Genomic DNA, 72089 nt, shown 5'->3' on the forward strand with positions numbered 1-72089 from the left:
CACTTAAACTAAAACTGAAACTTAATAATATAAAAACGAAATAGAAATGTTTTATCAAACTAAAACTGAATAAAAACTAGTAAATTCAGTCAGAAAACAAAACTGAACTAAACTAAACTGAATTTTTTATAAAAATAGAAAAACACAAAACTATAATAACCTTGTCTGAAACGAATCACTTTGAATTTGGCCACATACAACAATAAGCAAGCTGAGTCGTTGAGTTAAGGTGACATAACAGACATAATAGAGTGGGAGAAACAGAGGGATTTAGACCAGCTTAACGAGAGAGAGAGCAAGAGAGCAAGAGAGCAAGAGAGAAAGAAAGAAAGAAAGAAAGAAAGAAAGAAAGAAAGAAAGAAAGAAAGAAAGAAAGAAAGAAAGAAAGAAAGAAAGAGGGTAGGTCAGTAAAGCAGGCATAAGCAATTGAAAAGCGAGGTTTGGATACAGGAGGTTGATAGGTTGTAAGGCATGTGTTTTTCCTGATGTTGCTTCTTACTTTATCCCATTTCTCAGTGTGTGTTTTAGTTTTGTTTAATTGTACTAGAGGTTACTCATAGGGCTGAGAGTCTCAGTGTCTAAGCCTGTCTACTGGATTAGAAAATCAGCTGAGGAGATTTCACACACATAAACACACACCATCCACACTCACCACATTCAAATTATACACACACAAATGCAGACATGCAAAGTCTACAAACATATGAACCTCCCACAAACAAACAGGGCCATTAGTGTGAGTATAGGCCTATATAGGGGCACATGACCACAGCAAGTTGCCATTATTAGCCTGAGTTAGGGTATATCCCAAAGCGTGTTTTCATTAGTGTTAAACAAATGTTGTTTATCCAACTATGGAGCCATCTTTGTTCCCCTTCAGCTTTACAGTGACCCATGTCGCTCAGATCACTGGTTCATTATAACTGAGCTCTCTGTAAAAACACAAAGTGAATGCCTTTTACAGAGAAACGTTTCAATGTACAGAGACACATCAAAAGTTGATTGAGCTACATTATTTTTTTTATTTTACAGACATAAAATAATCTTATGCTGTTGAGTGAATTGACAAGTACAGCCCAGAAAAATACTGCTTTCTTTGTTATGTCGTCAGAAAGAGAATGTTTCAAAGAGAATGGGGAGATCAAGCAGAATGCCCTAACATACATTAGCACTGTCATGGTGTTTGCTTGAAAGAAAATGTACTTCTCGTGTGTGTGTGTGTGTGTGTGTGTGTGTGTGTGTGTGTGTGTGTGTGTGTGTGTGTGTGTGTGTGTGTGTGTGTGTGTGTGTGTGTGTGTGTGTGTGTGTGTGTGTGTGTGCACACTTATCCCCCACCCCTCTGCAGGGAAAACATGACCAGTGCAGTTCAAACATAGCCAAACCACAACAAGTCAAAATAACAAAAAGCACAATACAAACACACACTGGTGCTGGTACTCTGCCCTAACTGCACATAAGTACTTCTATGTTTCATTGATGAAATTAAGCATCTGTCTTTATGCTTTTGATAAACGTCATGCACTCCACCGGTTAGAGAACTGTGAGCAGAACAGGGTTGCAGTATGGCCTGTTGGGTGGTGTTAAGCATTTCTAATTGGAGGTCAAAGCCCCATCTCTTCGCAGAGAGTTTTATGAGTCACTCAGGTGTTGGACACCTGATTTGCATTATGAGTTCCACAGCTACATGTGTAAGGAAACACAGACAGAGCAACCACCACCCCCTCCTTCTCATCACATACACAAGCATGCATGCACACATGCAACCATGTCACACACACACACGCATGCACACACAAACACACACACACACACACACACACACACACACACACACACACACACAGTGTTATATTCACAAATACCCTACTGAAAGTAACTAATCTGTGCGGGATACCCATCAGAACGGCTGTCGCCCATCTGGGCCCAATATCCCGGTCGGAACCAAAGCAGCTCCACATGTTGCCTTTGAAGTGGCTCTGAGCCTAGCTGAGGCTAATAAACCAGGGGGTTTATGTTGGTTCAGAGGTCGGCCTGGAGGGGAAGGGAGTGGGGAGGTGGGGGTGCACAGCGTGTCATTTCCATACTGTCTGGTACTCGCCCCCCACGTTTCTTTTCTTCTTCAGCCCTCCTGTGAAATCTCATAGCCCTTCTTGGGTTGGGGCTGCTGTGGCTGCTATATCACTGTGTGATCATGGGGTCCATCTGCTAGTGTCTCTGGTGGATTCACTCACCCCTCTGTGCTGTTCCTAAGTCAGTGCTAGACAAACACACAGACATAGTTTATTTTTGTCAAATTATGCCCTTGGATATTAAAGACAAGACAGACAGGAATTGTGCCCCCTTTTTCTTTTCAGTTTCAACGCAATCAAACACAATGCATTGTGTTTGAGGGGCTATAAGGGAAATTAGTGCAATATAATGTGGTACCATCTATCAAAAATAAATATCTTACTTAGTCTTCACAATTGAATAACACCATCGTGTGGAGCGTCCACCGCTATGCCTGAATTACTGCACCATGAAGCCGAGTGAAACAAATGACTGGCTCCATAGAACAGCTCAACTGAAAACCTCAAGACAATGTCCATTGCTGACACACCTCAGGACCATGACTCCTGCGTGGCAGCCCTCTCCTCTTCTATTGTGGTGAGTGACTAGAATGGGATCACTCCATTTAGCCTCCCACACGAAGTTGCTTGTTCAGCCCTTATCTGTGAGAGTTTCTCATCACTACAGCAGGACTGACACGGTCACTGCTGAAATAGCCACTTCTCCTGGCTGTCTCTCTTGTTCTTTATAAAAGCACAGTCATTTGTTTAGCCACCAAATCAGAAATGAATGAACATTTGCAAACCAAATGTAGGCTTGCTTTGCTGGTTATATTTGTCCTTCAAAGCAGGCGATAATGGTGTGCGTCTCCACTCTAAACAAATGTAGGTGGGGGGAACAGAGAAACAGGCCAGAGAGTGGTTTGCGAGGGAAATGAAGTGACACTGATCATTTCATGTCAATATCTACCCTGTCTGTCAAAATACAAACAGGCCAAACGTTGTTGAAAATGTCAGGCAGCGTTCTACCTTTGGGGTTTGCCTGGAATACACCTTCTTGTTTACTCTAAACTGGATAGCACAGATGGAATCAACATATAGGATTGGATTGTAGGGTTAGTAAGTCATGCACTTACATCACTTACTTATTTCGACAAGCATAAGTACTTAGACGTAGCTATAGATAAGGTGTACGTAATCTAGACGTATATGTGTTGCAGAAAGCGTATATACTAGTATACTAGTATACTTAACAGCTTGTTAAAGTCTACCCAGAACTCCCAATCCCCTTCTACTCATCTACTCACTACTATAGTTTCCAAATCTTGCCACAGGACAAACATCAATGAGAAAACCATCACAAATTCTAAGGTTGAATACATATTGTAAGGCTAATCCCACCTGTTTTATGACAAGTCCCGCATTGGGTAAAGACATGCATGATTCAATCATAATGTCTATCTATTATCTATACATGTCTATTATGGTTGGGAGAGGCTATACGGACACGCCTGCTGCCCAAATTGATGACGTTTGAGAGTCGAGTGGATACGAATGAATTCGGTTTAGGCAGTGGCTACACTATCTAGCTACTTCCCATCTCCTTATTGCGGCAAGTGGGAGCGAAGGACACTGTGCCCGGTGTTGTTGTATTGTAGACTTGCAGCACAAACCCTCCCCATTGAGCAGTGTAGACTGTTTCCCTGTGACATTTTTATTTTATTTTATTTGACCTTTATTTAACTAGGCAAGTCAGTTAAGAACAAATTCTTATTTTCAATGACGGCCTAGGAACAGTGGGTTAACTGCCTGTTCAGGGGCAGAACGACATCAGATAGTTAGTATCAATATTACAAGTTATTAGTCATGTAGGCTGCTATCCTACTCAAAATAAAAAGAGTGATGGAACAAATTGGAGATGGTGACCAAATCCAAATGGTGACCAATACTACAAGTTTTTTCTCCCATGCCCATCAAAATAGACATCACTTTATTTGACAGGTTTTAACTAGCGCCATGCTGCTGTTGTTGCCATCTAGCAGGCATAAACTAGCAAGCTGCGATGGGCTTATCAGGACAACCGACTGAACCAAATCCATTTGTCGCCCCACTCAACTGTTGTCATGTGTTGTGTTGTTGCCTTAGGTTTCTCTTTATGTAGTGTTGTGGTGTCTCTCTTGTCGTGATGTGTGTTTTGTCCTTTTTTATTTATCCCAGCCCCGTCCCCACAGGATGCCTTTACCTGTTGGTAAGCTGTCATTGTAAATAAGAATTTGTTCTTAATTGACTTGCCTGGTTAAATAAAGATGAAATAAATAAAACGTTTAATTCTTCTTCTTCTTCTTCTTCTTCTTCTTCTTCTTCTTCTTTGGTATTATGGCGGTCCGCAAAGAAATGTTATAGGTGCATGCCGCCACCTACTGTATTGGTTGTGTATCAGCCTACTATTCTGTAGTATGAATTCATTACACTTTGTGAGAAAAAAAAAGTGCACTACCAACTAACCCTACACCAATTAAAACCTCACCCCTATTCCATTACATTGTCCCCATCTAATCATACAGCAGGCCAGCAGACTGGGAGGACAAGACATTATCGTTCAAAACACCTTGTAACTCTTCTGCAGTAAAATCTCGTACACCAAAGTACTTATCAGCTGCTGCCACCGCAACATCTAACATCTGTGATCTATGTTCCTTTCCTGATGTACAGTTGACAACCATGGCCATTAACGCCACTCCAGTACTGACTCTTTTCAACGGCGCCCTGAGAGGAACGCTAGTCACAGTTCTTGTCCCCAGTTACGTGGGGCAGAGCACAAGCTCCCCTCTGGATGACAGAAACCCAACAGCATCTACACAATTCCACTTCGAGTCACTGTCACCGACCCAACATTCCCCTACCTCTTCTCTACCCAACATGACACCACATATGGATCCGGCCAGAAGGCAAGGATCCATTCTTCAAAAATCTTACTCCAACTGGGCTCAAACTCGGCGGTCTTCACCGCACCTGCTAGAGCAGTTAATTCATCCTCACTCTCGTCATGTTCAATTTCCTTCTGCAGCACTCTATATTTACTCTTAATATGTTCCACTTTCTTCCTTTTTCCCTTCCAGGCTTCTTACCAACCTCTATGGGTTCCTCTGACTCCATTCGGGGGTACTTGCCATCTTCCCTATTCCTCAAGACCGCTAAGAAAACTTGAGACCACAACTTGTTCTTCTATACTATTGTTGTTTTTATCCCCACCAAGTAAATTATGTTTATTTTCGCTTCCCTCATGGAACCCAGCCCTGTCAACGAATTCACTTTGTCAACCGGGCTACAGGAAGGGGGTCATCACTGGTTACCACCAAGTCCCCAAACATGACTCTCAGCTGCGTGACACACGTCATCCATTTGGGAACCAGGCGTGTCTGTATAGCCTCCCATTGTGGCTACAGTATATTCACCTGGTGAAGACACAACTACAAACTTCAAATAGCAGGGCGTTCAAGGAATTGGTCTGATGGGGGATTCGTGATGTCATCGCGCATTTAAGGACCTTTAACGGCACCACGTTACTTTGATTGATAGCTGAGATCTGTCACTCTTCAGTAGCTAGCTGCTTTGTGCGCCATTCCTTGCTAAACCTATCTGTCATTCGGGATTGGCTAGTGTCTGTGTTGCTCAAACTAATCGCCAGGCTTGAATACATTTATAGAAATCTATTGGTGGATTCTACAAATCGCATAATTTTGCCACGTGAAAAGACCTGTGGCTATTGGCCTTTGCAATTTTCGGGGGCGGTTCCTTTTCTGGTTAGCTGGGTGAGGGGGGGTTCGATTATCTGGCACTGGCTTTCCCATGAGGGGAGCTTGAACCTGGGTGAAAAGGGATTGCATTCGTTATGGAACTGGGCTACCTCCGGGCGTGTGCCAGGTTCCCCATCCAAAACCCATGGCTAAATAGGTTCAAAACAAAAGTGAAGTAGCCTAGGCTAGATTAAGCACTTGTAGTAAAGATTTGCTTGATAAAAACGCTATATCTACTTTCCTAATGAAAATTCGTTTAAAAAAATCTAACATATATTTTATGGACGATCGTTCTATGTTGACAATTTGACCAAGCGGTACAGATTGCGGTACGATTTGAGATAGGCGCTCCTCGCTGCTTTTGCCCGTTCACCATAGAGCGGTGCACCGCGGCTCAGGTTAATAGAACTCCCTCCGTCTGAAACCGCGTGAGAAAGTTGCCTTTGAGGCAAGCTAACATTATATTTTGTTGTGCTGGTATAGTGGGGGTTGTTATTATCAAAACATTTACGAAACCTTTCTTGCACAACACCCCCATTTACGCGAATACAGGCTATTCTTCGGATAATGAATATTAATTTATACCAAGCATTCACCACAAGCTATTGCGGCAAGTCAAATTGCAATTAACTTCTGTGGATTTGTTTCAGCAGCCTACGCTTCTCATGACCGCGTTGTGGGTTTGGCTTGTTGACTAACTGGAGTTTCGGGCTATTCGGATATTGCTGGGTGGACAGGATTACACGGTCTACATGAATAGGAGGACTAGTATGATACTTTTTTTGTCCTCACCTGTTCTTTTTCTCCCTTCTATGGTTAATACATGATCGTATGCTGGAGTAGCCTACAGCGAGAGAAAAGGAGATTCTTACATGCATCATTCACCGGAGCACCGCTGATAGAGAGTTGACGGGAGATCTATGAGGACAAATGGTCGGACGTGTTTGTGGCATTTAACGGACAGTCTCGGAAGGAGCTAGGATGAATTTATCGTAACCTGGAGCATCCTCGCGCCTGTCCCTATTTTGTTAGCAGACGGGTTTATCAGGAACCGGGCATCTGCCGAGGTAGAACGATGTATCCCCAGGGTCGACACCCGGTAAGGTTGGCCAGTGAAACGCATTCCCCATCCGCAGATTCTCTGCACTCATTTGTCATGTTGAACCATTTTAGCATTTGTATAGCTCTGTATGCCCACGATGGCGGGTCGGTCGAAGTTCCTTTGTTTGTTCATTGCCTTAGCGGCTGTCGGCATGTAACATTTCTGTAATGAGTTTATCATGATGCACTCCCAGTAATTCGGGCAAGACGTATATCGCACATGGCAGCGAATGCCGTATAGCTTTTTGTCTTAATTCACTACTAATTAGCCTACAGCTAAAGTATTTGAAATTCTTCATCAGATGCAGAAACACAGGTTTTGAATGATGTGTTTTCTTATTTAAATGTTCTTATTTTTACAGACACCCCACCAGGCCCCAGGCCAACCTTTCAAATTCACCATCCCAGAGTCACTGGACCGCATCAAAGAGGAGTTCCAGTTTCTCCAAGCTCAGTACCACAGGTGAGTGGCTGTTCAACACACATACACACACATACTCTGAGGCCAAGATGTCACTGTTTGTGTGCTCAGACTGTATAGGTCATTACATGCAGATGTAATTGTTGAGCCAGAGGGGTGGTGTCTGAGGTCAGATTATTATAAATCCCCTCTTATTCCCCATGTGTGCAACTGCATGTTGCTTGCTTTGGGACTAGTGAGAGGTAAAGCAGTGAGCTGGAATGCCCTGCATGATCACAGTATCAGGCAGTAGGCTATATTGCTGCTACTATAGCCCTAGACCTATAACTGTTACTGGAAAAGGGTAAACAAATATTTATCTTCCATGATTCCAAGAGGTTTAGATGACCATGTTTATCTGAACTGAATTTGGAATGTTTTCTGGTTGTGTTCAGGATTGGTGGATGGTATCTGAGGCCTCTTACTTTGTTTTGATTGTGTCCCTGTCTTCGGCAGTTTGAAATTGGAGTGTGAGAAGCTGGCCAGTGAGAAGACAGAGATGCAGAGGCACTATGTTATGGTGAGTCCAATCAGCACAATCTATGTTCAACTCTCAACCAGTCAACTTGTAGATGTTAACACTGTCAATGTGTGGCTAGATATAATTGCCACATTGTACATGCAAGCTTACGGTTAACTCTTATTGTTGCTCACACACACATGAACAGGACACACACTCATCATTTACAAACACACATTGTCTCTCACATGCTGTGCTCAATGATTTCCAGTACTTTATTGAGTTGGAGTGAATACCACATTTTAAGGTTGTTTTGTCCTTTTCAAACAGCAGTAGTATTATTCACATATCTCTCTTATGGCCAAGAAGCAGTCTACATTGAGATGTAGGAAATTGGAATTTACTGTAATCCTAGTAACTCCAACTCTGTCATCCACAGTACTATGAAATGTCTTACGGGCTGAACATTGAAATGCACAAACAGGTAAGCCTCACACACTCTTCTCTATCTTTCCTCTATAGTGTGTGTGTGGGTTCACCCAGGGAATGAGCTTTTAGCCTGCCAGGGAACTGGAGTGTGTTTTATCAGAGTTTATCAATGATAGATGGTGCTCTGTTTCTCTCTAGTTAGACCCGGTGATACGAGCCCATAGGCAGGATGAATTACACTGATTGATTGGTATTGTCTGGGGGAGTAGCCTGTTTTATTGCATTGAAGAGGCTGGGCTGGGGAAGGCATAGGAATCAATCACGGAACTCCCTGATCCAGGAAATGCAAAGGAGCACTCCCATATATCACACACACAAGTTTGCCCCACAGGACCAGAGCACTCTGGCTCATAGCATTTACCAGTAATTACCACAGAAATCGATTGGTCAGGACAGAGGAAATTGGAGGTGGATTGGCCTGGGTGGTTTGCTGAGGGAGGATTTATGTGGGTTCTATGTCTCCCCCTCTCTCTTTCGGATACTAATGCATGCCTCCTATTGTGAGGGAGATGCCGTTTCTGCTCATTGTCTCCAGAGTGGGGCGTATTGTGAGTGATGTATCCGTACTGCCTCCTCACTGTAGCCTGTTGCTCTGGCCACTCCAGCCCCAGGCTAATGTGGCCTCTCCTTGGAGCAGTGGAAGCTGCTGAGGGGAGGACTGCTCATAATAATGGCAGGAACGGAGCAAATGGAATGGCATCAAACGCATGGAAACTATTTAAACTGACATTTTTGTCCGATAGCTGATATTTTCCTTGCCAAAAAAAACGATACTGATATTTAGAATTTTAGCAGCCTTTTTAAGCATAATAGTACAGTTAAATAGTTAACACACACATGGATGCAGCGGTCCAAGGCACTGCATCTCAGTGCAAGAGGTGTCACTACAGTCCCCAGTTTGAATCCAGGCTGTATCACATCCGGTCGTGATTGGGAGTCCCATAGGGCGGCGAGCAATTGGCCCAGCGTCATCCAGGTTTGGCCAGAGTAGGCCGTCACTGTATGTCCCCATTACCAGTAAAACATAATCAAAACCTATTTCTTTCACTTACTTGCTGTGCTGTTTCGTTGTTCTGTCGTTTCATTCTGAACCAGGATTTCATCATGCATGTCAAGCAGTGAAGTTTCAGCTGTGTCTGTCCATGGCCTCGCTTCCTCAGTGCGCACTGTGTTGGTTTCCATCTTGTTCCGCTGTGTATGTAGCATTTCACATAAACCCTGTTTTTTTTGTTGTCTGCATTGAAGTAGCGGTCCTTGTACATAGCATTGAGCATGGTGGTGACACAGTAAAGCGAGTGCCACCGAATCGCTTGTTCACAGCCTGCGTGCAGTTTTGTTGCGCAGTCGTTTCAATGCCATGACGGTGGGTATCACATCTGCTGCAGGCGCAGGTGATGAGCTTATTTCTCGAGTCAGTTGTTCGAATCGAGCTAGTGAGTGTGTTCATGTTCTTAAATTCCATTGAAATGGCAGCAGCGGTATGACTACCAGCACATTCATGAGCATGCAATACGACTTTTCTCAGTACGAAATCCTCAGCGACCCTCTGTGCTGTCAGATTCCAAATGCTCATGGGGCTGATATCGCTGGTCCAAATGTCAGTCGTGAAGCTAATAGCAGTGACGCAATTGTATTAAAATGTTTATTCTTTTAATGTTTATTTTTTTGCAGTGATGCTATTACTGTGTAACTCCGGTAGGGCAACATCTGAAAAATAGCGCTCTTGGTAGTGTGTACTGGTGCTCGACCAGTCTACGAAAGCCAGGATCACCCACGACAGAGAATTGTTGATTGTCAAGGGCAATGAATTCCACTATCTTGGCATTTTAATGAAATGTAGCTTTTGAGTTGTCTAGATGAAATTTTCTTACTCTATCAAATGACTGTTCAACTTGTTGACTGCTCGATCCACACAGCAGATATTGTGGGCTAGGTTAGGAATGCTGTGTTGCACGTGTAGCGCAAAATTTTACATTGCGTCATTACGTCACATTATACAGGTATGCACATCAGCTTTGATATCGGTTTTGCACATCGGCGTTAAACCAGACGTCGGGCTCATGCCGACGTTGGCATTTTTGGCTAATATCGTCCGATTCCGATAAGTTCACAGATATATTGTGCATCCCTAATGGAAACTAGAGGTCGACCGATTAATCGTAATGTTTTCAAGTTCAAGTTTTCATAACAATCTGTATTTTTGGACACCGATTTGGCAGATTTTTAAAAAATGTATTGTTAATTATTATTATTTTTTGTACACCTTGATTTAATCTTTATTTAACTAAGTCGGTTAACACATTCTTACTTTCAATGATAGCCTAGGAACGGTGGGTTAACTGCCTTGTTCAGGGGCAGAACGGCAGATTTTTACCTTGTCAGCTGGGGATTCAATCTTGCAACCTTACAGTTAACTAGTCCAATGCTCTAACCACCTGATTACATTGCACTCCACGAGTCCTGTCTGTTACACTAATGCAGTAAGCCAAGGTAAGTTGCTAGCTAGCACTAAACTTATCTTATAAAAAACAATCAATCAAATCAATCATAATCACTAGCTAACTACACATGGTTGATGATATTATCTAGCGTGTCCTGCGTTGCATGTAATCGATGCGGTGCGTATTCATGAAAAAGGACTGTAGTTGCGCCAATGTGTTTATGGTTAGGTATAACCATAAACATCAATGCCTTTCTTAAAATCAATACACAGAAGTATATATTTTTAAACCTGCATATTTAGCTAAAAGAAATACAGGTTAGCAGGCAATATTAACCAGGTGAAATTGTGTCACTTCTCTTGCGTTCATTGCACGCAGAGTCAGTGTATATGCAACAGTTTGGGCTGCCGAATTTGCCAGAATTGTACGTAATTATGACATAACATTGAAGGTTGTGCAATGTAACAAGAATATTTAGACTTATGGATGCCACCCGTTAGATAAAATACCGAACAGTTCCGTATTTCACTGAAAGAATTAACGTCTTGTTTTCGAGATGATAGTTTCTGGATTCGACCATATTAATGACCTAAGGCTCGTATTTCTGTGTGTTATTATATCATAATTAAGCCTATGATTTGATAGAGCAGTCTGACTGAGCGGTGGTAGGCACCAGCAGGCTCGTAAGCATTCATTCAAACAGCACTTTCGTGCGTTTTGCCAGCAGCTCTTCGCAATGCTTAAAGCATTGCGCTGTTTATGACTTCAAGCCTATCAACTCCTGAGATTAGGCTGGTGTAACCGATGTGAAATGGCTAGCTAGTTAGCGGGGTGCGCGCTAATAGCGTTTCAAACGTCACTCGCTCTGAGACTTGGAGTGGTTGTTCCCCTTGCTCTGCATGGGTAACGCTGCTTCGAGGGTGGCTGTTGTCGATGTGTTCCTGGTTCGAGCCCAGGTAGGAGCGAGGAGTGGGACGGAAGCTATACTGTTACACTGGCAGTACTAAAGTGCCTATAAGAAAATCCAATAGTCAAAGGTTAATGAAATACAAATGGTATAGAGAGAAATAGTCCTATAATTCTTATAATAACTACAACCTAAAACTTCTTACCTGGGAATATTGAAGACTCATGTTAAAAGGAACCACCAGCTTTCATATGTTCTCATGTTCTGAGCAAGGAACTTAAACTTTAGCTTTCTTACATGGCACATATTGCACTTTTACTTTCTTCTCCAACACTTTGTTTTTGCATTATTTAAACCAAATTGAACATGTTTCATTATTTATTTGTGGCTAAATTGATTTTATTGATGTATTATATTAAGTGTTCATTCAGTATTGTTGTAATTGTCATTATTACAAATAAATAAATAAAATCGTCCGATTTAATCGGTATCAGTTTTTTTTGGTCCTCAATCGGTATCGGCGTTGAAAAATCATAATCGGTCGACCTCTAATGGAAACCATGATGTATTTGATACCATTCCACCTATTCCGCGCCAGCCATTACCACAAGCGCGTCTTCCCTAATGAAGCTGCCACCAACCTCCTGTGGCTTGGAGCTCCTGTCTCTGCTGCCTGGGTGTTTTGAGTTTTAGGAGAATGGAGAGCAGGCCCATTGTCCTGTTCAAATAAAGGTATTGGGGCTGAATTCTAAACTCACTCCTAGGGACTTTACGTAGATCCTAACGGAATTGAATGGAGCTCCATTAACTGGTTTGGTATTAGGTCTAGCTCCATCTTGCCCTCTGATAGGTTGAAATTTAGCCTATCCAGTCCTCAGGTGAACTACAGAACCAGCAGTACCTGAGAGTTAAAGGGCGCCTGCACTTCCTGATTTGGCCTTGTTTTTCTTGCACTGCTTATTAAGAAATGGTAGCGGCCATGACTGAAGGTAAACGAGAGTTTGATTTGGGAGTCTTTGACATTCAATCACAGCAAACTGTAGCTAGTCAATTTGAGTTACAACATTATTGAAAGTAAGCTGGCAACATGCATCAAACGTCATCAGGTTTGCTTGATGATGAGCTAGCTAGCTTCCTCTCACATTACATGTTAAGGAGAGGCTATGTAAACTCCTCTCACTGTCAACAGCAAACCTAACATGTGTAAATATTTGTATGAACATAAGATTCAACAACTGAGACATAAACTGAACAAGTTCCACAGACATGTGACTAACAGAAATTGAATAATGTGTCAATGAACAAAGGGGGGGGGGGGGGGGGGGGGTCAAAATCAAAAGTAACAGTCAGTATCTGGTGTGGCCACCAGCTACATTAAGGACTGCAGTGCATCTCCTCCTCATGGACTTTGCCAGTTTGCCAGTTCTTGCTGTGAGATGTTACCCCACTCTTCCACCAAGGCACCTGCAAGTTCCTGGACATTTCTGGGAGGAATGGCCCTAGCCCTCACCCTCCGATCCAACAGGTCCCAGACGTGCTCAATGGGAATGAGATCCGGGCTCTTCGCTGGCCATGGCAGAACACTGACATTCGTGTCGTGCACGAAATCGCGCACAGACCGAGCAGTATGGCTGGTGGCATTGTCATGCTGGAGGGTCATGTCAGGATGAGCCTGCAGGAAGGGTACCATATGTGGGAGGAGGATGTCTTCCCTGTAACGCACAGCGTTGATATTCAAATCAAATTTATATAGCCCTTCGTACACCAGCTGATCTCTCAATGTGCTGTACAGAAACCCTGCCTAAAACCCCAAACAGCAAGCAATGCAGGTGTAGAAGCACAGTGGCTAGGAAAAACTCCCTAGAAAGGCCAAAACCTAGGAAGAAACCTAGAGAGGAACCAGGCTATGAGGGGAGGCCAGTCCTCTTCTGGCTGTGCCGGGTGGAGATTATAACAGAACATGGCCGAGATGTTCAAATGTTCATAAATGACCTAAAAGACCATAAGGATGCAGTCGATGATATAGAGTACAGTATATACGTATGCATATGAGATGAATAATGTAGGGTAAGTAACATTATATAAGGTAGCATTGTTTAAAGTGGCTAGTGATATATTTACATTTCCTATCAATTCCCATTATTAAAGTGGCTGGAGTTGAGTCCGTGTCATTGTCAGTGTGTTGGCAGCAGCCACTCCATGTTAGTGGTGGCTGTTTAACAGTCTGATGGCCTTGAGATAGAAGCTGTTTTTCAGTCTCTCGGTCCCAGCTTTGATGCACCTGTACTGACCTCGCCTTCTGGATGATAGTGGGGTGAACAGGCAGTGGCTCGGGTGGTTGATGTCCTTGATGATCTTTATGGCCTTCCTGTAACATCGGGTGGTGTAGGTGTCCTGGAGGGCAGGTAGTTTGCCCCCGGTGATGCGTTGTGCAGACCTCACTACCCTCTGGAGAGCCTTACGGTTGAGGGCGGAGCAGTTGCCATACCAGGCGGTGATACAGCCCGACAGGATGCTCTCGATTGTGCATCTGTAGAAGTTTGTGAGTGCTTTTGGTGACAAGCCGAATTTCTTCAGCCTCCTGAGGTTGAAGAGGCGCTGCTGCGCCTTCTTCACAATGCTGTCTGTGTGAGTGGACCAATTCAGTTTGTCTGTGATGTGTACGCCGAGGAACTTAAAACTTACTACCCTCTCCACTACTGTTCCATCGATGTGGATAGGGGGGTGTTCCCTCTGCTGTTTCCTGAAGTCCACAATCATCTCCTTAGTTTTGTTGACGTTGAGTGTGAGGTTATTTTCCTGACACCACACTCCGAGGGCCCTCACCTCCTCCCTGTAGGCCGTCTCGTCGTTGTTGGTAATCAAGCCTAACACTGTTGTGTCGTCCGCAAACTTGATGATTGAGTTGGAGGCGTGCGTGGCATGATGTCAGGTAGTCATTGCCTGCAATGACAACAAGCTCAATCCGATGATGCTGTGACACACCGCCCCAGACCATGACTGACCCTCCACCTCCAAATCGATCCTGCTCCAGAGTACAGGCCTCAGTGTAATGCTCATTCCTTCAACGATAAACCCGAAACCGACCATCACCCCTGGTGAGACAAAACCGCAACTCGAGAACTTTTTGCCAGTCCTGTTTGGTCCAGTGATGGTGAGTTTGTATCCATAGGTGACGTTGTTGCCGGTGATGTCTGGTGAGGACCTGCCTTACAACAGGCCTACAATCCCTCAGTCCAGCCTCTCTCAGCCTATTGTGGACAGGCTGATGGAGGGATTGTGTGTTCCTAGTGTAACTCGGGCAGTTGTTGTTGCCATCCTGTACCCTTCCCGCAGGTGTGATGTACCGATCCTGTGCAGGTGTTGTTACATGTGGTCTGTCACTGCGAGGATGATCAGCTGTCCGTCCTGTCTCCCTGTAGCGCTGTCTTAGTTGCAATTTATTGCCCTGGACACATCTGCAGTCCTCAACCCTCCTTGCAGTATGCCTAAGCCACATTCACGCAGATGAGCAGGGACCCTGGGCATCTTTTATTTTGGTGTTTTTCAGCGTCAGTAGAAAGGCCTCTTTAGTATCCTAAGTTTTCATAACTTAATTGCCTACTGTCTGTAAGCTATTAGTGTCTTAACGACCGTTCCATATGTGCATGTTCATTAATTGTTTGGTTCATTGAACAAGCATGGGAAACAGTGTTTAACCCTTTACAATGAAGATCTGTGAAGATAATGTGGATTTTTACGAGTTATCTTTGAAAGACAGGGTCCTGGAAAGGGGAGTTTATTTGGCTAGTTTCATTATAGTATCATAGCCTATGATACTAAGCTATCAAATAATGGCCTGTAGCTGTTAATGAATAATCAACTAAACTTAGCTACTTACCAACACACCAGTCTCATGTTTGACAGTTGACAGCCCAAGTAGAAACTAGTCGGATGTGATCCATATCCTGGACATATGCCCATGATTGATCAACTTTATCGGAATCCCATTTTCTGTAGAGTAGCTATTTCATGAGAAAGGGCAAGTACTAACCACACGTTTTGTCTGGTGAAGAGGATCCAGTCGACAGGTTCGTTTTGCGTGACCGGGTGCCCTTGGTGAGCAGGACTTGCTCATTTTCTACCATTCCATTGGTCCTCCACCCGCACAGGGCACCAGGCCATGTAAAGGCAGCTCGCCCAGTCTTTTCACAGAAAACACTGGATCACAATAGGCAAAAGGGGGAATTAATTGTTGACGTACAGTGCATTCAGAAATTATTCAGACCCCTTCACTTTTGATATTTTGTTGCGTTACAGCCTTATTCTAAAATTGATTACATTTTTCCCCCCTCAATCTCACACTACTCCATAATGACAAAGCAAAAACAGGATTTTTGTTTTCTCAAATGTGTGTGTAATGTAAAACATAAGTATTCAGACCTTTTACTCAGTACTTTGTTGAAGCACCTTTGGCAGCGATCATAGCCTCGAGTCTTCTTTGGTATGAACCTACAAGCTTGGCACACCTGTATTTAGGGAGTTTCTCCCATTCTTCTCTGCAGATCCTCTCAAGCTCTGTCAGGTTGGATGGACTACTCAAGGACATTCAGACACTTGTTCCGAATCCACTCCTGCGTTGTCTTGGCTGTGTGCTTAGGGTCGTTGTCCTGTTGGAAGGTGAACCTTTGCCCCAGTCTGAGGTACTGAGTGCTCTGGAGCAGGTTTTCATCATGTTTCTCGCTCTACTTTTGCTCAGTTCATCTTTCCCTCGATCCTAACTAGTCTCCTGGTCTCTGCCGCTGAAAAACTTCCCCATGCTGCCCCCATGTTTCACCGTAGGGATGGTTCCAGGTTTTCGCCAGACGTGACGCTTGGCATTCAGGCCAAAGAGTTTAATCTTGGTTTCATCAGACCGGAGAATCCTTTAGGTGCCTTTTAGCAAACTCCCAGCGTGCTGTCATGTGCCTTTTACTGAGTGGCTTCTGTCTGGCCTCTCAACCATTAAGGCCTGATTTGGGGGAGTGCTGCAGAGATGGTAGTCCTTTTTAGAAGGTTCTTCCATCTCCACAGAGGAGCTCTGACAGAGTCACCATCGGGTTTTTGTATAGACAGGTGTGTGCCTTTTCTAAATCTTGTCCAATCAATTGAATTTACCACAGGTGGACTCCAATCAAGTTGTAGAAACATCTCAAGGATGGTCAATGGAAACAGTCTGAATACTTATGTAAATAAGATATTTCAATTTATTTATAAATGTGCACAAATTTCTAAGCCCATGTTCACTTTGAAATGATGGGGTATTGTGTGTAGATTGATGAGGAATTTAAATTTTTTTTAATCCATTTTAGAATAAAGCTGTAACGAAATGTGGAAAAAGTCAAGGGGTCTGAATACTTCCTGAATGCACTCAAGTAAGCCAAACCAACCCCGTAAGTCATGACACAGTCACTTACCAAACTCTGTTTATGACCCATATTATCCTATTTACACTTTAGTAAATTTTGACACTGGAATTCATGTTTCTGACCGGTATCGATGCCACAGGCCGTTTCAAACCAGAGAAGTTGGTTATAAAGGGCAGTTGATATTTAAGAGAGTGGGGTGGTTCTGAAATTCAACATATGTCCTCCTAGTCCCTGTAGGGCTCACTTTCTCTGCCACCTGGCAGGCCCTGTTGCTCTGGTCACACCCTCTGACCTATGACCTGAAGGCCTCCAATCACTGCTATCCTAGGTGATGACTTGAGAACTCATCATGATTGGGATGTGTGGTTTGTTTTGTCACCTACTACCCTAGTTGAATGCTCTGCGAGAGCGTCAGTCTACTCAATGACGACAGGCGATCCTTTCAATGTAACCCTCTGGCATGTGTGATAACCACCATACTGTCTGACTTTTGGAGTGTGGTTGGGTAAGAGACAGGCAGGTAAATCACACTTACCCACTTTGGCCCAAAGCTCTGGGTCACATTATTATTTCCTTAACCATCCCTTAATTAATCCCGTTAGCTCCCTCTAGTGATGTTACGTTTGATGCCAGTGATCCGATTCATGCATTGAAATCGCTAAGCAGTTTACTTCGAAGCAGTGGGCAGATTTCACTTTATCAGAAGCATGTAATCACTGACAATTGAAGCGTTGTTTTGTCGAACAGCCACCTGATTGGTTTGGTAGAAGGCAAAAAGGCTACCCTGGTGCGACGTCATCTATAATAATTTGCCTGCTCTAAATTATTTTGACCAGCAGGTACAACTACTGTACACTGTGTTGATCAAAGCCTCAAGTAATGAACTTATTTTTTACACAATTGACTGGAAATGATCAATGCTTCAGGAAGCTTATTACCCTGTAACTAGCTCCCTCCCGCGTGTTTAGCTTAGCGGGAGTGTACTGGACACAGCCTATTCCTGGCCTGCAGTACCTATCTGCTGGCTAAGAATACCCCTCAGACATTCTGGGAAAGCACAGTGGGAGAGGCAGGTATTTTATTGCCTAGCCAGGTATTATAGGTTATCTGGTGTGTTTCTAGGAGCTTGCCTACAGCAGGTGTGTGTGTGTGTGTGCTTATGATAAGCCTGTCAGGCTGGGCTTCTGAGGGCGTGTCACATGAGGACATGGCCTATAGCTGGGCTGCTAGAAGACTGGCTGGAGGAACTCAATTCATCAAATGTATTTTATAAAGCCCTTTTTACATCAACAGTTGTCACAGTGCTTTACAGATACCTAGCATAAAACCCCAAAGAGCAAGCAATGCAGAAGCACAGTGGCTAGAAAAAACTCCGTAGACGGCAGGAACCTAGGAAGAAACCGATAGGAACCAGGCTCAGGGATGGCAAGTCCTCTTCTGGTGCAGCCATGTTTTTATTTTATGGAGATTTGAGGCTGTATGTATCAAGCGTCCCAGAGAAGGAATGCTGATTTTAGGCTCAGTTTAGCCTTTTAGATCACAATGAATACAATTACAAGGACAGGGGGGACCTGATCCTAGGTCGTCACTTCTGCAATGAGAAACTTGATACATATGGCCTGCACTCCATTTTTCTCATCAGCCTTTCAAAGGAAAATGGTCTGCGTCGTGAGTGTGTGCATGTGTCTGAGTAATATCCCATTACTGCATTCGGAGGCTCCTCTAGTTCCCCCTGTACCCTGGCCTGCCTCGTATCAATTTGTTTGGCCGATATGTAATTTCAGCTAGATCATCTGATTTGCCCCCTCCGTGGGGATATAGGGTATCCAGCCAATCGCAGTCACCTCCGGGGGCCGGATGCCCGGACATGGTTATGAGAGTGGGACCAAATTAAATTAGTAGTGATGAGATTATTTTAAGCGCCGATGGGAGTGGAAGAATAGAAGTGAGACACGGTGAAACCTAATCTAAGGCTGACATGATAGCAAGGCTGGGGCCTGTCTTTGATTCACTGCTTTGTGTCTGTGTCTGCACCAGAGTATGTGAGCAAAGCTGGAGTGGCGCTAGGAGCAGAGCGTGTCCATTTTAAATGGAGTGCTGGAGCATCGTCCTTCTCACCTGCTCCAGTAGAGCTCAGGGCATACTCGTCCCAGCATGCATTTGTAGGCTACTTGTGTGCTGCAGTAGCCCCTAGCTTTAGCTGCTGTCATGGAATTCACAAAATATTTTCATAAGGAAACTGATAAAACACTTGGGTGCAAAATCATGGTGACTTACAAAGATGAGGAGCACCAAGAGGAAGAGCGGGAGTGCAGTGATGGTAGTGTTCACAACAAAAGAGTCATTGTGAATCTGAAAATACATGGTGTACTTACGTGCACTTGCTAACAGAAAGGAATGAGGTGGGTAGCTAGTGTGTATAAATAAAAAATCTGATCTCTTAAGTTGATTTCATTTTCGTTCTATTATCTATTCAATAGGCTATTGTTGATTTTGGCCCAAAAGGCCTGACATATATTACCTCTTTCATGGAGCATTCTGTTTTGCTAGGGTTATTTTGGCTAAAAACCTTTTAGGCCTACCTAATAGAGAATATTTTTTTTTTGCCCTGCCGAGCCTGGCAAGAGTGTGTTCTCCGCTGCTGGCCTGCTTTCCAGGCTCCATTGCATGAGCCTGAAGCTTGACGTTCATGCCAAACTAGTATGTCACACACGCAAATGCTTCACAATTGTATTTACAGTGGGGGGAAAAAAGTATTTAGTCAACCACCAATTGTGCAAGTTCTCCCACTTAAAGATGAGAGGCCTGTAATTTTCATCATAGGTACACTTCAACTATGACAGACAAAATTAAAGAAAAATAATCCAGAAAATCATATTGTAGGATTTTTAATGAATTTATTTGCAAATTATGGTGGAAAATAAGTATTTGGTCAATAACAAAAGTTTATCAATACCGTCCGGTGTGTTCCCAAACACACCGCCCGGGCAACGAAGGAGTGGCTTTGTAAGAAGCATTTCAAGGTCCTGGAGTGGCCTAGCCAGTCTCCAGATCTCAACCCCATAGAAAATCTTTGGAGGGAGTTGAAAGTCTGTGTTGCCCAGCAACAGCCCCAAAGCATCACTGCTCTAGAGGAGATCTGCATGGAGGAATGGGCCAAAATGCCAGCAACAGTGTGTGAAAACCTTGTAAAGACTTACAGAAAACGTTTGACCTCTGTCATTGCAAACAAAGGGTATATAACAAAGTATTGAGAAACTTTTATTGACCAAATACTTATTTTCCACCGTAATTTGCAAATAAATTCATAAATTCTACAATATGATTTTCTGGATTTCTTTTTCTCATTTTGTCTGTCATAGTTGAAGTGTACCTATGATGAAAATTACAGGCCTCTCTTATCTTTAAGTGGGAGATCTTGCACAATTGGTGGCTGAAAATACTGTTTTGCCACACTGTATTTGTAGGCTACAGCCTTGAAATAATTGAAATAGGCTAATCATAATATAGCCTAAATAAACTGAAATATAAATGCAACAATTTCAATTTCAAGTTAGTTCATATAAGCTGTCTGGGTGGCTGGTCTCAGACGATCCCGGAGGTAAATAAGCAGGATGTGGAGTAAAGGTTGACCGATTATGAATTTTCAACGCCGATACCAATTGGAGGACCAAAAATTGTAATAATGACAATTACAACAATACTGAATGAACACTTATTTTAACTAATATAATACATCAATAAAAATCAATTTAGCCTCAAATAAATAATGAAACATTTTCAATGTGGTTTAAATAATGCAAAAACAAAGTGTTGGAGAAGTAAAAGTGCAATATGTGCCATGTAAAAAAAAGCTAACGTTTGAGTTCATTGCTCAGAACATGAGAACATATGAAAGTTGGTGGTTCCTTTTAACATGAGACTTCAATATTCCAAGGTAAGAGGTTTTAGGTTGTAGTTAATAGAGTATTTATAGGACTATTTCTCTCTATACCATTTGGATTTTATATACCTTTGAGTATTGGATGTTCTTATAGGCACTATAGTATTGCCAGTGTAACAGTATAGCTTCCGTCCCTCTCCTCGCCCCTACCTGGGCTCGAACCAGGAACACATCGACAACAACCACACTCGAAGCAGCGTTACCCATCGCTCCACAAAAGCCGCGGCCCATTAGGCTGATGGGCTTGAAGTCGGGTGGCATCCCTAAGTCTAAATATTCTTGTTACATTGCACAACCTTCAATGTTATGTCATAATTACGTAAAATTCTGGCAAATTAGTTTGCAATGAGCCAGGCGGCCCAAACTGTTGCATATACCCTGACTCTGCGTGCAATGAACGCAAGAGAAATGACACAATTTCACCTGGTTAATATTGCCTGCTAACCTGGATTTCTTTTAGCTAAATATGCAGGTTTAAAAATAGATATTTCTGTGTATTGAATTTAAGAAAGGCATTGGTGTTTATGGTTAGGTACAAGTCGTCCAACGTTTGTGCTTTTTTCGCAAATGCGTGTTTGTTAAATCATCCCCCAGCATTGCATCGATTACATTGCATCGATTAGGACATGCTATAACTAGTAATTATGATTGATTGTTTTTTATAAGATAAGTTTAATGCTAGCTACCAACTTACCTTGGCTTCTACTGCATTCGCGTAACAGGCAGGCTCCTCGTGGAGTGCAATGAGAGGCAGGTGGTTAGAGCGTTGGACTAGTTAACTGTAAGGTTGCAAGATTGGATCCCCCGAGCTGACAAGGTAAAAATCTGTCATTCTGCCCCTGAACAAGGCAGTTAACCCACCGTTCTTAGGCCGTCATTGAAAATAAGAATGTGTTCTTAACTGACTTGCCTAGTTAAATAAAGGTATAAATAAAATACAAAAATCGGCAAAATCGGCGCCCAAAAATACAGATTTCCGATTATGAAAACTTGAAATCCGCCCTAATTAATTGGCCATTCCAACCATGTGGTTACACATGGTTTGCGGTTGTGAGGTCAGTTGGACGTACTGCCAAATTCTCTAAAACAACGTTGAAGCTGGCTTATGTTATAAAAATGAACATTATTAAGTGCTCTGGCAACAGCTCTGGCACACATTGCTGCAGTCACAGCATGCCAATTGCACGCTCTCTCAACTTGAGACATCTGTGGCATTGATTTGTGTGACAAAACTGCACCATTTAGTGGCCTTTTATTGTCCCCAGTAGGGTTGCATATTTTGGGGAATATTCAGAGGCAGAAACTTTCCGTGGGAATATATGGGAATTAACGGAAATATATGCAAATTAATACCATTTAAATGTAGATGTTTTTTTGCATTGGATATATTTACCATATCATATGGAGACTGAAACATAAACCATTTACCTTTATAATAAGTAGAGATTGCAAATGATTAAATCCCTCCAATAGAAATAAAAAACGATTTAGTTACGAATTGAACTTTAATTAAATGAGTTAACTCTTCACATGGGATGATTTCACCGAACAGCAAAAGAAAGGGAATATTGAATGATCCCCAATGATCCATCGCATCTCCCTAAAATATTTTCAACATAATGATAGTCTAGACACTAAAGCTTTGGTTGTCTTCCTCTCAGGCTTCCATGTCTTCTCCCTGGACCTCCTCATTGTCCACCTCTTGAACATCAGACTCTGAGGCCTCATCTTCACTCTCACTTTCCAACCTTGTTGAGGATAGCTCGTTGTCAGGCTCAAAAAGCCTAAAATTTGGCTGAATAGCGACCAATTTCTCAACCCTTGTATTGGTCAGCCTGTTGCGTGCTTTGGTGTGTGTGTTCCCAAACAAGGACCAATTGCACTCTGAGGCGGCTGATGTTGGTGGGATTTGGAAGATGATGGAGGCAACCGTCCCCTCAGATCCACAGTCCCTTCCACCAGGTGGCTGATGAGATGTTGGCATGACTGCCATATTGCATCTCCATCCCAAAGCCCTTGCTTGGAAGTGTACTTCACCAGACTGCCGAGAACCTTGCCCTCATCCAGGCCAAGGTTGCTGAGACACGGTAGTGATGACACCAGAGGCCTTGTTGATCTCTGCAACTGACAGGATGCTCTTGCCAGCATACTTGGGGTCCAACATGTATGCTGCTGCGTATATCGTCTTCACGCTTTTTGATGTATTTCAGAACTGCAGTTTCCTCTGCTTGGAGCACAGTGAAATGGGCAGGGCAGTACAGATTTCTTCTCTTACATCTGCAAGCAGAGTCTGAACATCAGACAGGATGGCATTGTCTCCCTCAATCCGCGCAATTGCTATAGGTTTTAGGCTACCACTCTCTCCCAAAATACATCATCCAGTAGGATCCTATTGATCTGCAGACTGTGATATGGCCATTTCTTGAAGAGACTCCTTCCCCTCCAGGAGACTGTCAAACATGATGACAATACCACCCCAACGGTTGTTGCTGGACATCTTCAATGTGGTGCGCTTATTCTTTTCACTTTGCTTGGTGAGGTAGATTGCTGCTATTACTTGATGACCCTTCACATACCTAACCATTTCCTTGGCTCTCTTGTAGAGTGTATCCCTTGTTTTAGGTGCCAGGATGTCCTTGTGGAGCAGATTCAATGCATGAGCAGCACTACCAATGGGTGTGATGTGAGGGTAGGACTCCTCCACTTTAGGCCAAGCAGCCTTCATGTTCACAGCATTGTCTGTCACCAGTGCAAATACCTTCTGTGGTCCAAGGTCATTGATGACTGCCTTCAGCTCATCTGCAGTGAGACCGGTGTGTCTGTTGTCCCTTGTCTGTGCTCTTGTAGAGGTAAGAAGTTTTAGGTTGTAGTTATAAGAATTATAGGACTATTTCCCTCTATACCATTTGTATTTCATTAACCTTTGACTATTGGATGTTCTTATAGGCACTTTAGTATTGCTAGTGTAGCAGTATAGCTTCCGTCCCTCTCCTCGCTCCTCCCTGGGCTCGAACCAGCAACACAACGACAATTAGCGCGCGCTAACTAGCTAGCGATTTCACTTCGGTTACACAAGCCTCATCTCGGGAGTTGATAGGCTTGAATTCATAAACAGCGCAATGCTTGACACACAACAAAGAGCTGCTGGCAATATGCACGAAAGTGCTGTTTGAATGAATGTTTACCCGCCTGCTTCTGTCTACCAGTCAGATACTTAGATACATGTATGCTTGTATGCTCAGTAAAATTATATGCAACGCAGGACACGGTAGATAATATTTAGTAATATCATCAACCATGTGTAGTTAACTAGTAATTATGATTGATGGTTTTTTATAAGATAAGTTTAAAGCTAGCTAGCAACTTACCTTGGCTTACTGCATTCGCGTAACAGGCTCCTTGTGGAGTGCAATGAGAGAGAAGCTGGTCGTTATTGCGTTGGACTAGTTAACTGTGAGGTTGCAAGATTGGATCCCCGAGCTGACACGGTGAAAATCTGTCGTTCTGCCCCTGAACAAGGCAGTTAACCCACCGTTCCTATGCCGTCATTGAAAATACGAATGTGTTCTTAACTGATTTGCCTAGTTAAATAAAGGTATTTAAAAAATAAATAAACATTTAAATAAAAAAATCGGAAAATCGGAGCCCAAATATATATAATATATATAATATATTTCCGATTGTTATGGAAACTTGAAATCGGCCCTATTTAATCGGCCATTACGATTTAATTTGTCGACCTCCTTCCAATACACGTTGCCTGTGGGCATCAGAGGTGAACCAGTTGCATACACAGCTCAAACAAGACATTCATCACCATTTCTCTGACTACGTTCCTCCATTAAGTCAAAAAAACTTCTGAATCCAGGCGAACCATGAACTGTTGCTATCGATAAGGTGTCTGATTTCATAATTTTATCCTTGAATAGAAGTAGAGGGACTTTTGTCAGAGGTTGTTTGCTGTGAGCGCTGACAGAACTTTATACACTTGGCTAGATGATTCTGCTGCATATGCATTCTTTGCATATGATTTGGCACAGCTTTTGCAAATGTACACAGCTTTTCCTTCTACATTAGCTGCAGTGAAATGTCGCCACACATCAGATAGTGCCCGTGGCATTTTCTTGTAAAGATTAGAAGAAACGAGTAGAAAAAAAGACAATTCCATGTACAGATAAATAGTTAAGCAGTTAGATTAAACAACTCCTTTGTAAGATACATGTTTTAAAATGAAACGTGTATGGAAACAGGTGAATTTACTAATTAACAAAAAATAATGTATTTGTTAAATCCCAAATTGTTTGCATAGTCAACTTACACACACGCTTATCCCACCAGACATGCCACCAGGGGTCTTTTCATAGTCCCCAAATCCAGAACAAATTCCAGAAACGTACAGTATTATATAGAGCCCTTATTGCATGGAACTTGCTATCAAATATTGCTCAAATAAACGGCAAACCTGATATCAAAAAACAGATAAAGCAACACCTCGTGGCACAACGCCTATTTGATCTAGATAGTGTGTGTGTATGCATTGATATGTAGGCTACTTGTGCCTTTTTAAAAATGTATGTAGTTCTGTCCTTGAGCTGTTCTTGTCTAATGATGTTCTGTTTTGTGTGGACCCCAGGAAGAGTAGCTGCTGCTTTTGCAACAGCTAATTTGGGATCCTAATAAAATACCAATTACCAAAAATCTCATTAGTGTACAAGATCTTGAAAATCAGCTGTACATGTGATGGAGTGCACTGCACATGTGGTGGAAGATGCAAGAGAGTTGCAATTCTGTTGAATTGGGGATAGTTTAACCAAAATATGTTAAGACCTAGAATTGCCTTGTGTATCCCACAAAAATGGTTCACTGTTATAAGCAAACTTTTTTGATGAATTTTAAGCAAAATTCCTCAAATTCCAGGGCTTAATTAAACCTCTTAAGCCCACCCGAGACGCAATCATCTCATCTAGCCATCAGCAAATGCGCTACGCCAAATGCTAATAGCACTCGTTAAAACTCAAACGTTCATTAAAACACACATGCAGGGTACTGAATTAAAGCTACACTCGTTGTGAATCTAGCCAACAAGTCAGATTATTAAAATGCTTTTCGGCGAAAGCATGAGAAGCTATTATCTGATAGCATGCAACACCCCGAAATACCTGAATGTGACGTAAACAAAAGAATTAGCGTAGCCGGCGCTACACAAATAGCAGAAATAAAATATAAAACTTTCATTACCTTTGACGAGCTTCTTTGTTGGCACTCCTATATGTCCCATAAACATCACTATTGGGTCTTTTTTTCTTCGATTAAATCGGTCCATATATACCCAAAATATCAATCTATGGAAACTGTGATTCAGAAAAAAACAGTTTCAAAACGCTACGTCATTTTTTTAAATTTAAAAAGTTGACGATAAACTTTCACAAAACACTTCGAAATACTTTTGTAATCCAACTTTAGGTATTAGTAAACGTTAATAATCTATCAAATTGATCACGGGGCGATGTGTATTCAATAGCTCCACGTCTTGAAATCTTGTTCCGAAATCTCTCTTCCAAAACTTCCTGTCGGAGACCGGATGGAAAGTGGTCTCTTCTTCGTTTGACCAAGAAACAACGGGAAGGCAATTGACAAGACTGGCGACATCGGGTGGAAGCTATAGGACTTGCAATCTCAGCCCCATTTAATTTGGTGTCCCTTAAACAATACAGGCAAGTGGCGCATTGATATATTTTCCAGTTTTCAGTGATCAGTTTTTCTTGCGCCTTTCGATGAAACACACGCTCTGTTATAGTCACAGCTGTGACTTAACCAGTTTTAGAAACGTGAGTGTTTTCTATCCACACATACTAATCATATGCATATACTATATTCCTGGCATGAGTAGCAGGACGCTGAAATGTTGCGCGATTTTTAACAGAATGTTCGAAAAAGTAGGGGGTAGGCTTAACAGGTTTTAACTTCCCATGGAATATTTCAGGCTAAATTTCATGTAGCCTATTTGAAATGATGAGCGCTTCTTACTGTCACATTTTCATGTTTATTAAAGTACTTTTCATTAAAATCATATGGTTTTGTTTCAATACTTCAAAGCCAAATGGTAGGTCCAAGTAGTCACAAAAATAGATTGTTGGTTAAATTGTGATTTTTAATTTTGAAATGGATGGAGCGAATTTGGAGTAGCAGCTTTTCCTCACTGCTCGGATTTCCAACAGCTAAACTCCACTCACATGCTCTGGTTTGCACACGTATGTCTGTGGTGCACTCGAACGTATGTATGCTAACAACTGCATGTGCCCCCCACCAAGTTAATTGTGTGTATGGAGTCATTCATACCCATATTGACTAATATGTGTTGTGTGCATTGAGCCCATGCCGTGACCAATAGCAGCAGTTGCTCCTATGAGCAGTTAGATGTCTGCCTTCTCCTTCAGTAAACTCTCCAGTATCACACATACATAGGGATATCAGGTGGAGTTGACCTATGGTGTACTTGGAAGCAATCAGGCTGAAACGGGGAGGGACATGCCTGAACTTGTCCTCTAATTTTCATTGCACAACCTTCTTGTTGCAAAAAGTTTTGCTATGGTGTGCACTAATGCTTACACCCCAGGTGGAGTTGACCTGAACATACTAGCTGTGAATACAAACGGGAATCCCTTTGGATCTCAGTGCACGGCTGAATGTAGTTGTGCGGCTATTCCAGGTTTTTGTTGACATTGCCCATACTTATCCATCCATCCTCTACTCTATCCAACAGACCGAGATTGCCAAGAGGCTCAATACCATCTGTGCACAAGTCATCCCCTTCCTCTCACAGGAGGTAAGTGTGTGTGTTCACAGTACTATGAAAGGTCTTACGTGCTGAACATTGAACGGCACAAACAGGTAAGCCTCTTGCAATCTTCTTTCGCTCCCCTGTATTGTGTGTGTATGTGTGTGCCCATGCAGCACCAACAGCAGGTGATCCAGGCAGTGGAGAGGGCCAAGCAGGTCACCATGGGTGAACTCAATTCTGTCATCGGGGTACGTGTCCTTCCCGGTCTACCACCCACAGTAAATGCACTCTACTACAACTTCCTGTGTTTGTGTGTACTGTGATGGTGTGTGTATGTGACATTTTATTACTGAAATATTACGGAGTCATTTACCCAAGGATATGATACTACTGTGTTTGGCAACCATAAGATCTGCTGTGTGTAGGCTGCTGTTTTGGATTTTCTCAACGGTTCTGGGAAGCTTTGGAGGGGGTGGGGGCTTTGCTCGATGGCTGTGGCATGGGGTGGCAGTTGCCATTTGTGTCTTAATTGCAGGATTCTAGTGTGTGTATAAAGAGGGTTTGAGCGTCTGGTCCTCTCACCAAGCTGTCAGTCACCCTGTTTATGTGTGTTAAATGAGTGTAATGAAGCGTGGCCACCCTCTCACCTCTCCCCCCCCCGCGGCTTACCCTAAAGGCGTCAGCATTCTTCAGTTCGGCTGGCACATACTCCCTTAAGACCTTTGCTTGAAAAACAAGAAAAAATGGCAAGAGTGTACTGTCTCTATTTGGAGACGTATAATTAATCTAAGATGACTCAATTTTACATCTAACTATGTAAGATGTTTTGTGCAGTGTTTCTCAATAAAAACAATGCATGAAAATGATTTGTCTCTCATTGAAGAATCCCTACTGTTAACCAATCCCCAATGAAGGGGCGTAGATAATATATGCACAAACTCTTCCAAACAGTTTCGGCTGGGAAGCATGTGGACACCTTAACACCCCCTAACACACAGGGCTCCCCTTGCCACCACCAATACCTCCCCTCCATTGACTCTCAGTGTGTGAGGGAGAGCGTCCTTTGCTGTGCTGTTTTGGCACAGCGAACAAGGGCTTGGATGGTGCGTGTGTGTTTTGGAGGGCAAGCCCAGGGATTAGCGCTGTGAATGAGTAGGCATGGAGATGGGGATAGAGTGCTGTGGCGTCTCTCCTGTGGTTCTCTGAAGGGGGGTTGCTTAGTCAATTAGGTGAGATAAAGAGGGTTGACCTTCACCACTGCCCCTCCCCCACTCTACTGCTGAAATCTCCCTCCCCCCGTGGCAAACCTCAGGGGTTTGATTCCCGTGGCTACTGTCTGAAGACGCAATAATTTATGTTTTGGAACACAAAAGCATTTCACGCTCAGACGAGCACCTGATTTGGTGTGAAAGACACAGAGACCTGACAGCTAAACACCCCCAATCCAGCAGAGCCCCCACCCTCCCTGGCCTGCAGGCAGCAGCTGTAGCTCTCTAACCCCCTCCTCTCGTAACCTCCCTCAGGCTCTGGGCTGTGATCCCAGCTGTCACCATTGTTTATTGTTTGACCCCAGAGGGAGGTGTGTGTGTGTGTGTTAAAGGGGAGGTTTACTGCCTCTGACATTATTTGTAAGCATGCCACGTCGTTGAAAGCTGCTCTTGATGGAAACACTGAAGGGTCATGAATTCCTCTATATATTTTCACATTGATCACTCGGCTCCGTTTGTGTATTAATGCCTTGTCGTATTGATTGACACACTTTCCAGTGGTAGGCCATATTGATTATGGATTAGTAATTGATTGCTTCTCCCTCTCTCTCTCTCCTGTAGCATCAGCATCTGTCCCACGCGCACGGCCCCCATGTCCCCCTCACCCCCCACCCGGCTGGGCTCAACCCAGCCCACTTGGGGGGAGGGGCCAGCCTGCTCTCCCTGTCCAGTGCCCTGGGGGCGCCACCGCACCACCTGGTGGGCAAAGAGGACAAGAAACACCTGGCAGAGGCCGAGCAGCTAAGAGGTGAGCAGCAGCCACACCCACTGTTACTAGGCCTGCACCTAAGGAGTCATCTGTCTAGCCCGCCCACATAGACAGACCAAACTGACAAGACTGTATCATCATTGTGTTTGTTTATAATAAATATACTGAACACCACAAGTGCAGGGCTCAGGATTAGAATTTCTTTCTTTTTGTGTGTTTTGTCGTGCCTCCCTCGTGTGTGCCCTGATGACCTTATCACCTTGATGCTGTGTCATCGTTGCTATGGGAACAGAGCAAGAGCCGGGCACAGTAAGTACTTCCTGTTACCTCTGGCTGCATCCTCCTCCTCATATCCTCCCCTACTCATTCCAACGTTCACACCTGTGTATATATGTATATTGTCTGTCTGTCGGAAGTTTACATTCACCTATACATTTAAACTCAGTTTTTCACAATTCCTGGCGCTTAATCCTAGTAAAAATTCCCTGTCTTAGATCAGTTAGGATCACCACTTTATTATAAGAATGTCAGAACAATAGTAGAGAGAGTGATTTATTTCAGCTTTTATTTCTTTCATCACATTCCCAGTGGGTCAGAAGTTTACATGCACTCAATTATTATTTGGTAGCATTGCCTTTAAACTGTTTAACTTGGGTCAAACCTTTTGGATAGCCTTCTACAAGCTTCCCACAATAAGTTGGGTGAATTTTGGCCCATTCCTCCTGACAGAGCTGGTGTAACTGAGTCAGGTTTGTAGGCCTCCTTGCTCGCACATGCTTTTTCAGTTCTGCCCACAAATGTTCTATAGGATTGAGGTCAGGGCTTTGTGATGGCCACTCCAAAACCTTGACTTTGTTGTCCTTAAGCCATTTTGCCAAAACTTTGGAAGTATGCTTGGGGTCATTGTCCATTTGGAAGACCCATTTGCGACCAAGCTTTAACTTCCTGATGTCTTGAGATGTTGCTTCAATATATCCACATAATTTCCCTGTCTCATGATGCCATCTATTTTGTGAAGTGCACAATTCTCCCTTGCAGCAAAGCACCGCCACAACATGATGCTGCCACCCTCGTGCTTTACGGTTGGGATGGGGTTCTTCGGCTTGCAGGGCTCCCCCGGCTTGCAGGGCTCCCCCTTTATCCTCCAAACATAACGATGGTCATTATGGCCAAACAGCTCTAGTTTTGTTTCATCAGACCAGAGGACATTTATCCAAAAAGTACAATCTTTGTCCCCATGTGCAGTTGCAAACCGTAGTCTGGCTTTTTTTATGGCGGTTTTGGAGCAGTGGCTTGTTCCTTGCTGAGCGGCCTTTCAGGATATGTCTATGTAGGGCTCATTTAACTGTGGATATAAATACTTTTGTACCTGTTTCCTCCAGCATCTACACGTGTCCTGGGATTGATTTGCACTTTTCGCACCAAAGTACGTTCATCTTTAGGAGACAGAACACGTCTCCTTCCTGTGCGGTATGACGGCTGCTTGGTCCCATGGTGTTTATACTTGCGTACTATTGTTTGTACAGTTGAACGTGGTACCTTCAGGTGTTTGGAAATTGCTCCCAAGGATGAACTGGACTTGTGGAGGTCTCCAATTTTATTTCTGAGGTCTTGGCTGATTTCTTTAGATTTCCCATGATGTCAAGTAAAGAGACACTGAGTTTGAAGGTAGGCCTTGAAATGCATCCACAGGTACACCTCCAATTGACATAATTTATCAGAAGCTTCTAAAGCCATGACATTTTCCAAGCTGTCACAGGCACAGTCAACTTAGTCCATGTAAACTTCTGACCCACTGGAATTGTGATACATTGATTTACAAATGAAATAATCTGTCTGTAAACAATTGTTGGAAAAATTACTTGTCATGCACAAAGTAGGTGTCCCAACTGACTATAGTTTGTTCCCAAAACTATAGCTTGTTCACAAGAAATTTGTGGAGTGGTTTAAAAATGAGTTTTATTGACTCCAACCTAAGTGTATGTAAACTTCTGACTTCATGTGTGTATGTATATCACACACACCAGTCAAAAGTCTGGACACACCTACTCTTTCAAAGGTTTTTCTTTATTTTTTACTATTTTCTACATTGTATAATAATAGTGAAGACCTCAAAAGTATGAAATAACACATATTGAATCATGTAGTAACCAAAAAAGTGTCAAATCAAAATATATTTGAGATTCTTCAGAGTAGACACCCTTTGCCTTTATGACCGCTTTGCCAACTCTTGGCATTCTCTCAACCAGCTTCACCTGGAATGCTTTTCCAACAGTGTTGAAGGGTTTCCCAGATATGCTGAGCACTTGTTGGTATGCAGTTGCCATACGAAGCGGTGATGCAGCCAGTCCAGATGCTCTCTGACCTTGTAGGCTGTGTCATTGTCGATCAAGATTACCACAGTGATGTGGTCTTCAAACATAATGATGGTTTTGGAGTCATGCGCAGCAGCGCAGTCGTGGGTGAACAGGGAGTACAGGAGGGGACTAAGCATGCCATGACCAGCCCTTCAAAGCACCCTTCACTGCCCCTGAATTGTGAGCAGATTGCTCCTCCCACTCTCCTAATCCCACGCTTAAAGGGTCTCATTGTGTTTAATACAGCCACTGACAGGGGGGAGCATTGTATGACCTGAGAGAACGGCGGAAAATTGCTTGTGTTTTGTGGGTCAGCAATCTGCTTTCTAAAGCCTTTAAATAATGTTCCCCCTGAGAGGGAGGGTGTGTAGGAGCCTTTGGCTGGGGACAAGGAGAGGGGAGGCATGGGGAGAAAGAGGGGGGGCCTCCCTCCCCCACGGCCTGTCTGTTGGGGCTGTGTGTAGGTCTCTGCTGCTCCTGGAGGCACATTTTCAATGACCGATTTAGGCCTAAATGGACTCCAACGTGATGGGCTAATCCACAGAGTCAGGGGAACTGGGGGAGGGGATGGTGGAAGTGAATCTCACACACACAAGTACACACTGCCCTTTAGCTGCCGCTGGACAGAGCTAGGAGAGGGAGGACTGATAGAGCGGTAGAACAACTCGTACTAATCAGGGCCTTCTCGCTGTGTTGCTCCAATGTGCCCGAAATGAATATGTATGTGTAACCCCACCACTATTTAAATGGTATAGTTGTGGGGACTGCATGACACAAGGGCTTTGACTGAAGACTGGCAGACAGCCCCACCTTGGCCTATAGCACATACAGTGGGGAGAAGGAGTATTTGATACACTGCCGATGTTGTAGGTTTTCCTACTTACAAAGCATGTAGAGGTCTGTAATTCAACTGTGAGAGACGGAATCTAAAACAAAAATCCAGAAAATCACATCGTATGATTTTTAAGTAATTAATTAGCATTTTATTGCATGACATAAGTATTTGATCATCTACCAACCAGTAAGAATTCTGGCTCTCACAGACCTGTTAGTTTTTCTTTAAGAGGCTCCCCTGTTCTCCACTCATTACCTGTATTAACTGCACCTGTTGGAACTCTTTACCTGTATAAAAGACACCTGTCCACACACTCAAACAGACTCCAACCTCTCCACAATGACCAAGACCAGGGAGCTGTGTAAGGACATCAGGGATAAAATTGTAGACCTGCACAAGGCTGGGATGGGCTACAGGACAATAGGCAAGCAGCTTGGTGAGAAGGCAACAACTGTTGGCGCAATTATTAGAAAATGGAAGAAGTTCAATCCCAATAGAAAATCTTTGGAGGGAGCTGAAAGTCCATATTGCCCAGCGACAGCCCCGAAACATGAAGGATCTGGAGAAGGTCTGTATGGAGGAGTGGGCCAAAATCCCTGCTGCAGTGTGTGCAAACCTGGTCAAGAACTACAGGAAATGTATGATCTCTGTATTGCAAACACAGGTTTCTATACCAAATATTAAGTTCTGCTTTTCTGATGTATCAAATACTTATGTCGTGCAATAAAATGCAAATGAATTACTTAAAAATCATACAATCTGATTTTCTGGATTTCACAGTTGAAGTGTACCTATGATAAAAAATGACAGACCTCTACATGCTTTGTAAGTAGGAAACACTGCCGATTTTGCAGGTTATCAAATACTTGTTCTCCGCCCTGTATCTGCTATTTCCTTATTTCTTTCCACCTTGCCCATTCTTCTCATCCTCTCTTCCTGTCTTTGGCAGAGTAATACCCTGCTGGTTGCTGACAGTTTGAGGAACTCAGACAAGCGACGCAACGGACCTGAATTCCCCAACGACACCAAGAAGAGGAAAGTAGAGGACAAGGACTCTAGTCATTATGTAAGCAGCAGCAGTGAGGTTGATAACTTTGTGTGAACGGTGAATGACATTGACAAACCTTTTGTCCCCACAGGATAGTGATGGAGAGAAGAGTGATGACAACCTAGTGGTGGATGTCTCCAATGAGGTACGTGTGTGTCAAATAAAATAACATTTTATTTGTCAGATGTATTTAGCAGATGTTGTTGCAGGTGTAGTGAAATGCTTATGTTCCTAGCTCCAACAGTGCAGTGGTATCTAACAATACACACATCTCAAAGTAAAAGAATGGAATTAAGAAATATATTAATATTATTAGGACGAGCAATGTCGGAGTGGTATTGACTAAAATACAATACAGTACATTACAATATATACATATGAAATGAGTAAAACGATATGTAAACATTATTAAAGTGACCAGTGTTCTATTATTGAAGTGACCACTGATTCCATGTCTATGCACAGTGGGGCAAAAAAGTATTTAGTCAGCCACCAATTGTGCAAGTTCTCCCACTTAAAAAGATGAGAGAGATGTAATTTTCATCATAGGTACACTTCAACTATGACAGACAAAATGAGAAAAAGAAATCCAGAAAATCACATTGTAGGATTTTTAATGAATTTATTTTCAAATTATGGTGGAAAATAAGTATTTGGTCACCTACAAACAAGCAAGATTTCTGGCTCTCACAGACCTGTAATTTCTTCTTTAAGAGGCTCCTCTGTCCTCTACTCATTACCTGTATTAATGGCACCTGTTTGAACTTGTTATCAGTATAAAAGACACCTGTCCACAACCTCATACAGTCACACTCCAAACTCCACTATGGGCAAGACCAAAGAGCTGTCAAATGACACCATAAACAAAATTGTAGACCTGCACCAGGCTGGGAAGACTGAATCTGCAATAGGTAAGCAGCTTGGTTTGAAGAAATCAACTGTGGGAGCAATTATTAGGAAATGGAAGACATACAAGACCACTGATAATCTCCCTAGATCTGGGGCTCCACGCAAGATCTCACCCCGTGGGGTCAAAATGACTGTGAGCAAAAATCCCAGAACCACACAGGGGGACCTAGTGAATGACCTGCAGAGAGCTGGGCCCAAAGTAACAAAGCCTACCATCAGTAACACACTACGCCGCCAGGGACTCAAATCCTGCAGTGCCAGACGTGTCCCCCTGCTTAAGCTAGTACATGTCCAGGCCCGTCTGAAGTTTGCTAGAGAGCATTTGGATGATCCAGAAGAAGATTGGAAGAATGTCATATGGTCAGATGAAACCAAAATATAACTTTTTGGTAAAAACTCAACTCGTCATGTTTGGAGGACAAAGAATGCTGAGTTGCATCCAAAGAACACCATACCTACTGTGAAGCATGGGGGTGGAAGCATCATGCTTTGGGGCTGTTTTTCTGCAAAGGGACCAGGACGACTGATCCGTGTAAAGGAAAGAATGAATGGGGCCATGTATCGTGAGATTTTGAGTGAAAACCTCCTTCCATCAGCAAGGGCATTGAAGATGAAACGTGGCTGGGTCTTTCAGCATGATAATGATCCCAAACACACCGCCCGGGCAACGAAGGAGTGGCTTCGTAAGAAGCATTTCAAGGTCCTGGAGTGGCCTAGCCAGTCTCCAGATCTCAACCCCATAGAAAATCTTTGGAGTGAGTTGAAAGTCTGTGTTGCCCAGCAACAGCCACAAAACTCTAGAGGAGTTTAAAGGAGATCTGCATGGAGGAATGGGCCAAAATACCAGCAACAGTGTGTGAAAACCTTGTAAAGACTTACAGAAAACATTTGACCTCTGTCATTGCCAACAAAGGGTATATAACAAAGTATTGATAAACTTTTGTTATTGACCAAATACTTATTTTCCACCACTCCTCCAACATCCCAAGATGGCGTAGCAGTAAGTCGTCCTGTCGTGTCGTGTCCCTGTATATATCGTTTCTTTTTCGTTTTTTACATATTTTTCTCCGCATACCTCTTTAAAAACATTTTGCTAAACCTAAGCTTCCAAATACTCTCCTGCAACCCGCCTCACCCAATGTAGCTATTTTTCCTAAAGTATTTATATTTACTCCAGAACCCCTCAACTGAAGCTAGCCAGCTAACCACCAGCTATGCTAGTGGTCTTCAGCTAACCGGTCATCAGCTAACCTTTAGTTGGGAAAGCTCTCGCCAGTTCGAACAACGCGACTCTAACCAGAGCATAACGGACCTATTTATTTTTCATCCCTGGATTCCCACCGCAAACGGAACATTTTTCAGCTGGATTTTTCAGCTGGATCTTCACAACTAGCTATCTAGCTAAACCGCAACCCCGGATGATTACTCCTGGCTAGCGTTTCCACCCACTTAGCTTGAAGCTAGCCCGGCCTGCGCACCTGTGCTACCACCGTAGCATACTCCTGAGCTACAATACCCGGGCCCACGACCGGTCTATCGATGTCACCGCATGAAGAGGAATAAACAGACTCACCCCATCGTGACGTCCCCCAAAGGCTAACTCTCTAGCCCTCGCTATCTCCCTGCTTGCTAATTCGGCCTGCTAACTGCTAGCTTGTCCAGCTCCGGTCCGCTAACTGCTACCTTGTCTAGCCCGGGCCTACAAACTGTTAGCTTGTTAGCACAGGCCTGCTAACCGCCTGAATTGCCGCGTCCCAAACGCTCACTGGACCCATATTCACTTTCTATCTCTTTTGACTTTTGTTTATACCTTCCGGAAACCTGCCTCACCCAATGTGATACGGAATCGCTATTATTTTTTTAATTTTTAGAACACACTCAAGAACCTCCAGAAGCTAACCAGCTAACTAGCTACAAGCTTTTTAGTCATTGTTAGTTTTTTTTAACCTGGATAACACTCACCAGTCCAGCTTCCCTGCCCCATCCACCGCTGCCCCCTGGACACTGATCTCTTGGCTACATAGCTGATTCACGCTGGACTGTCCATTAATCACGGTACTCCATTCTGCTTGTTTGTTTTATCTGTTGGCCCCGTTGCCTAGTCTACGCCATTTTACCTGCTGTTGTTGTGCTAGCTGATTAGCTGTTGTCTCACCTACTGTTTTAGCTAGCTTTCCCAATTCAACACCTGTGATTACTGTATGCCTCGCTGTATGTCTCTCTCAAATGTCAATATGCCTTGTATACTGTTGTTCAGGTTAGTTATCATTGTTTTAGTTCACAATGGAGCCCCTAGTTCCACTCTTCATACCCCTGATAACTCCTTTGTCCCACCTCCCACACATGCGGTGACCTCACCCATTACTACCAGCATGTCCAGAGATACAACCTCTCATCATCACCCAGTGCCTGGGCTTACCTCCGCTGTACCCGCACCCCACCATACCCCTGTCTGCGCATTATGCCCTGAATATATTCTACCATGCCCAGAAACCTGCTCCTCTTATTCTCTGTCCCCAACGCTCTAGGCGACCAGTTTTGATAGCCTTTAGCCGCACCCTCATACTACTCCTTCTCTGTTCCGCGGGTGATGTGGAGGTAAACCCAGGCCCTGCATGTCCCCAGGCACCCTCATTTGTTGACTTCTGTGATCGAAAAAGCCTTGGTTTCATGCATGTCAACATCAGAAGCCTCCTCCCTAAGTTTGTTTTACTCACTGCTTTAGCACACTCTGCTAACCCTGATGTCCTTGCTGTGTCTGAATCCTGGCTCAGGAAGGCCACCAAAAATTCAGAGATTTCCATACCCAACTATAACATCTTCCGTCAAGATAGAACTGCCAAAGGGGGAGGAGTTGCAGTTTACTGCAGAGAGAGCCTGCAAAGTAATGTCATACTTTCCAGGTCCATACCCAAACAGTTCGAACTACTAATTTTGAAAATTACTCTCTCCAGAAATAAGTCTCTCACTGTTGCCGCCTGCTACCGACCCCCCTCAGCTCCCAGCTGTGCCCTGGACACCATTTGTGAATTGATCGCCCCCCATCTAGCTTCAGAGTTTGTTCTGTTAGGGGACCTAAACTGGGATATGCTTAACACCCCGCAAGTCCTACAATCTAAGCTAGATGCCCTCAATCTCACACAAATCATCAAGGAACCCACCAGGTACAACCCTAACTCTGTAAACAAGGGCACCCTCATAGACGTCATCCTGACCAACTGGCCCTCCAAATACACCTCCGCTGTCTTCAACCAGGATCTCAGCGATCACTGCCTCATTGCCTGTATCCGCTACGGAGCCGCAGTCAAACGACCACCCCTAATCACTGTCAAACGCTCCCTAAAACACTTCTGTGAGCAGGTCTTTCTAATCGACCTGGAAGGACATTGACCTCATCCCGTCAGTTGAGGATGCCTGGTCATTCTTTAAAATTAACTTCCTCACCATTTTAGATAAGCATGCTCTGTTCAAAAAATGCAGAACTAAGAACAGATACAGCCCTTGGTTCACCCCAGACCTGACTGCCCTCGACCAGCACAAAAACATCCTGTGGCGGACTGCAATAGCATCGAATAGTCCCCGTGATATGCAACTGTTCAGGGAAGTCCGGAACCAATACACGCAGGCAGTCAGGAAAGCTAAGGCCAGCTTCTTCAGGCAGAAGTTTGCATCCTGTAGCTCCAACTCCAAAAAGTTCTGGGACACTGAAGTCCATAGAGAACAAGAGCACCTCCTCCCAGCTGCCCACTGCACTGAGGCTAGGTAACACGGTCACCACTGATAAATCCATGATTATCGAAAACTTCAATAAGCATTTCTCAACGGCTGGCCATGCCTTCCGCCTGGCTACTTCAACCTCGGCCAACAGCTCCGCCCCCCCCGCAGCTCCTCGCCCAAGCCTCTCCAGGTTCTCCTTTACCCAAATCCAGATAGCAGATGTTCTGAAAGAGCTGCAAAACCTGGACCCGTACAAATCAGCTGGGCTTGACAATCTGGACCCTCTATTTCTGAAACTGTCTGCCACCATTGTCGCAACCCCTATTACTAGCCTGTTCAAACTCTCTTTCATATCGTCTGAGATCCCCAAGGATTGGAAAGCTGCCGCAGTCATCCCCCTCTTCAAAGGGGGAGACACCCTGGACCCAAACTGTTACAGACCTATATCCATCCTGCCCTGCCTATCTAAGGTCTTCGAAAGCCAAGTCAACAAACAAGTCACTGACCATCTCGAATCCCACCGTACCTTCTCCGCTGTGCAATCTGGTTTCCGAGCCGGTCACGGGTGCACCTCAGCCACACTCAAGGTACTAAACGATATCATAACCGCCATCGATAAAAGACAGTACTGTGCAGCCGTCTTCATCGACCTTGCCAAGGCTTTCGACTCTGTCAATCACGATATTCTTATCGGCAGACTCAGTAGCCTCGGTTTTTCGGATGACTGCCTTGCCTGGTTCACCAATTACTTTGCAGACAGAGTTCAGTGTGTCAAATCGGAGGGCATGCTGTCCGGTCCTCTGGCAGTCTCTATGGGGGTGCCACAGGGTTCAATTCTCGGGCGACTCTTTTCTCTGTGTATATCAATGATGTTGCTCTTGCTGCGGGCGATTCCCTGATCCACCTCTACGCAGACGACACCATTCTATATACTTTCGGCACGTCTTTGGACACTGTGCTATCTAACCTCCAAACGAGCTTCAATGCCATACAACACTCCTTCCGTGGCCCTCCAACTGCTCTTAAACGCTAGTAAAACCAAATGCATGCTTTTCAACCGGTCGCTGCCTGCACCCGCATGCCTGACTAGCATCACCACCCTGGATGGTTCCGACCTAGAATATGTGGACGTCTATAAGTACCTAGGTGTCTGGCTAGACTGCAAAGTCTCCTTCCAGACTCATATCAAACATCTCCAATCGAAAATCAAATCAAGAGTCTGCTTTCTATTCCGCAACAAAGCCTCCTTCACTCACGCCACCAAGCTTACCCTAGTAAAACTGACTATCCTACCGATCCTCGACTTCGGCGATGTCATCTACAAAATGGCTTCCAACACTCTACTCAGCAAACTGGATGCAGTCTATCACAGTGCCATCCGTTTTGTCACTAAAGCACCTTATACCACCCACCACTGCGACTTGTATGCTCTAGTCGGCTGGCCCTCGCTACATATTCGTCGCCAGACCCACTGGCTCCAGGTCATCTACAAGTCCATGCTAGGTAAAGCTCCGCCTTATCTCAGCTCACTGGTCACGATGGCAACACCCATCCGTAGCACGCGCTCCAGCAGGTGTATCGCACTGATCATCCCTAAAGCCAACACCTCATTTGGCCGCCTTTCGTTCCAGTACTCTGCTGCCTGTGACTGGAACGAATTGCAAAAATCGCTGAAGTTGGAGACTTTTATCTCCCTCACCAACTTCAAACATCAGCTATCTGAGCAGCTAACCGATCGCTGCAGCTGTACATAGTCTATTGGTAAATAGCCCACCCTTTTTCACCTACCTCATCCCCATACTGTTTATATTTATTTACTTTTCTGCTCTTTTGCACACCAATATCTCTACCTGTACATGACCATCTGATCATTCATCACTCCAGTGTTAATCTGCAAAATTGTAATTATTTGCCTACCTCATGCCTTTTGCACACATTGTATATAGACTCCCCCTTTGTTTTCTGCTGTGTTATTGACTTGTTAATTGTTTACTCCATGTGTAACTCTTTGTTGTCTGCTCACACTGCTATGCTTTATCTTGGCCAGGTCGCAGTTGCAAATGAGAACTAGCCTACCTGGTTAAATAAAGGTGAAATTAAAAAATAATTTAAAAAATAATTTGCAAATAAATAAATTAAAAATCCTACAATGTGATTTTCTGGATTTCTTTTTCTCATTTTGTCTGTCATGGTTGAAGTGTACCTATGATGAAAATTACAGTCCTCATCTTTTTAAGTGGGAGAACTTGCACAATTGGTGGCTGACTAAATACTTTTTTGCCCCACTATACATAGGGCAGCAGCCTCCTAAGGTGCAGAGTTGAGTAACCAGGTGGAGGCTGGTTTTTGATGGCTATGCTGTCTGATGGCCTTGAGATAGAAGCTGTTTTTCAGTCTTTCTGTCCCAGCTTTGATGCACCTGTACTGACCTCACCTTCTGGATGATAGCTGGGTGAGCAGGCCGTGACTCGGGTGGTTGTCCTTTGGCCATCCTGTGACTCTTTCTAACGTATACATGCCGGTCTTTTAGGGAAAGGAAAAGGAGGGTACCTAGTCAGTTGCACACCTGAATGCATTCAACTGAAATGTGTCTTCCAGATTGAACCCAACCCCTCTGAATCAGGCCTCGCTATATGGCTCAAAGCAACTCTATGGATGCCGTATGGGCCCTGGTCAAAAGTAGTGCACTATATAAGAAATAGAGTGCCATTTGGGACACGCATGATAATTTCACATCAGGGGAAGTAGGGTGCTGAGTGTGAGTCAGTGTGTGTGTGTGTGTATGACCCCCCCCTCTCCAGGATCCTGCCTCCCCTCATGGTACGCCCCTGCCCTCCCCCAGAGAGAACGGGCTGGACAAGACACGCCTCCTGAAGAAGGACCGATCCTGTAGCCCCGCCTCCACAGCCTCCTCTGCAAGCTCCTCCTCCCTCAAGTCCAAAGAGATGGGAATGGTGTGTGTGGCCAAAACTCTCCATACACTAATACTTTTCGCTCTCTGAAGAAGTCTTTAATGCTGGGTCACAGAATCACACACTTTTTAATGGACCTTCCCATTTCCCTCTAAAGAGTGGTGGAATATCTTCTCTTACCACCTTTCTCAATCCATCCCTTGATTTCTCTCTCTTTAATGGTGTGATATCTGGGTAACAACAGCCTATGTTTCCATGGCAGCGTGACAAGCCGGGTACGCCTCAACCGAAGTCGAGTACTCCCACTCACCGAGGAGACTCCACACCCGGACCCAGTGCCACACCCACTCTCCGCCCCAGCCTATCCAAGCCCTCCTCCATGGAGCTACCTCACCCACCTAGTAAGAGAAACTTCACCCCATTTTAATTTACCTCAGTCCCTTTTCCAATCATACCTAACAGCCTACAGTACAGGCTACCTACTAATATGCATTTGTTTAGTTTAATTAAAGGCATACTACACTCAAACTATATTTTAATATTTTGTTCATTAGTCCACTGTTAATACAATCCCAAAAATGTTTTGCATGTCAGCAGTCAAGTTTTGAAGACGGAGCACTTTCAGTAAAGAGTTCAAACTTGCCTTTATGATGTGTTTGTGTCATATGGTTATGAATATGCTGCACACTGACTGCACTGCAGATACATTAAACCCATCTGAAAACAGCTCTTGTCTACTCCCTAGCCGCTGGTCTGCGGACTCCGCTGGCGGTGTCAGGGCCGTACCCCGGGCCGTTTGGCATGCTGCCTCACGCCGCCTTGAATGGGGAGCTGGCAAGTGCCGGCGCAGGCTACGCCGGCCTCCACAACATGTCCCCACAGATGAGCGCTGCGGCGGCCGCCGCTGTGGCTGCCTACGGACGCTCCCCTATGGTGGGTGGGTGTGTGTGCTAGTGTGTCTCTTATTCCATATTGTGCGATCATTGCGTGTCTAAACGGCTAAATGTTGGTATGTTTATGTAGGATCCGTTGCTGTATCTACTGACCTCATTTCTCTGGTGTGTGTGTGTGTGTGCCCGTGGCTGTTTGAGTATGTACTCCTCATCATCCCTCTGTGTGTTCTCCCTCAGGCCGGCTTTGACCCTCATCCTCACATGAGAGTCCCTGGAATGCCCCCAAGCTTATCAGGCATCCCTGGAGGAAAACCGTGAGTTGCGTGTGTTCCGTATATAAACTGTAAGAGTTTCTTTTAGCACTATGTTCTCCGTAGTAGCAAGACAAATATCCCCTCAATTCCACCTTTCCCCCTCTTACTAAACCTTCTCCTCTCAGAGCCTACTCCTTCCATGTTAGCGCCGATGGACAGATGCAGCCGGTACCGTTTCCTCCAGATGCCCTGGTGGGCCCTGGCATCCCGCGCCATGCACGCCAGATCAACACACTGAACCATGGTGAGGTGGTCTGTGCTGTCACCATCAGCAACCCCACGCGCCATGTCTACACAGGCGGCAAGGGCTGCGTCAAGGTCTGGGACATCAGTCACCCTGGCAACAAGAGTCCTGTGTCCCAACTGGACTGCCTGGTGAGTGCTAGACCAAATATGACCACTGTTATCCAAAATTGCACAGTTAAAGCATGTATTTGGTAGCATTGTTCTTCAACCAACATCACAGCATGTGTGTTTGTGGGCAGGGCACATGCTTTAAATATACACCTACAGTACCAGTCAAGTTTGGACAAACCTACTTTTTCTTTATTTTTACTATTTTCTACATTGTAGAATAATAGTTAAGACATCAAAACTATGAAATAACACATATGGAGTCATGAAGTAACCAAAAAAGTGTTAAACAAATCAAAATATATATTGGCATTCTCTCAGCCAGCTTCAGGAGGTATATTAGTCACCTGGAATACATTTCAATTAACAGGTGTGCCTTGGTAAGTTAATTTATGGAATTTCGTTCCTCCTTAATGCATTTGAGCAAATCAGCTGTGTTGTGACAAGGTAGGGGTGGTATACAGAAGAGAGCCCTATTTGGTCAAAGATCAAGTCCATATGGCGGGAACACCTCAAATAAGCAAAGAGAAATGACAGTCCATCACTCTAAGAGATGGTCAGTCAATGCAGAAAATTACGGATTTTGAAAGTTTCTTCGTGCAGTTGCAAAAACCATCGAGCGCTATGATGTAACTGTCTCTCATGAGGACCTCCCACAGGAAAGGAAGACCCAGAGTTACCTCCGCTGCAGAGGATAAGTTCATTAGAGTTACCAGCCTCATAAATTGGAGCCCAAAAAAATGCTTCACAAAGTTCAAGTAACAAACGCATCTCAACATCAACTGTTCAGAATAGACTGTGTGAATCAGGCCTTCATGGTCGAATTGCTGCAAAGAAACCATTACTAAAGGACACCGATAAGAAGAAGAGGCTTGCTTGGGCCAAGAAACACAAGCAATGGACATTAGACCGGTGGATATCTGTCCTTTGGTCTGATGAGTCCAAATTTGAGATTTTTGGTTTGAACCGCCGTGTATTTGTGAGACACAGAGTAGGTGAACGGATGATCTCTGCATGTGTGGTTCCCACCGTGAAGCATGGAGGAGGTGGTGTTGGTGTGCTTTGCTGGTGAAACTGTCAGTGATTTAAAATTCAAAGCACACTTAACCAGCATGGCTACCTCAGCATTCTGCAGCGATACGCCATCCCATATGGTTTGCTCTTAGTGAGACTATCATTTTGTTTTTCAACAGGACAATGAGGCATACGCCCCGTGTTATTTCTTACATTAGTACCCCAGGTCATCTTAGGTTTCATTACATACAGTCGAGAAGAACTACTGAATATAAGATCAGCGTCAACTCACCATCAGTACGACTAAGAATATGTTTTTCGCGACGCGGATCCTGTGTTCTGCCTTACAAACAGGACAACGGAGTGGATCCCATGCAGCGACCCAAAAAAACGACTCCGAAAAAGAGGGAAACGAGGCGGTCTTCTGGTCAGACTCCGGAGACGGGCACACCGTGCACCACTCCCTAGCATTCTTCTTGCCAATGTCCAGTCTCTTGACAACAAGGTTGATGAAATCCGAGCAAGGATAGCATTCCAGAGGGACGTCAGACTGTAACATTCTTTGCTTCACGGAAACATGGCTCACTGGAGAGACTCTATCCGAGGCGGTGCAGCCAACGGGTTTCTCCACGCATCGCGCCGACAGAAACAAACATCTTTCTGGTAAGAAGAGGGGCGGGGGCGTATGCCTTATGGCTAACGAGACATGGTGTGATGAAAGAAACATACAGGAACTCAAATCCTTCTGTTCACCTGATTTAGAATTCCAGGGCAAGGAAACAGCAGAGGGAACACCCCCCCTATCCACATCGATGGAACAGTAGTGGAGAGGGTAGCAAGTTTTAAGTTCCTCGGCATACACATCACAGACAAACTGAATTGGTCCACTCACACAGACAGCATCGTGAAGAAGGCGCAGCAGCGCCTCTTCAACCTCAGGAGGCTGAAGAAATTCGGCTTGTCACCAGAAGCACTCACAAACTTCTACAGATGCACAATCGAGAGCATCCTGGCGGGCTGTATCACCGCCTGGTACGGCAACTGCTCCGCCCTCAACCGTAAGGCTCTCCAGAGGGTAGTGAGGTCTGCACAACGCATCACCGGGGGCAAACTACCTGCCCTCCAGGACACCTACACCACCCGATGTTACAGGAAGGCCATAAAGATCATCAAGGACATCAACCACCCGAGCCACTGCCTGTTCACCCCGCTATCATCCAGAAGGCGAGGTCAGTACAGGTGCATCAAAGCTGTGACCGAGAGACTGAAAAACAGCTTCTATCTCAAGGCCATCAGACTGTTAAACAGCCACCACTAACATTGAGTGGCTGCTGCCAACACACTGACACTGACTCAACTCCAGCCACTTTAATAATGGGAATTGATGGGAAATGATGTAAATATATCACTAGCCAATTTAAACAATGCTACCTTATATAATGTTACTTACCCTACATTATTCATCTCATATGCATACGTATATACTGTACTCTATATCATCGACTGCGTCCTTATGTAATACATGTATCACTAGCCACTTTAACTGCCACTTTGTTTACATACTCATCTCATATGTATATACTGTACTCGATACCATCTACTGTATCTTGCCTATGCTGCTCTGTACCATCACTCATTCATATATCCGTATGTACATATTCTTTATCCCCTTACAATGTGTATAAGACAGTAGTTTTGGAATTGTTAGTTAGATTACTTGTTGGTTATTACTGTATTGTCGGAACTAGAAGCACAAGCATTTCGCTACACTCGCATTAACATCTGCTAACCATGTGTATGTGACAAATAAAATTTGAATTGACCCAACACACCTCCAGGCTGTGTAAGGGCTATTTGACCAAGAAGGAGAGTGATGGAGTGCTACATCAGATGACCTGGCCTCCAAAATCACCTGACCTCAACCCAATTGAGATGGTTTGGGATGAGATGGACCGCAGAGTGAAGAAAAGCAGCCCCCAAGTGCTCAGCATATGTCGGAACTCCTTCAAGACTGTTGGAAAAGCATTCCAGGTGAAGTTGGTTGAGAGCATGCCAAGAATGTGCAAAGCTGTCAAGGCAAAGGGTGGATACTTTGAAGAATCTCAAATATAAAATATATTTTGATTTGTTTAACACTTTTTTTGGTTACTACATATGTGTTATTTCATAGTTTGGATGTCTTCACTATTATTCTACAATGTAGAAAGTAGTAAAAATAAAGAAAAACCCTTGAATGAGTAGGTGTCCAAACTTTTGACTGGTTCTGTACCACTTTGTGTGCATAGTTTGTGTATTAGAGACAAAAAATAACTTTGCACGCGCTTGTCAGAACCGAGACAACTATATCCGCTCGTGCCGGCTGCTCCCCGACGGCCGGACGCTCATCGTGGGGGGCGAGGCCAGCACACTGTCAATCTGGGACCTAGCCACGCCCACTCCACGCATCAAGGCGGAGCTGACCTCCTCAGCCCCGGCCTGCTATGCCCTGGCCATCTCCCCTGACTCCAAGGTGTGCTTCTCCTGCTGCAGCGATGGGAACATTGCCGTCTGGGACCTGCACAACCAGACCCTGGTCAGGTAAGGACCACATGGGAGAATACATAGGTAGCAGGTAGAAATTTGTAGCCTCTAACCACTAACCACAGTGTCAGATATTGTTTCATCCCCCTAATGGTCAGTCATGTGTGCATACATTTTCATATGGGTGGCTCCATATGAATTGAACCAACAGCCCTTGGCATTGCAAGGGCTGTGCTCTACCAACTGAGCCACACAGGACCACGTATTTTTCATAACATCTGTTAATTGTGTGTGTGTGTTTATCACAGACAGTTCCAGGGCCACACAGACGGAGCCAGCTGTATTGACATCTCCAACGATGGGACCAAGCTGTGGACAGGGGGGCTGGACAACACCGTACGCTCCTGGGACCTAAGAGAGGGACGCCAGCTGCAGCAGCACGACTTCACCTCACAGGTACATGCACGCATACACACATCCCTGAAAGACACACAACCGCTCCAGCTGCACGACTTGAACCACAGGTTCACACACACCCCGCAAACACACAGGAAGGGCTCTAAAGTGCGATCAATTTGGGCGAATGTACAACCAAATATTTTTGCTGTGTGACCAGGGGTTTTATTTTAGGAGCACAGTGTGACTATGATAAAAGTATCCCAGATAATAATTGTTGTAATGATAAGGCTTTGCTGTACCGTTGTTTTTGAGTGCCCTGAAGGGTAAAGTGAGTGCAAATTCGTTAGCGTCATGGTTGCACCATAACTACAGCGAAAACGGCTTTTACCTAAAATAATATTGTGAAACTAAGTGTTATTTAATAGGCTAAGTTAACTCACCAATGACGATGTTTAGAATGCTGCAATCCCTTGGATCTGTTGTCTCGTCAACAACCACCGCAAACTTCTTCCCATGGTCCTTTTTGTAGAACGGCAGTCATATGTTGGTCGAACACACTGGGCAGGTGCGTTTGACGGAGGCTGCTCTCATTTTTGGGCAACGCTCCTCCCTGTTTGCAATGCTACACTAGTAATGGTTGTAGCTTTCTTAGCTTTTCTAAGGGGATGTCACAAAGTCGTGAATAAATTATTGTCTTGAATCTGCTGATGCGCTTGCACTAGTAATGGTTGTTTGAAGAGGCATGCTCTGGATAACACGGTGCTTTTCCTTGTTCTTCACATGGGCTTTAGACTTTAAGTGGCCATCACATGTATTTTTATGGGTCCAATCAATAGTATGTTGACAGAATTTGCAAAACAGCTTTTCGCCTTACTCCTAATAGTCCTTTGGGTATTGCTCTGCTCTGAATTTAGGGGTTAGGGTCGACTTGGCCCTCTGACAGCCTCTTCGTCATGTTTCTCAAAGTGACAGCCAAGTTGTGAGGTGACATAAGGGGTATGTTACTACAATGATTAGACCTACTTCAGATTTTTAAAAACGATATTTCAGCCAAATTATGGAAAATTCTGCAATATTCCACGTTTTACAGTTGATTCCATTTCATTACCAAATTCTGCGATTCCACATCAGAAATCATAGGGCCCTACTTAACCAGGATATCCACACATTTGGAGGCACAGATAAAGGAAAAGGCATAGCTTCTTCAGGACATCAATGATCATAGCAATACATTTATGATCTCTGCATGTCTTTTAAAGCGACAGTTGTAAAATGTTCAATGTTATACACCTCAATGGGAAAATAGTGCTTTTATACAATGTAGAAACCTAATATTCCACAAATTACTTTGTAATTTCAATGACCGGTATTTGTATATACATTTGAGCTTTTATAATAAACATATGTATTTCCATGTTTACATATTAGTTTCTAGGGCACAAAATAGCTAGAATTCATAGGCTGCATTTAGACAGACAGGCCAATTCTGATATTTTTTCCACTAATTGGTCTTTTGACCAATCAGAGCTGATCTGATTGGTTAAAATGCCCAATCTCAATTTATAAAATCTTATTTTCTGTTGCTTTTCGGTTGCTACCAATGAAAAATAATCATTTGGAGCCCGGCATCTAAAATCACTGTTGAGGAATGATGTCATACCATTTGGTTGCTGCTTGTTTTCTCCTCGCAACGGTGTATTCTTTACAGCCTGCTAGTGCAATAGGCGTATCCAGAGTTATACACTATGTATCTGTTATGTGAAAATAGGGAGCACAATAGTGTAATACACAATAGTGTAATATGCAATAGCACCGGAGGGGATGGCTGCTGTTTTGTGTTATTTTGTGGGTTTTTTCCTCCGCATTGTTTTACTTATTTTGTTGATGCTATGACTGAAAAGAGCTTCTGGATATCAGAACAGCGATTACTCACCTCGAACTGGATGAAGATTTTTTTCTTTAACAGCTTCTACCCCCAAGCCATAAGACTCCTGAACCATTAATCAAATGGCCACCTGGACTATTACATTGACACCCCCATTTGTTTTTGCACTGCTGCGACTCGTGGTTTATTATCTATGCATAGTCACTTTACCCCTGCCTACATGTATACATTTCCTCGACTATCCTGTACCTCCGCACATTGACTCGGTGACGGTACTCCCTGTATATAGCCTCCATTGTTATTTTATTGTGATTTATTTTTTACATTTTTTTTGTGTAAATTTAGTAAATATTTTCTTCACTCTATTTTTGAAACTGCATTGTTGGTTAAGGGCTTGTAAGTAACTTGTGTTGGGTTGTTTTCGGTGCAAATATTATTCTTTTTTTAACACGTTTAGCCCTCTAGCAGGATGATATTAGCTTAACACCTAAGGAGTGAATTGTGAAGGGGAGAAAGGCAGGGTTGTTTGTTGTGGCAGCTGTGTCTGTCTGTGTGTCGATTTCTCATGCCCCTGAACACACACACTGATCAGAGACCGGTTTCCCAATAGCGATGGAACATTTTTGCTACAATGGCCGAAGATGCAACATGCATTTCCCCCAAATACCACGCAGAGAGATTGGTTGCTAAGTTGGAGTATATGTCGATACTGATAGGATTGAAAGAAAGGAAGTGCTGCTCTCGGATCAGCTTTCTCCATTCACATTTTTCCTTAACATTATAATTATTTCCAAATTCTGATGAGGGATCAGCTCATAGGGATTTCCACCTACGGCTGCAAATATTGGGGCACCTTATTCTGTTTACCCAATAAAAATGTACAAATTCACCATGTTAGGCTACACATCATTAAATGTATTGAGACAAATTAGACAGACTACAAGTAGTGAAATGGAGCTCAATTGATTGAACGTTAAATGTATTTCAAATGGATTGAAATAGGCCTGTAGCCTACAGTTTTATGTTTTAATGCAGTCATCTAATTTTTCATTTGAAGCGTATTTATATCGCTTGTTTGTGTCAATTGCAAACACATTGGTAACTTTGTATTTGTTGTGAACTTTGTTCGGAAGTCACAAGGAGACTGATAAATCATGTGTTTCTATGTTCTTCTCTGTATAAAGTGACACGGGAGGGCAAAAAAAGCATCCAATGACACACTTAGCTGTTCTACCAGTGGTCTGAGGCAGGTGTTTAAATTACGAGCGTTTTCAAGTGCAACGTTAATAACGATGCTTTTGGGAAACCGGGCCCTGGTTGTCCCCTGCCCTTTCTGTAAATCTTCTCTCTGGGGTACTACTGTATGTATCGGTCTATCTCTCACGCACATGAACACACACACACACTGACCATTTTGTCCCTCTGCCCCCTCTCCAGATCTTTTCTCTGGGGTACTGTCCGACGGGAGAGTGGCTGGCGGTGGGGATGGAGAGTAGTAATGTGGAGGTGCTCCACGTCACCAAGCCAGACAAGTACCAGCTCCACCTCCACGAGAGCTGTGTGCTTTCCCTCCAGTTTGCTTCCTGTGGTAAGGCCATGTCACCAGAGCTCTGGCTGACGTGCTCAAGATGTGTGTATGCGTCTCAAATGGCACCCTATTCCCTAGTGCACTACTTTTGACCATGCAGAGCATTGGGGGGCCATTTGGGACGCATACTATGTCTTTGTTAGCTGTGTACTGTAACTTGATGTACAGTATCAGTCAAAAGTTTGGACACCTACCCATTCAAGGGTTTCTTTATTTTTACTATTTTCTACATTGTAGAATAATAGTGAAGACATCAAAACTATGAAATAGCACAAGGAAGAGTGTGCAAAGCTGTCATCAAGGCAAAGGATGGCTACTTTGAAGATTCTGTATGGTCGATGCATCTTAAAAACAACGATGTTACCGGCTTTTGTCTCCATGTTATGTTGGCATTTTCTAACTGATGGAACTAGCGCTCAAATGAGTCTCCTTTCCCTGGTTCATTTTCCACTTTGAACCGAGATGTATTAAACTCCCTGTTTTAATACAGGTATTCAGTTCAACTTATTTTGTTGACCTAGTAGACAGCCTTATATTCTGTTTTCATTGGAGAATCTCAATTGTATTTTGTATTTAGTTGACTCCTCGTGTCCTCTCTCCTCAAAATCCATTGGAGGAGAAGGTCAGAGGGGAGGGACTTCTGACTTTATCATCCAGTGGGTTTTGAGGAGGCGGAGAGGTGAGGAGTCAAGGAAATGCAATTGGCTCTCTCCTTGTCTCTTCATATACAGTAGCTCTAATCCTAATGTGATGTGATTTGATTGTTTTTTTAAATTCATTTTATTTATACTCTGGGTTCCCTGGGATTTGGCCCCTGCATCCACAGTAGTATCTGTCCTAGCTCTACTGTATGTCTATGTGATTCCTAAAGCTCTGTCTCCTATTTCTCTGCCTGCCCAGGAAAATGGTTTGTGAGCACAGGGAAGGATAACCTGCTGAATGCGTGGAGGACACCGTACGGAGCCAGTATATTCCAGGTACACACACACTCCTGTTCACTCCGACGGCCTTCCTACCAACATGTTTTTTATTTATCTTGTATCAAGGCTGGGTGTTGAGCTTGCTCTAATCTTTCTCGCTCTCTCTCGCTCTCTTTCCAATCTAACTCTAGTCGAAGGAGTCTTCGTCAGTGCTAAGCTGTGACATCTCAGTGGATGATAAGTACATAGTTACAGGTTCTGGAGATAAGAAGGCCACTGTCTATGAAGTCATCTACTAGACTGCACTGGTGAGCACTAGGATCAGCAACTGGCAACCCAAAGTAGCTTTCACTGTTCTAAAACCAACCCTGGGTCAGGGGATACTGCAGAAAGTTCTACACCCTTTGCCTTTTTCCACATTTTGTGTTACAGCCTGAATTTTGATTTATTTTTGGTCACTGGCCTACACAAAATACCCCATAATGTTAAATGGGTTTTGAGTCAGTAAGTATTCAAGCCCTTTGTTATGGCCGAAATAGGAGTAAAAATGTGCTTAACATGTCACACAATAAGTTGCATGGACTCTGTGTGCATGGACTCTGTTTTAAAATGATTTATGAATGACTACCTCATCTCTGCACCCCACACAGTGCAATTATCTATAAGGTCCCTCAGTTGAGCAGTGAATTTCAAACAACGATTCAACAACAAAATACCAGGGAGGTTTTCCAATGCTTCTTAGATGGATAAAATTGAAAAAACAGACAATGAATATCCCTTTTTAAATAACTTCCCATAGTGAAGTTATTAGTTACACTTCGGGTGGTGTATCAATACACCCAGTCACTAAGATACAGGCATCCTTGCTAACTCAGTTGCCGGAGAGGAAGGAAACCGCTCAGGGATTTCACCATGATGCCAATGGTGACTTTAAAATAGTTTAATGGCTGTGTTAGGAGAAATCTGATGATGGATTGTAGTTACTCCACAATGCTAACCCAATTGACAGTGTGAAAAGAAGGAAGCCTGTACAGAATACAAATATTCCAAAACATGCATCCTGTTTGCAACAAGGCACTAAAGTAATACTTCAAAAAATGTGGCTAAGCAATTAACATTTTGTCCTGAATACAAACTGTGATGTTTGGGACAAATACCACTCTCCATATTTTCAAGCATAGTGATGGCTGCATCATGTATCGGTATGCTATTAATTGTTAAGGACTGGGCATAAAAAAAAATACATAAGGAATGGAACTAAGCACAGGCAAAATCCTAAAGGATAATCTGGTTCAGTCTGCTTTCCGCTAGACACTGGGAGATTAATTCACCTTCAGCAGGACAATAACTTAAAACACAAGGCCACTGGAGTTGCTTACCAAGAAGACAGTGAATGTTCCTGAGTGGCCGAGTTACATTTAACTTAAATCTATGACGACCTGGAAATGGTTGTCTAGCAATGACCATAACCAATTTGACAGAGCTTGAATAATTTTGAAAATAATAATGGGCAAATGTTGCCCAATCCAGGTGTGGAAAGCTCTTAGAGATTTACCCATAAAGACTCACAGCTGCAGTCCCTGCCAAAGGTGCTTCTACAAAGTATTGACTCGGGGTGTGAATACTTATGTAAATGAGATACCTGTATTTTATTTTCAAGAAATTAGCAAACATTTCTAAAAACATGTTTTCACTTTGTCATTATAGGATGTTTGGTGGGTGCCTTAAACAGTTTGGAAAATTCCATAAAATGTCATGGCTTTAGAAGATTCTGATATGCTAATTGACATCATTTGAGTCAAGAGGTGTTCCTGTGGATGTATTTCAAGGCTTCCCTTCAAAATCAGTGCCTCTTTGCTTGACATCATGGGAAAATCAAGAAATCAGCCAAGACCTCAGAAAAAAATTGTAGACCTCCACAAGTCTGGTTCATCATTGGGAGCAATTTCCAAATGCCTGAAGTTACCACATTCATCTGTACAAACAATAGTACACAAGTATAAACACCATGGGACCACGCAACCATCATACTGCTCAGGAAGGAGACGCGTTCTGTCTCCTAGAGATGAACATACTTTGGTGCGAAAAGTGCAAATCAATCACAGAACAACAGCAAAGGACCTTGTGAAGATGCTGGAGGAAACGGGTACAAAAGTATCTATTAGAGGTGGACCGATTTATGATTTTACAATACCGATTTATTGGACGACCAAAAAAAGCTGATTCCGATTAATGGGCCAATTTTATACATATATTTGTAAAAATGACAATTACAACAATACTGAATGAACAATGTACACTTTTATTTTAACTTAATATAATACATCAATAAAATCAATTTGGTCATAAATAATGAAACATGTTCAATTTGGTTTAAATAATGCAAAAACAAAGTGTTGGAAAAAAAAGTAAAAGTGAAATATGTGCCATGTAAACAAGCTAACGTTTAAGTTCCTTGCTCAGAACATGAGAACATATGAAAGCTGGTGGTTCCTTTTAACATGAGTCTTCAATATTCCCATGTAAGAAGTTTTATGTTGTAGTTATTATATGACTATTTCTCTCTATACCATTTGTATTACATATACCTTTGACTATTGGATGTTCTAGGTACTTTAGCCGAATCTCGGTAGTTGATAGGCTTGAAGTCATAAACAGCGCAATGCTTGAAGCATTGCGAAGAGCTGCTGACAAACGCAGGACAGTGTGTTTGAATGAATGCTTACGAGCCTGCTGCTGCCTACCACCGCTCAGACTGCTCTATCAAATAATAGACTTTATAACATAATAACACACAGAAATATGAGCCTTAGGTCATTAATATGGTCAAATCCGGAAACTATAATTTAGAAAACAAGATGTTTATTCTTTCAGTGAAATATGGAACCGTTCCGTATTTTATCTAACGGGTGGCATCCATAAGTCTAAATATTGCTGTTACATTGCACAACCTTCAATGTTATGTCATAATTACGTAAATTCTGGCAAATTAGTTCTCAACGAGCCAGGCGGCCCAAACTGTTGCATCCTGACTCTTGCAATGAACGCAAGATAAGTGACACAATTTCCCTAGTTTAATATTTCCTGCTAACATGAATTTATTTTAACTAAATATGCAGGTTTAAAAAAATATACTTCTGTGTATTGATTTTAAGAAAGGCATTGATGTTTATGGTTAGGTACATTCATGCAACGATTGTGTTTTTTTGTTGCAAATATGCTTTTGTTAAATCATCCCCTGTTTGGTGAAGTTGGCTGTCTTTGTTTGGAAGAAATGGTCTTCACACAGTTCGCAATGAGCCAGGTGGCCCAAAATGCTGCATATACCCTGACTCTGTTGCACAGAACGCAAGAGAAGTGACACAATTTCCCTATTTAAAAGAAATTCATGTTAGCAGGCAATATTAACTAAATATGCAGGTTTAAAAATATATACTTGTGTATTGATTTTAAGAAAGGCATTGATGTTTATGGTTACGACAGTGCTTTTTTTGCGAATGTGCTTGTTAAATCACCCATTTGGCAAAGAAGGCTGTGATTCAATGATAAATTAACAGGCACCGCATCGATTATATGCAACGCAGGACAAGCTAGAGAAACTAGTAATATCATCAACCATGTGTAGTTAACTAGTGATTATGTTAAGATTGTTTTTAATAAGATATGTTTAATGCACTTTACCTTGGCTCCTTTTTGCTCTCGCACAACAGGTTGTCAGCCTGCCACGCAGTCTCCTCGTGGAGTGCAATGTAATCGGCCATGATCGGTGTCCAAAACGCAGATTACCGATTATGAAAACTTGTAATCGGCCATTCCGATTAATCGGTCGACGTCTACCATCTATATCCACAGTAAAACGAGTCCTATATCTACATAACCTGAAAGGCCGCTCTGCAAGGAAGAAGCCACTGCTCCAAAACCTCCAATAAAAAAAGCCAGATTACGGTTTGCAACTAACTGCACATAGGGACAAAGATTGAACTTTTTGGAGAAATGTCCTCTGTTCTGATGAAACAAAAATACAATTGTTTGGCCAGATTGACCATCGTTATGTTTGGAGGAAAAAGGGGGACGCTTGCAAGCCGAAGAACCCCATCCCAACCATGAAGCACAGGGGTGGCAGCATCATTTTGTGTGGGTGCTTTGCTACAGGATGGACTGGCGCGCTTCACAAAATAGATGGCATCATGAGGTAAGAAAATTATGTGGATATATTGAAGCAACATCTCAAGACATCAGGAAGTTAAAGCTTGGTCGCAAATGGGTCTTCCAAATGGACAATGACCCCAAAGTTGTGGCTTAAGGTATTGGTATTGGAGTGGCCATCACAAAGCCCTGACCTCAATCATATAGAAAATTTGTGGGCAGAACATAAAAAGTATGTGCTAACAAGGAGGCCTACAAACCTGACTCTGTTGCACCAGCTCTGTCAGGAGGAATGGGCCAAAATTCACCCAACTTATTGTGGGAAGCTTGTGGAAGGCTATCTGAAACGTTTGACCCAAGTTAAACAATTTAATGGCAATGCTACCCAAAACGAATTGAGTGTATGTAATCTTCTGACCCACTGGGAATGTGATGAAAGAAATAAAAGCTGAAATAAATAATTCTTCTATTATTCTGACATTTCACATTCTTAAAATAAAGTGGTGATCCTAACTGACGTAAGACAGGATTTTTACTAGGATTAAATTTCAGGAATTTTGAAACTGAGGTCAAATGTATTTGGCTAAGATGTATGTAAACTTCCGACTTCAACTGTATATTTAATCCAATTTTGAATTCAGGCTGTAACGCAACAAAATGTGGAATAAGTCAAGGGGTATGAAAACTTTCTGAAGGCACTACTGTATATACGTGACCTTTGAACTGTACAACTGACCCTGGGTCATGGGATCCTACAGAACATTGTCTATACATGACCATTCATGGGCAGAGCTTCCAGAACAATTGATGATGGACAGACAGTCGGATGGATGCATGGATATAGAGAGATGGACCGAAACCTCATTATAGACAGATGGACAGAAAGGCAGACCGAAACCTCAGAGGTGCCGAATTAATGGCATTGTAGTTTATTTTTACAGACAAAGAATGTGAATGTCCTGGTGACCTCTACCATTTGTGACCTCTGACCTCAGCTTGCTCTTCTTTCAGACATGACTTTCCAATCAGAACTTTCACACCCTAGTACTGTGTCCCTTCCTACATGTCTGCTATTGCTATCATGTAATTAGTTCTTTTCTTTGTATTTTATCGGTCGAGTACTTGTAAAAAGTGTATATTTGTTTTCTTACAGTAATTGCTTTAGAAATAACAAATGTTTGGTATGTCTTTTACATGGGAAATATCTAACCAGGAAAATACACTAAATGGTCTTACTGCTAGCTAATATAAATCAATTGAAATGTCTAGATAATAAATGTTCTTTTTATTCTAACAAACGTCTTTTCTCTGGCTTCCAAAGTGAATTGTGACGTTCTTGTTCTTGGGCATGGTCTTTAATCCAAGAAGGCCTATATTCAAAGACTACATGGGTTAACTCGTATGTAGAGACTAATCAGATATGGGTGAGAATGTCAAATGGCACTCATTGCTATAGTCATAATCTTGATTTTCATCTTAAAGCTCATCAATAGCAGACGTGTTGAGGTTAACGTTGAGAACATAGACGTCTGAATGGTTCCTCTTGGGAGGTTCATTAGCTGAGCACAGCAGAGCAGGTGTTGAGCAGGTCCATTCACACAGTGATTGTGGGTTAATGCTAATGCAATTATCATTAACGTGCGGTGTGGAGGTTAATTTGCAGGCTAATAACCATTAGAGGAGGGCTTCCAGGGGGAAGTGGAGGAGGTGCTACTGAATAATGAGCTGCTCTTCAGAGAGCAATGAAACTGGCTACATCTGCAATTGGAGACTATGTGCAGTTGCGTCAACATTTATTTGTCATCCGCACAGGATACAGCAAAGTGTACACAGTACAATTAAATGCTTGTGTGCATGTTTGTGCGTTCAGGACTGTGGAGCACTGCTTAGTGCTCTTGACTATGGGCCTTTGTGCTAGTGTTGCATGGTATACTGACATTTTTAGATGGAAAAACAAATAACACTTCGGTATAATTATTTTTATACATTCGTTAGGCTACTTCTGTCAAATGTCTTACATCCAAATAACACAAATGATTGAGAGGATCAACTCTATCTGTTCAGACCCTTTTATAGTGAGAAGAGCAAAGTGCCAGGTCCACTTATTTTGGGGCCGGCAAGTAACCTATTCATTGACGTCTAAACTGGTTCCAGAGAGTGGTTTTTACTAAAAATGTTTTTGGTATAACTTGAAGTAGCAGAATGAATAGGGAATGTGTCAAAGCAGCCAGTGAGGATGATATACATGTGGAAGATTTTATCTTCAACCATGCTGGAATGATATGTGGGGTATCTGCACGGATCCAGTACTGAATTACACGGAAGTTGGCAGCCCAATAAGCAAACTGGAAATTAGGTAGGGCCATGCCCCCTAAGGGTTTAGGCCTTTTAAAGGAACACCTTGCGGATCCTTAGATTTAAAAAAATCCAGAAAGTGAGATTTGGGAATAAAAATAGGTATACATTTAAAGAGTTAGAAGTTAGGGAGGGTATTAATTTTAACCACATTAATTCAACCAGCTAATGATAGGGGGAGTATAGAACAATGTCACAAATAATTGAACACACAAAATTCTTAACTCTGAGAAGGGTAATATGAGCTGATCTGCATTTTAAACTGACATTCTTATTGCTATATCCCACACGTTACTCGGTCTTTCGATTCTCACCCTCTCACTCTCACACACGCTGGCTTGACATCTGAATGCTCAGCTATGACAAGCCAACTGGCATTTACTCTTAAGGTGCTGACCAGTTGCACCCTCTAACCACTGTTTTATATTATTTGACCCTGCTGGGTTTGAACAGCTTAAAAAATGATCTAGCCTTTATGGCCATGTACTCTTATCTCCAACCTGTTCGGATTTAAGTTTTAACTTTAGTATGACTGACACCTTTAGAGAGAGGTCTAATACTTTTAATAATTTCTGCCCTCCGATTTCATATCCATTATATAAATAGGCCAAACCGCAACATTGTCGGGTAAAACTATTTAATTCATGAATGCATTTGAAAGTTTTTAATATTATGATAGTGATCTGTTATCCATTTTTATTATATAAAAGCCCTTTAGATATTCTGCTGGAGGCATTTTGTTTTTCCTCAAGCTTAGCAAGCTGTGAATTCTGCAAACAAGCCAAACTAAGAACTACATTTTGTTGGTTGCCATGGTGAATAATCCATTCTTACTCATTTGCTAGAGAACCCGTTTGGATTTAAGTATAACTTTTGTAGGGCTGATGCTTTTAGTGAGAGGTCTAATGCTTTAATATTTAATAATTTCTACCCTCTGAATTCATATTCATTATATAAATAGACCCATGTGCACCTTGATATTGGAGACGGAGGTGGGAAGACCTGGTTCACCAGCAACCCAAATCCCCTTCGGAAAGGGAGGATGGAGCCGGTCGGGTGCGACCCAAGCGACATGTAGATGCAAGGAACCGAGCTTGGGCGAGAGACGAAGCCAACCTTCCGGCCCAGAACTCCGCACCGAGGGAAGGGAGAAGCGGAGAGCGTTGGCCCAGTCCTCAGAGAGTCATATATACTCCCGCCGTTTACCCGTGCCTCATTGGTCTTTCGCTTGGTGGCCCTCCGATCTGCAACTGTTTTCTACGGTTGTATTAACTCAGCAAAAAAAGAAACGTTCCTTTTTCAGGACCCTGTCTTTCAAAGATAATTTGTAGAAATCCAAATAACTTCACAGATCTTCATTGTAAAGGGTTTAAACACTGTTTCCCAAGCTTGTTCAATGAACCGTAAGCAATTAATGAACATGCACCTGTGGAACAGTTAAGACACTAACAGCTTGCAGACGGTAGGCAATTAAGGTCACAGTTATGAAAACTTAGGACACTAAAGAGGCCTTTCTACTGCGTGAACGTGCCTTAGGCATGCTGCAAGGGGGCATGAGGACTGCAGATGTGGCCAAGGCAATAAATTGCAATGTCCATACTGCGAGACGCCTAAGACAGCGCTACAGGGAGACGAGATGTACAGTTGATAGTCCTCGCAGTGGCAGACCATGTGTAACAACACCTGCACAGGATCGGTATATCCGAACATCACACTTGCGGGACAGGTACAGGAAGGCGGCAACAACAACTGCCCGAGTTACACCAGGAACACACAATCCCTCCATCAGTGCTCAGACTGTTCACAATAGGCTGAGAGAGGCTGGACTGAGGGCTTGTAGGCCTGTTGTAAGGCAGGTCCTCACCAAACATCACTGGCAACAACGTCGCCTATGGGCACAAACCCACCGTCGCTGGACCAGACAGGACTGGTCTCAGTTTTGTCTCACCAGTGGTGATAGTTGGATTCGCATTTATCGTCGAAGGAATGAGCGTGACTCCGAGGCCTGTACTCTGGAGCGGGATCGATTTGGAGGTGGAGGTCTGGGGCGGTGCGTCACAGCATCATCAGACTGAGCTTGTCATTGCAGGCAATCTCAATGCTGTGCTTTACAGTGAAGACATCCTCCTCCCTCATGTGGTACCCTTCCTGCAGGCTGACATGACCCTCCAGCATGACAATGCCACAAGACATACTGCTCGTTCTGTGTGTGATTTTCTGTAAGACAGGAATGTCAGTGTTCTGCCATGGCCAGGGAAGAGCCCGGACTCAATCCCATTAACCATGTCTGGGACCTGTTGGATCGGAGGGTGAGGGCTAGGGCCATTCCTCCCAGAAATGTCTGGAATCGTGCAGGTGCCTAGTTGGAAGAGTGGGGTAACATCGCCCAGCAAGAACTGGCAAATCTGATGCAGTCCATGAGGAGGAGATGCACTGCAGGTACTTAATGCAGCTGGTGGCCACACCAGATGCTGACTGTTACTTTTGATTTTGACCCCCCCCCCCCCCCCTTTGTTCAGGGACACATTATTCCATTTCAGTTAGTCATGTGTCTGTGGAACTTGTTCAGTTTGTCTGTTGTGGAATCTTACAAATATTTACACATGTTAACTGTGCTGAAAATAAACACAGTTGACAGTGAGTTGACGTTTCTTTTTTTGCTGAGTTATATTATATATAAATTTTTCCAGAAAATTAACCATGCATGTTCTGTAATTTCGACCTAATGATTCGTCTGACAAACAAAGAACTTTGCATCCTGCAGGCCCAGATCAAAGCCTACTTTTCCAATATTTCTGTCATTCAGGGATATTTATTCCCATAGCATTTCGTTATGGATCCATAATGAAATAAACATCTGCATTTTGAACAAGTATTTTTATCATTATTTTTATTAACGAAGGCATAAAGATGTTGATGAAGAAGCCACATTCACCTTCGGCTCCATCCCAGTTGGTATTCTGTGGAACCATGCATTTTTTTTTCTCGGTGCAGCCCGTTGTCCAGCCCTTTGTCCACTGATCGCCATGGCTGGTTGTCAGCATGGTTGTATACTCTGCAAAAATACATTCTTCCCTTACCCTCCTTGGCAAGAGTCTATTGTCTTGCAAATAGCCCATAATTGGTGGATGGATGGCTTCTTCTGTATTGAATGAATGTATTACTTTATTTTTTATTTTTCATAACAATGCCACTTCATGTCATTCAAATGTACTTTTTATTATGTTTTATTTAGACTCTATTTTTTAAAACTTTTATCTTAGAATGATGGTCAATCTCCCACACAGCAACTCCAATTCCACATACCAACCCTCAGCTTCCCTCAGCCCATCACATCTATCTCTGCTGGCCACCCACTTCAGGTTTCTACGTAACACATCTTTCAACTATGCTGTGATGTTTAACGTACAATTTCAATCTATCTAATCAGAATCTACGGATTGAAGATAAATACTAAGAGTATTAGTAATTGACTGACCCCGTCTCTCCAGATCTCCTAACAGTACTATTTCTAGGGCCAATTTTAGACCAATGCTATGCATTTTCAGACATTCCTGAACCTGAGATCAGAAACGGGCTACCTGAGGGCAATACCAAAATGAGTGGTCTATTAATTCTGTATCCTCCCAACAAAATCTGCAGAGCTTTGAGGATTTTATGCCCCAAATATTCAACATTTTGTTGGTGGCAAGAATTCTATATAAAAAATTTAGCTGAAAGGCACAGTCTTGAATCTTGTGAAATGGGAAGATCCAGGCATTTATAAATATAATATATAAATTAATTTATCAAATGCCTTTTTAAAATCTGCTATAAATACCATTCCTGGCTTCTTATGTTTCATGATGTTCTATTATTTCTAGTAGTTGTCGTATATTGTCTCCAATGTATCGTCTGATCAGAATGAACAACACCTGGTAAAACCCTTTTAATTCTGAGTGCTATGCATTTTTCTAGTATTTTTGCATCACAACATTGAAGTGTAAGGGGCCTCCAGGTTTTTAGACTGGGTCTTTATATTTGCCATCTGGGTCTTGTTTTAATAATAGAGAAATCAGACCTTCCTGCTAAGTACCTGACAGACTACCATTTCTATAGGAGTAGTTAAAACAATCTAACAATGGAGCTTTTAGTATATAAAAAAATTACTTGATAAACCTCTGCCATCAAGCCCTGGGGTTTTTCCAGACTGAAAGGATTTAATAGCCTCAAAGTTCTTCCTCTGTAATTTGGCCTTCGCACTGATCTTTCTGTACATTTTGGTAATTTTCAATTTTTTAAATATTATTTGGAAACGATTCCTTACCTTAATCTTCATTCAGTGGGAAAGGATGAGACGGAAAAGAGAACATCTGCCTAAAATAATTGGCTTCCTCTTTTAAAATATCATTCAGAGAATCATAGATGACTCTGTCTTCAGTAACGAGTTTCGGCAAATTCTTTTTAACATTTTTATGTTTATTTTACAATAAATCAAATAAAAAAGACAGCAATACTAACAATGACATTCATTGTACTGTTGAATGGGATGGCCAATTTAGAGGACAAAACAAAACTTAACTCACACATACACAAAATCCTATTAGGTGGTACATGTATAAGAAGGCAGCATATAGTCATTACAAGCAGTGTAGTTTAGTCAAAAATAAATATTGAGTGGAGTACAGCACAGAGTAGCAGCAGATCGTCAACCCAGTTATGAAGCGGGACTAGACCATTTATCCAGTATCGGCTGCCATATTTTGTAAAACATTGGACTTCTATTGGAGGTATTGTATCGAATCTTTTCCATATGTATTACATTCCCTAAGTCCCGTAACCACATTTCAAAGGTAGGTACAGTCTCCAGTTTCCAAAATTGCAATATGAGCCTTTTGGCTAATAGAGTACAAAGAGAGACAGCTTTCCCTTCGTGGTTATTCCCATAAACTGTACCAAACAGAGTGGTCAATGGGTCTGGGGCTAGAACTCTATCAAAGGCTCTAGATAAGTAATCAAAAATGAGAGCCCAGTAAACATGTAACTTAGGACATGTCCAGAATAAGTGGGTCAACGTCTGAAAAAATGTGTTGTTGGCATGTTGAACTTTCCCTGTAATTGTTGAAATGAAGCTAACTGACCATCTATGTATAGATTACCAATTGTTGTGAGCCCCTTCTCCCTCCACTGTGAAAACACCACATCATCCAATGCGGGGTGGAAAGCATGATTCAGGCAAATCGGGCTGTCAATGTATACAGTGGGTATGTTAAGAAAATACCTAATCTGTTTCCAGATCCTAAGCATGACAAAGGACTGGGTTAGAGTCATAAGTGGATTTTTTTCACATATGATGGGCTATTAACAAGTGCAGGGAGTGAGGAACGTTGACAGGAGGCCTGCTCAATCAAAAGCCATGCAGGCATATCCTTCTGTCTCATCGCAGGTAAGCTTTCCCTCCAGAAAGACACAATGTTCAGATTAGCAGCCCAATAATACAGTTTAAAGTGAGGAAGGCCAAAGCCCCCCTCTATTTTGTACTTGCATAAATGCTTCTTTGAAATTCCGTCTACCTTGTTATCCCATAAAATGGAGTTACTATTGAATCCAGTTTCTTAAAAAAGCTTTGTGGTATGAAATTGGGTAGACATTGGAAGAGGTAAAGAAACCTGGGTAGGACAACCTTTTAGCGTTTATACGACCAACCAAGGAGATAGGCAGAGTTTTACAAAAATCTATATTTTGTTTAAGCTGATATATTTTCATGTCCCAATTCACTTTCAATAGCTGATCAAGGTCTCTTGTCACTACAATGCCAAGGCTTGTGAACTTGTCCATCACTGTTCTAAACTGGGTAGATTGCAGAAATTGCATATCCACAGGCCGTGATATTGGCATAAACTCACTTTTTTGCCAGTTTATGCCAGTTTATCTTGTAGCCAGAGAAGGAGCCAAATGTGTTTATCAAGTTAAGTAAGGATGGAATAGAAGTTTTAGGCTTGGACAAAAACAGAAGAACATCGTCTGCATATAGGGAAATTGTGCTGTGTGTCCTTTTTTATTTTAACAGAAGCTATATCGGCACATGCCCGAATGCGAGTAGCAAGGGGTTCCATGGCTATAGCGAAGAGAGCAGGCGAAATAGGGCACCCCTTGAACAAGCGGAATGACTGCGACATTTCTTGATTGGTTACCACGGACGCCATTGGGCGTGCATAAATAATTATTATCCAATGAATAAATTCCTTTACGAACCCGACGTGCTCCAGAACCGACATCATATACTTCCACTCAATCCGGTCAAACGCCTTCTCTGCATCGAGCTATTACCACGGCCTCAACCTTATGATCGTGATACATTACGTTGAAAAGACATCTCAAATTGTAGTGTCGGCCCGGGATAAAACCTGTCTGGTCAGGGTGTATGATGTCAGAAATATATATTTTCAATCGGTTTGCCAATATCTTTGTCAATACCTTGTTTTCTATGGGGAGTAACGACACGGGGCGATAATACGACATCTCCATGGAATCTCTATCTTTTTTCAAGATCAATGCTAGTGTAGCCTCATTTTTTATTTTATTTTTTTTATTTTTATTTCACCTTTATTTAACCAGGTAGGCTAGTTGAGAACAAGTTCTCATTTGCAACTGCGACCTGGCCAAGATAAAGCATAGCAGTGTGAGCATACAACAAAGAGTTACACATGGAGTAAACAATTAACAAGTCAATAACACAGTAGAAAACGAAGGGGGGGTCTATATACAATGTGTGCAAAAGGCATGAGGAGGTAGGCAAATAATTACAATTTTGCAGATTAACACTGGAGTGATAAAAGATCAGATGGTCATGTACAGGTAGAGATATTGGTGTGCAGAAGAGCAGAAAAGTAAATAAATAAAAACAGTACGGGGATGAGGTAGGTGAAAAGGGTGGGCTATTTATTCATACAGTGTTTGCGGGAGTTTGGCATTTTCTTTGGATTGTTTAAACATTCACAACATAAGTGGAGATAAGACTGGCGCAGTACTTCTTGTAGAATTCTATTACATATCCATCGGGCCCAGGGGCCTTGCTGTTTGGAAATTGTGCTATCGCTGTGTTAATTTCCTCCAAAGTTATCCCTGCATCGAGTGCAGAAGCTGCCCCCCTGTCTAGTTTAGGAAGTTCACATTCAGCGAGAAAGCGTTCCATAGTTTGTGGATCAGTAGCATCGCATTTTGATTGGTATAGCTCGTAAAACTGCTCAAAGCATTTATTAATATCCGGCAGATCTGTTATATTTTACCCTTGTCTTTTATTTTGTGAATAGCTCTAGATGCCTGTACATGCCTTAGCTGTCTTGCTAATAATTTGTGGTTTGTCACCCAGTTCAAAATAACTTTGTTGCGTTCTAGCAAGTAAAGACCCCACCCGAATCGAAAGGATAGTATTGTATTCATATTTTAACTTTGATGTTCTCAAGGACTGTATACGAGGAATTTGTCCTAAAAACGTTCTCCTGTTCCCCTAACTCTTTCAATTTCACTCAGCCTAATATTGGTGCGTTTCTTCCTTTCTGATGTATAAGAAATAATGTAACCTCTAATCACAGCCTTTAGAGATTCCCAAAGGGTGGAGTTGTCAACATCCCCTGTGTCGTTAGTTCCGAGGAAAAAGGCAATCTGCTCCTTCAAAGACTGACAAAAAGCCTCATCTTTCAGCAGGTATGCGTCTAAGCGCCACGGTCGCCGACCTGTCGACATATTGTCGAGTTTCAGCACCATGAACACAGGAGAGTGGTCCGTAATTAGAATAGGGTGATGGGTAACCGACTCAGCTGCTGAAATTAGTTTGGAGTCCAACAAAAATAGTCAACTCTGGAATATGATTTATGAACTGATGAAAAGAAAGAGTAATCCCTGTCTGTTGGGTGTGTCAGTCTCCAAATATCGACAATGTTAAGGTTTGTCATCAATGTATTTAGACAGACACTGGCATTTGATTGTTGAAGTGACCTTGATAGCTGTTTATCTAAAAGAGGATCTAAGGTACAGTTAAAGTCCCCTCCAACAATAACACTTGTATCCGAGATATTTGGTATGTCCTTAAATACCCTTTGAAAAAATAATGGATCATCGAAGTTGGGTCCATATAAATTGACCAAGGTTACTGGTTTCGAGTTCAGTGTACCAGCCACAATAATATACCGACCATTAGGATCTGAAATCGAGGATGAGTAAACAAACGGAATGTTTTTCCTTATCATGATTGCTACCCCTCTCGCTTTTGCATCAAAGTTCGACTGGTATATCTGACCGATCCAGCCGACTCGTAGCTTGGCCTGAGCGGAGCGTTTAATATGAGTTCCTTTTGAAGAAACACTATGTCAGCACCCAGTGATTTAAGATGAGAAAAAACCTTAGCTCGTTTCACCACATGCCCTAAGCCATTACAGTTCCAGCTGACTATCTTTATTCCACCTGGTCTACTCTGTGCTCTGTCACTATGTGGCATTTCTTATTTTAGAGCAAATTGTTGCTGTCATACAAAACTCAGAAGAAAGCTTGTCATGCCACCTGTACTAATAATAAACGTGAACATAAAACGCATACCCCATCCCCCCTCCCGTCCCTTTACTGAGTGACTTCCCCAAACGAAGCACTCCTTGGCTAACACACAAACCTTAGGGTGTCTAGACATACAGCTTGAACTAACTCGTCTATAGATGCTCCGCATATACGCTAATATTAAATAACACTTAACTCTCACGTTAGGGGATGAGTGGCGCTAAAACATGATGTGCTATATTAGCCACAACATCTCACCAATCATAAGTCCCAAATTCTGATCTTCTAATCGAAAAGACATAGTCTGGAAATCCAAACACATTCCTGGCCTGTATTTGGTCATTTAGCTGGCTGACACAGCCGTTCTGTATCCTCAGCCAGGGAGCTTGCTTGTCAAGAACAGATCGGCCTCTTTTGGGTTGTTAAACGTACGTGTTGATCCTTCGACTGTCACCTTAAACCGGGCTGGGAAGAGGAATCCATATCGGATGTTGGCCGCCCTGCATTTGTTGCCTACGTCATCATACTCTTTCCGTTGGTTCCTCACCTCCAAGGTAAGATCTGGGTAGAAAGACGCCCTGGCTCCGTTGAAGTTAAGGGGGAACTTTTGACTAGCCAGCTTGAGGATGAGATCCCTGGTCTGGGGATAGTGCAGCCGTACAATGAATGGACTTGGTGGCCCGCCCTTGGCCGGCTTCATTGCCTGAGATCTGTGTGCGCGGTCGATCAGGATGGCCGTTTTGAAGTGTTCACTCCCCAGCAGGGCCGGTATCAGTTCCGAGACAAATTCAGTGGGTTTTCCTTTCTCAGTGTCCTCCTGGATGCCACATATTCGGATGTTCTGGCGTCTTGAATGCGACTCAAGCATTTCCAGTCGGGCTTTCAGGGTTTTGTCATTTTTGAACGTTGCGCACTGTTTCTCTATGGCCTCGTGATCGACTGTCGTCTGCTCAACCTCATGCACCCTTCTCTGAGTTGCCTTCACAGTTTCGGTCCCAATACTCTTTGAGATATCAGCCAACCTTGTGTCCACCTTCTTGCTTTGTGAGTTTATGGCAGCCAGTATGTCACTTTGCGTAGGCTCTGTGGGGATCTCTTGGAAGCTAGCCTCTTCAGCTAACTCCTCGTGGGTTGGCGACGTTGAAATTGGTTCATTGTCTATCTCATTCAAATTATCTTGTTTAGCGCTCCCTTTTCTGGTGCCTTTTCCCTTTGTCATATTTGTTAGAAGATATAGGTCGTGAGAGGTTAAGATAAATACTCATTTGTTTCAAAATGGAGCGGAGCTCTAGCAAAGCACGTCAACTCCATAGCACGCTCTCTAGTGCCCCCTCGGCACATTTTTTTGTTACCGTTCCTGTATTGGAGATTCAGGAAGAATTTTGCATTTTTTTTTCTCCATATTCCATCCAGTTTGCTTTATTTCTGTAATAGATGACATTAGATCGTTCTTGAATAAGTTCCTCAAGTTCTTATTTTTCATCTCTGTAGTATCATTTTTATTGCTATCTACCTGTACTATTAGTTCATGGATTTCCCTTGTTAGTCTTGTTTCTTTAGCCAGAAACTGCTTTTTTAATATTGATGAATATTGAATTGAATGACCCCTAAAAGTACATTTTAAAGGTATCCCAAACATTTAAGGGTATTTGCTGAACCTAATATTATACTGGAAAAATTCAGTTATGAATTCTTAAGTTTATTTTTATTTTTACAGAGACAGTGCATTAATCAACGTTTTAGTAAAAGTGCCGGTTTTAGCCAACTGGCTAATTTTCAACCACAGTCCCTGGGCAGATTATTTTGTCTTAGTTTACTGGAGGACAACTTATTTTTAACTTTGACTGAATTTTCAATATCCCCGTCCACGTGGAAAATCTATAAGAGTTATGTGAATGCCAATTAGATGATCTGATTGCATTCTGTCTCCTATTAAAACTTTTTAACCTTTGATGCAAGAGACAAAGTAGTCAAGATGACTAGCTTAAGTCTCCATGTATATCTCACTAGGTCAGGGTTTTTTAGTCTCCAAATATCCCCTATTTCTAATGTGTCCATAATATTTGTGATTTCCTTAAGGGCACGGAGATGATAGTTTGTGGAGTGATTACCTTTACGGTCCATTGAGGTACTTAACACTGTTATAGTCTCCTACCATAATGATTAGACCATTTGTTCCCTGTAAGTTCAATAAATTGGTATAAATGTTTGAAGTGTGTATCATCCTGATTTGGACCATATAGATTAATGAGCCAAATCTCCTTTTCGTCAACTTTCATATTCAAAAGGAACCACCTTCCTTGAGTCATTCCTGACTATTTGCACATTCAGGTAACTTGTAGACAAATACATAATGTGTTTGTTTGTCTCTCTTTAAAATAAAAAATGCTTCTTGACAATAGAGGGAGAGAAGAGAGAGATCAGGTGTGTATGTGTAAGCAAGCATGTAATTGAGTATGTGTGTGTTCATATCCACTTCATAATGTTCAGATATTTTTACAGTTCCCATACCTTTTTTTGTGACCTGAAGTCCCTGTAGAATTTAGTACAGCCATGGTGTTATGGAGCTGTCTCAGAATAGCTGTCCATCTATAAATAGTTTGTCCACAATGATAAAGCCACACTTATCTTAAGACGTTTGTTTATTTCCCTTGGAAATTGGTCATTGAGACTGAATTTGGTCCCTTTAAGCTACCTTTCCCTGCTTTTGATCAGCTCCTTTTGTTGGTAGTGTTCAAATTTTGCGATGATTGGTCAGGGCCCCTTGGTCTTGTCGCTCCAAGTCTGTGTACTCTGTGAAAAGCCACCTTGTTCACAGTCTAGATAGGAAGTTTCAATGCCGATTGCATGAATTCTCTGATCGTGCCCTCTGGATTATTGGATGCGTCCTCAGGAATCCCAGAAAAAAATAGATTTTCAAGCATGCTACAACTTTATGTCTAGAAGTGACTCCATCACCCTGTTTTCCCTGAGTAGACAATCTGTGTTGGAATCGTGTATTTTTACCTTGGCTGTGAGTGTCTTGTTTTCTCTTTGGAGCGTGAGAATTTCACTCTGGCTGAACTCCAAACTCCCCCTCAGCCCTGCTACCTCACAACTTTTCCATTGTTGCATTCATTCTGGCCAGAGCACTAGTCTCTACCTCAATGGTAAGTAAATCGTCCGTGTCTGTAGAGGAATCTGTTTTTATTTTATTTTTTGTCGGGTTAAAGTTATTCTGTGAGGTGGTCGGATCTTTCCATGATGGAGTATGTTGTTCCTCCATAGCGTAAAGCTGTTGGTACTTGTCGATTTCCCTCAGTATCTGCTTGGTATCCAGATTGGCTCTTTACTGCAACCAGTTGTTTTACGAAAAGATAATGAGTCTTTCCCATGACGACAGGTGTCTGTAGTACAGACAGCTAGCACTCGTGGAATCTACGCACACAAAAAAGGAACACAAATTGCAGTCCCAGCTGTAAAGGCTAACCTCGTTGTGGAATTCTTAACAAAACTTTAGTTCCGATTTAAAATCGATTTAATGAAAATGTTTTAATATAAACAACAAACCAAGTGTAGACAGTAAAATGTTCTGTTGCGTATCTCATGACGTACCAAGGGTTAGCTACGCTGCTAGGTACCAAATGAATATATTAATTCATAATTTACCATTCTCAGACTGGAAATGTTGTTTTGCAGAGTTCAAAATCTCATTTTCAAGTCCTTGTTTAAAAAAAACACTATTTTGGAGATTTTGTTTTCAAATAACCCAAAGTGAGCGGTTGCAATCTGAATAAAGGGAACAAGGCCATTATTGAACATGGGGTGAGACAATAGGCCCTTTTTCATTTTGTCTGGCTTGCCATTCCAAATAAAATGTAATATTTTTTGCTCAAATAATTTAAACGGGTCGTTGTTTAAATTCTCTCTAAAAGCTGGCAGCGTAGCTAACCCTTGGTTATGAATGGAAAATGACATGCGCAAGAGACAGTGGTAATATTTTTCATTTTATAGACTATACATGGCATCCAGGTCAGGGTAACTAATAATATACACAAATCACTAACCCTGACTCTCATTTAAGTGTTCATAGGTCTAAGTCTATTTATTCCTGGTGTTTTTCTAACAAACGTTGCTTATTTTAAACGCTCTTCACAGACCGTGCTCATTTGAGACCAAAACTAGCCATCTATTGTAGTCGTGACTTTTTATAATCACTTCTATTTGCAATTTTCACTTCTAGACTATCAGAAAGAATGTTGGTACTTATTTATTTTGATCCAAAGCCATGAGTGAGTGAGTCCCTCAGCTTATGTAGGTGCCGAGGCTATATGTCTGCGCCATCAACTTGATTTAGCAAACATCACTTGCTGCTTATATTCAGTCAACACATATTTTAAGAATATCATGGAATATATATATTTATTTTTGTGAAGATTTTTTTTTACATCTTCTAACTCCCTCTTGCGGTGGTCTGGAGAAATGAAGCAGTGACGCAGGGTACTAAACCACAAATTACCTCTAAATCCTGCGGCATAATCTCAAAACATTTCAGTGAGGAACCACTGTAGGTGCAATAAAATGTAACAATCTGTGTAAATGGAGACAAATCTGCTGCTAAATAGTTACAACCACTGCAACTAGACTAAATCAGCACAGTACCGTATTTGATCAATATCTGACTATTCCACTGATTCTCAGAGTAAAAAAACTGAAAATGTCAAGCCTAAATTCCATCCATCCATCTGTACTCTGAGAGAGCATTCTCTTTTGATCTGTGCCAAGGCTGCCCCTCTAATATCTGAAAGGATTATTCTCTAAATCTCTCAAATCCGTAATCCCATTTATCCCGACTGCACACCAAAGGTGTTCTCACTGCGTGTGTGTTTGTGTCCGTGTCAGTCTCCGGCTCCTTGTGTCCAATGTATGTCTCAAACAGTAGCACAGTATTTGATGGGGCTCAGCACATTTTTCACAATATTCTAGGATCATGATCTCCTAGATATTATATATTCGATGCTACCCTAAATAGACAGAACCCATTAAACATCTAGATGTAGGATCTTGGTGCTCTGAGCTGCTGTGCAGTTCTCTCCTCACCTTCCCTCTCTCTACTCTCATCTTTCCCATTCATATGTACTGTCCTCTCTGCTGTGGTGTTCAGTCACACACTGTCACAGTGCTACTGTGTGTTAGCAGGCTAATGAGTTTGCCTGTGTCTCCCAACCTGAGGCGCTGAGCCATACTACGCCTGATCAGCGCTGTTTGAGCTGCAGGTATCTGACAGAAACACCTGCCTGGGTCTGTACACCTGTCTTGCATCCCCTCCACCTCCTCCCTCCATTCCTGCCGCCACACTGCACACGGCAGATGGCACAACTCAGTCCTGTCAACACACAGGATAATCAGCAGCAGGGATTCTGCGTAATAATCCCTTACATGGAAAATGGAAAGCATCAGTTATTCAATGGGATAGAGATAAAGGTGGAAAAACTACTGTGTGGTATGTGTGTGTGTTACCATCTGGCTGCTGGCTGTGAAGGGAGAGTGTGTGTGTGTACCAGATGTGTGTATGTTCATGTGAAATTACCAACAATATTTCAGGGAAAGAAAAAATGATGTGT

At 42.8% G+C, this 72089-nt stretch overlaps 1 protein-coding gene across 4 annotated transcripts; it reads left to right on the plus strand.

Moving 5' to 3' along the window:
* The first annotated feature begins 5963 nt into the window (after positions 1-5963).
* On the plus strand, positions 5964-56912 carry LOC109895046 (transducin-like enhancer protein 1). 4 transcript variants are annotated; one of them, XM_031830471.1, is made up of 21 exons: positions 5964-6944; positions 7309-7409; positions 7863-7926; positions 8306-8350; positions 27797-27859; positions 27988-28092; positions 29644-29830; positions 30084-30100; positions 33933-34049; positions 34123-34176; positions 41459-41611; positions 41832-41970; positions 42297-42502; positions 42700-42776; positions 42902-43151; positions 46474-46721; positions 46973-47120; positions 50386-50536; positions 51437-51513; positions 51648-51764; positions 56361-56912. In XM_031830471.1, the coding sequence occupies exons 1-20, from the start codon at positions 6921-6923 to the stop codon at positions 51753-51755; spliced, it is 2334 nt and encodes a 777-aa protein (XP_031686331.1). In that variant the 5' UTR covers positions 5964-6920; the 3' UTR covers positions 51756-51764; positions 56361-56912. The 4 variants fall into 4 exon arrangements, with proteins under 4 accessions (XP_031686331.1, XP_031686330.1, XP_031686332.1 ...); XM_031830470.1 differs by lacking the exon at positions 56361-56912 and having other exon boundaries at positions 51648-52670; XM_031830472.1 differs by lacking the exon at positions 56361-56912 and having other exon boundaries at positions 27988-28062; positions 51648-52670.
* The last annotated feature ends 15177 nt before the right edge of the window (positions 56913-72089 follow it).

The sequence above is a fragment of the Oncorhynchus kisutch genome, linkage group LG8, assembly GCF_002021735.2.
Source record: "Oncorhynchus kisutch isolate 150728-3 linkage group LG8, Okis_V2, whole genome shotgun sequence".
Taxonomy (NCBI): domain Eukaryota; kingdom Metazoa; phylum Chordata; class Actinopteri; order Salmoniformes; family Salmonidae; genus Oncorhynchus; species Oncorhynchus kisutch.

Excerpts from the sequence above, each read along its gene's own strand:
- LOC109895046 (XM_031830471.1), top strand. The coding sequence starts at position 6,921 with ATGTATCCCCAGGGTCGACACCCG. Across the intron at positions 27,860-27,987 it reads TCCCCTTCCTCTCACAGGAG|CACCAACAGCAGGTGATCCA; the intron begins GTAAGTGTGTGT and ends GTGCCCATGCAG. Across the intron at positions 46,722-46,972 it reads CACAACCAGACCCTGGTCAG|ACAGTTCCAGGGCCACACAG; the intron begins GTAAGGACCACA and ends TGTTTATCACAG.